Here is a 72089-nt window from a genome sequence, read left to right as displayed (position 1 = left end):
TATTTATAGTCTTCACTTGATGTGCCAATGTTGAATTAGGTTCTGAGGATTAAAGGTGTTAAGAAAGAGTTGTGAGTCTAAAGTGTGTGTGTGTGTGTGTGTGTGTGTGTGTGTAGAGAGAGAGAGAGAGAGAGAGAGATCAACATGATCCAATTTTTATTTTAAGAACATCCTCCTTCACAGGTGAAGAATACATTGATGGTGGGCAGCAAGGAAGACATACAAACAGATGGGGGAGGCTTTTCCAGCGATCCAGGTGAGGCGTCTTGAATTAAATTGCTGGTAGGAGGGGTGAAGAAAAGGACAAGTGAGAGACCATATTAGGGGGTAGCACAAGTCACCGGTTGCTTGGGTGGTGGACATTAGAGATGGAGAGATTTCTGATTTGATCAATAAAGTTGATGGTGATGAAACTTATCAAGGAAGTCCAGAAAAATGAAAGCAGGTGGGAAAAGAAGATGTTAAGATAATGTGTTTTGGACACTTAAATATGGAACTGTGAAGAAATAGTTGAATTTGGAAGAACAGAGCTCAGAGGAGCTGTCTGGACTAGAGAGAGAGATTTTGTGCTTATGACACACACTTGGCACTTGAAGCTAGGGTCATCAAAGAGCTAGTGGAGGGGCAGAGTGTAGAGAGAAGAGAAAGATCCTTCAAAGAACCGTAAGTGAGAGGGCTGGAGGGAGCAGGATGCTGATGATTCCTCATGTGGCTATTGTAATCAGTGATGCTGAGGACACAGTTACATCACTGAGAAAGGTCCCAGTGAGGTGGGAGGGACAAGCCAGCTGACTGTGGTGTCATAGACACTGAGAGAGAAACATGGGCAGGGAGTGAGTGGTCAGCTATGGCAAATGCTAAGAGTTTGGATAAAAAAGATTAAAGTGGTCGTCCATTGGATTTAGAAACGTGGCACTTGACATTAGGAGAAGTTTTTGTTAAAGTGGGAGCCAGGGTAGAGGGTATTGAGAGCAAGAGGTGACCCAAACTCCTTTGGGTCTCACACTTCTACTTGTATTCTACTGTCCCCACCAGGGTGGCCACCTCTGCTGTGCTTTTTATGTTTATCCTTTTACTTTATTGAAAATACATATGTAGATGACTATCCAATTATTTGTCTGTATTTTAAAAAGTTCTAGAGTAACATACTCTAGTAAATAAAAAAGCAGTAAGGAGGAGTGAGTACTTGGAACTATCGTGTATGAATGACTCTTGTGCAGTTTGGCTATGAGCAGAGGATAGAGCGATGGCGTGGACACTGGCGGGAGGGGGTCCAGATTGGCCCATCTGGAGAATGTAGGCGCTTTAGCATGTTTGCTTGCTGATGGGAATGATTTAGGAAGGGTGGAGGAGACCAATTTTGTTCTGGAAAGAAACTAAGAAAGCAGGGGTCCTTTAGAAGGCAGGGATGGATCCATAGAATGGGATTCAGAGCCTAACAGGAGGGTGGGTTTATTAAGCTGAGGACACTCCCTCTACCCCAGCAGGGAAAAAGAAGGAGACGCCTTAATAAATTTGCATGTCTTTAAAAAATACATGTAAAAAAGGGGGAAATGGGTACAGATACTGTGGGTTTGAGTATGGGTAGTGAGAGTTGACAGTTTGCTTCTATTTTTCTCAAGTATGAGGCAGGATCAGCAGCTGAAACTTCCGCAGGTGGAGGAGGGTGTGTGGGAGCAACTTGGGGGGGGGGAAGTAATTCTCTCAGTGAGTGGAAGAGCGCACCTGTAAGAAGAAGCCGGCCAGCTCTCTGGTCAAGCCCACTGGTCCTTGGACTGTGTCGGTGACATGAAACTCATGGTTTCAGTTGTGTGTCTAGTTTCTCTGGCGTCACACAGCTGCTTGGGGATAGCCTCAGAGAAGGGAGGTGTGGTCTGGTGTGGGCTCAGGGCATGGTCGGGGGATATGAATGGAGCAGTTGAGGGGATTTGCCAGGAGCTCTTTACAAGGACTGTGCATGAAATCTAGGAGGCAGCAGAAGCAAAGTCAGGGAAGACCAAGGGATGGTGAGAAATGGGTGACTGCAGGATGAGGTCAGAGGCTGGCAGTGGGGGAGGTGGGGCTCTTCTGGAGCATGAGATCTGCAATGGGGGGGTAGCCAGGGAGTGGGAGTCGAAGCCGAAGTGTCACCGATGAGTGGCTCCTGTTGACGAGAGGATCAGGCGTGAGACCCTGGGAGGTGTAGCTGAGACAGTGGGGGAGGAGAGACCCGCATGCTGGATGATTCCTCACACACAGGTTGGGACTACTGAGGGTGGTTAGGGTGAAGGGGAAAACGGAGGCAGAGCTTAGGTCTTCCAGACTGGACGGAGTGGTCAGGAAGTCAGGAGATCTCAGCAACAAGGAGAGGGTGTGAGTGTGCAAGAAACTGTGCAGTTCAAGAGCCAGGGGAAGAATGAGGAAGAAGTGGGTGCAAGGAGGACCCTGATCCCACCTCAAGATCGCGCAACTGCGGAGTTTGAGAGAACAAAACACCTTCCTCCTGAGAGGGTGGAAGGAGAAGTGGTGTCTCCGAGAACAGCCAGGTTTCAACCAAGGCAAAGAATATAAAAATAACTATCAACAGACGATGGGCCATTTGAGGGTGCTTGCTAACCCCAGGGCAGGATTTCAGGGGCTAGTGGAAGGGTTGGTGGAGGAAGGGATGGCTTAGAGTAGGGATGTATAAAGCCACCAGAGGATACAAGTTCAACCTACTCGCCATCCATCTGGAAGTTGCAAGTCCATCTAACTCATGGAACTGGCCAGTCTATAGTAGTGATCAGGGTAACCCATTTCCCTGGTAGATCCTCGGAAAGCCAGGTGGGAATGATTTGGATATAGGAGGAGGCTTCCTATGCCCAAGAATCTGCCTATAGCCATTTCCCTCCACATGGGCTGTGGACAGAACAGGTAGTCCCAGGGCAATGAATTCCTGTACAAAACTTGGCCAGTTCTAGCCAATTTGCAAAGCAGAAGTCATCTCCGTAACATGGTCAGTGGCTTGTGTGAAAACATATTTAACCCATGTCACATTGTTTCTGGGGTTCAGTTCATATTAGTGCTAGCAATTCCTCACATGGATGTGTGATTAAGTCATCTTAGAAAGGCCAAATAAAATGTCAATGCAGCATCATCTCTCTCTCTCTCTCTCTCTCTCTCTCTCTCTCTCTCTCAATGCAGCAGCTTTAATTTTTTAAAGGATAAAAATTAAATTGACAAGCCAGGACATGAGAAAAGGACTGAAAATGCTAGATCAGTTTTAAAACAAAAGCAAAAACAAGTCAATAAGTAGTATAAGTATCAAGGAGATATTGATCATACATATCTTATAGTGTTTCTTTTTTAACAGGGAAGATTGCTCTCTTTCATTCTTCACTAAAAAGAGAAAAATGGAGGAGATCCAACATGGCGGGGGGCAAGGAGAGATCAAGTCTCTGACCTCTTCAGCTGTGCAGGCATAGGGAGTCATAAACAGTCTAAATTCTGTTTGCTCAGGATCACTAGTCAATGCTGAGCTGACGTGGATCTGGGGCGAACAGTCTGGGCCTCTCAGAACACACACTGAGCCCAGATTGGCTGAATTCAAGCTCCTGTTTGCCTGCTTCCCGCAGACAAACAGCTGTGACTCAGCACTAATCCATCCGGCTGAAACAACTGGTCAGCCCTTCTGTTCCTACGGAGGTAAATGCCAACCAAGCCTTCATAGGCAGTGGCCACAGGTTTGAAATGGGGCTTGGGAGAGACAGTAAGGACTCACCCATTGCATTGGTCACCCGGCTAAGGGAAACGAACTGTCGCCATTTGCAAGAGATACCACCATGGCAAAGAACTGACGTCACCAGACTGCGGCGGAGGAGATAACTTCATTGAAACCTGCGGCTACAGGTGTGTAATTCCCTAGCCTTCCCTCTACACACATCGGGGAAACCTTAAGGGCCCCTCCCAGCTCTCCCGTGAGCGCAATAGCCAGACCGAGGGAATCATAAGTGGCGCGGAACCCGCGGTGCGGAACTCCCGGCTACCACTCCCACCAGTGCTGACAACTGAGGTCTCTTGCACCAGCTACCGGGGGCGTGGCTACCGGAGGGCAAGTAAAATTCGCTGAGGATTCTCAGCCCCAAGCTCTACAAACTTAGGGTCTGAGGGAAGGGCAAACAGGGAGAGTATGCCCAGTTGTTCATGAAAACAGGGCTCCCAGGAGCAGCAGACCTGGCGTGTAGCCAGTATTGTGGTGAGCGGCACCTGTGAGAGGGGCCTGGCTAGAGGAAAAGTGGGAAGTGACTAGACACAAGAGGAGGCCCTAGGCACTCAGGATTGGATACTCCCCCAGTCTGGGAGGAGGAGCTGCTGCACAGTGATTGGTTCCTGCGTATTGACAGGAGAAGCTTGGCCTGGTGGGCACAGCTCCACCTACTGGAAGAGAAGTTAATCAAACTCTAAGACTGCATTTATTAGTTTTTTGTTTTGTTTTGTTTTTTTTTATTTGGGTTTTTTTTTCATTTTCATTTTTCTTTCTTGTTGTTTTTAAAATTTTTAAAAAAATTTTTTAAATTTTTTTCTTCTAATTTTAATTTTAATTTTTTTTTATTTTTATTATTTTTAAATTTTTTTCTTTTTTAATTTCCTATTTATTTTTCTTCTTTTGTCTTTTCATTTCTTTTCAATTTTCTTATTCCCCCTTCCTTGAATTCTACCTGCTTACTCTCATTCTCTTTAGTGACTTCTTCTCTTCCCTTCTAAAGCATCAAATAAATTGATAGGAGTAAACAGTAACTCAGCAGTCAAACAGAACAAGAAGTAACATGAGCAGCATGAAAAAGCAAGGAAGAAAAGGAATACAAACAATTCAGTACAGCCTAAATATTCAGGAGGACCTAGAGTCATCAGAAAAATGGTCATATAAAGAACTCAAGGAATAGTTTAGACAGATGGAATGGAACCTTAAAGAGGATATGAGACAGCAAATTCAAACAGTGAAAGAACACATTGAAAACAAATTACATAAACAGATAAAAGAAGAAGTTAAGCATCTTTATCAGGAGATAGAGACTATAAAGAAAAATCAAACAATAATTCTAGAAATGAAGGAAACAATAAACCAAATTAAAAACTCAAGTGAGAGTATCACTAACAGAGTGGAGCAAGTAGAAGCCAGAACGTCAGATAATGAAGACAAAATATATCATCTTGAAAAGAGTCTAGCCAACTCAGAAAGGCTGGTAAAAAATCATGAGAAAAACATCCAAGAGTTATGGGATAACATAAAAAAACCAAACTTACGAGTCATCGGGATAGAAGAAGGTACAAAGATTCAAATCAAGGGCATGAGTAACCTGCTGAATGAAATAATTACAGAAAACTTTCCAGAAATAAAAAAGGAAACAGATATACAAATTGTAGATGCATACAGGACACCGAGCACACAAAATCACAGTAGAACAATGCCAAGACACATTGTTATGAAGATATCCAATATACAGAACAAAGAGAAAATATTAAAAGCTACAAGAGAAAGGAGGGAGATTACATTCAGGGGTAAACCAATAAGGTTAACAACGGATTTTTCATCACAGACGCTGAGAGCAAGAAGGTCATGGAACAATGTATTTCAAACACTGAAAGACAATGGATGCCAACCAAGAATTCTGTATCCAGCAAAATTAAGCTTCAGGTATGACAACGAAATAAAAGTCTTTCATGATAAACAAAAGTTAAAAGAATTTGCAGCCAGAAAACCAGCATTGCAAAGCATTTTGAGCAAAACACTACACGAGGAAGAAATGAAAAACAATAACCAAAACCATCAGTGGGAAGTGCCTCAGTAAAGACAGAGGGCGAGGGGAAAGATAATCATGGAGAAACAAACTAAATTTTTTAAAAAAAGGATAAATAATCAAACATGGATGGAAGTACAAACCATATATCAATAGTAACTCTGAATGTTAATGGCTTAAACTCTCCAATAAAGCGACATAGGCTGGTATCATGGATTAAAAAAAAAAATCCAACAATATGCTGCCTCCAGGAGACACATCTGATTGGAAAAGACATACACAGGCTGAAGGTGAAAGGATGGGAAAAAAATATACCATGCACACGGTCCTCGTAAGCAGGCAGGGGTGGCCATCCTCATATCGAATAAAATCGACTTCAAGACTAAGTTAATCAAAAGGGATAAGGAAGGACATTATATACTGTTAAAAGGAACCATTCACCAACAAGACATAACAATTATCAATATTTATGCACCAAATAATGGTGCTGCGACATTCATAAAACAAATTCTCCTCAAGTTCAAGAATCAAATAGACCACAACACAATAATTATGGGTGACTTCAACACACCTCTCTCACCATTGGACAGATCCTCCAAACAAAAGTTGAATAAAGAAACTATAGAACTCAATACCACAATCAATAACCTAGACTTAACTGACATATATAGAATATATCAACCATCATGAAATGGATATACTTTTTCTCAGCAGCACATGGATCCTTCTCAAAAATAGACCATATATTATGCCATAGGGCAACCCTCAGTAAATATAAAGGGGTGGAGATAATACCATGCATTTTTTCTGATCATAATGGAATGAAACTGGAAATCAATGATAAAAGAAGGAAGGAAAAATCCTACATCACATGGAAAATGAACAATATGTTACTGAATGATTAATGGGTTACAGAAGACATAAAGGAGGAAATCAAAAAATTCTTAGAGATAAATGAAAATACAGACACAACATATCGGAATCTATGGGACACAATGAAAGCAGTTTTAAGAGGGAAATTCATCGCCTGGAGGTCATTCCTCAAAAAAAGGAAAAACCAACAAATAAATGAGCTCACACTTCATCTCAAAGCCCTAGAAAAGGAAGAGCAAAACAACAGCAAATGTAGCAGAAGGCAAGAAATAATTAAAATCAGAGCGGAAATCAATGAAATTGAAACAAAAAAACTATTGAAAAAATTAACAAAACTAGAAGTTGGTTCTTCGAAAAAATAAATAGGATCGACAGACCTTTAGCCATGCTAATGAAGAGAAGAAGAGAGAGAACTCAAATTACTAACATACGGGATGAAAAAGGCAATATCACAACAGATGCTACAGAAATACACAAGACAATTAGAAATTATTTTGAAAACCTATATTCCAATAAAATAGAAGACAGTGAAGACATCGATAAATTTCTTAAGTCATATGATTTGCCCAGACTGAGTCAGGAGGATACACACAATTTGAACAGACCAATATCAATGGATGAAATTGAAGAAGCCATCAAAAGACTACCAACCAAGAAAAGCCCAGGACCGGATGGGTATACAGCGGAGTTTTACAAAACCTTTAAAGAAGAATTAATACCAATACTTTTCAAGTTATTTCAGGAAATTGAAAAAGAGGGAGCACTTCCAAATTCATTCTATGAGGCTAACATCACCCTGATTCCGAAACCAGACAAAGACACCTCAAAGAAAGAAAACTACAGACCAATATCTCTAATGAACCTAGATGCAAAAATCCTCAATAAAATTCTGGCGAATCGAATACAAAAACACATCAAAAAAATTGTGCACCATGATCAAGTAGGATTCATCCCTGGGATGCAAGGATGGTTCAATATACAGAAATCAATAAATGTTATTCACCACATCAATAGACTTAAAGATAAGAACCATATGATCATCTCGATAGATGCAGAGAAAGCATTCAACAAAGTACAGCATCCCTTTATGTTCAAAACATTAGAAAAACTAGGGATAACAGGAACTTACCGTGACATTGTAAAAGCTATCTATGCTAAGCCTCAGGCTAGCATCATTCTGAATGGACAAAAGTTGAAGGCATTCCCTCTAAAATCTGGAACAAGACAGGGATGCCCTCTATCACCACTTCTATTCAATATAGTTCTTGAAACACTGGCCAGAGCAATTAGACAGACAAAAGAAATTAAAGGCATAAAAATAGGAAAAGAAGAACTTAAATTATCACTATTTGCGGATGACATGATTCTATACCTAGAAGGCCCAAAAGGGTCTACAAAGAAACTACTAGAACTAATAAATGAATTCAGCAAAGTGGCAGAATATAAAATCAACACACATAAATCAAAGGAATTTCTGTATATCAGCGACAAAACTTCTGAAATGGAAATGAGGAAAAGCACTCCATTCACAATATCCTCAAAAAAAATAAAATACTTGGGAATCAACCTAACAAAAGAGGTGAAAGATTTATACAATGAAAACTACAGAACCCTAAAGAGAGATGTAGAAGAACATCTTAGAAGATGGAAAAATATACCCTGTTCATGGATAGGCAGAACTAACATTATCAAAATGGTGATATTACCAAAAGTTCTCTATAGGTTTAATGCAATGCCAATCAAAATCCCAATGGCATTTCTTGTTTAAATAGATAAAGCAATCATGAAATTCATATGGAAAAATAAAAGACCCAGAATAGCAAAAGCAATTCTAAGCAGGAAGTGTGAATCAGGCGGTATAGCGATACCAGATTTCAAACTATATTACAGAGAAATAGTGACAAAAACAGCATGGTACTGGTACCAAAACAGGCGGATGGACCAATGGTATAGAATAGAGGACACAGAGACTAATCCACAAAGTTACAACTATCTTATATTTGATAAAGGGGCTAAAAGCACGCAATGGAGGAAGGATAGCATTTTCAACAAATGGTGCTGGGAAAACTGAAAATACATATGCAACAAAATGAAACTGAATTCCTTTCTCTCGCCATGCACAAAAGTTAACTCAAAATGGATCAAGGAGCTTGATATCAAAGCAGAAACTCTGTGTCTGATAGAAGAAAAAGTTGGCTCTGATCTACATATTGTGGGGTCGGGCTCCAAATTCATTAATAGGACACCCATAGCACAAAAGTTAATAACAAGAATCAACAAATGGGACTTACTTAAACTAAAAAGTTTTTTCTCAGCAAGAGAAACAATAAAAGAGGTAAATAGAGAGCCTACATCATGGGAACAAATTTTTACTCCTCACACTTCAGATAAAGCCCTAATATCCAGAGTATACAAAGAACTCAAAAAATTAGACAATAAGATAACAAATAACCCAATCAACAAATGGGCCAAGGACCTGAACAGACACTTCTCAGAGGAGGATATACAATCAATCAACAAGTACATGAAAAAATGCTCACCATCTCTAGCAGTCAGAGAAATGCAAATCAAAACCACCCTAAGATACCATCTCATTCCAGTAAGATTGGCAGCCACTATGAAGTCAAACAACAACAAGTGCTGGTGGGGATGTGGAGAAAAGGGTACTCTTGTACATTGCTGGTGGGATTGCAAATTGGTGCGGCCAATTTGGAAAGCAGTTTGGAGATTCCTGGGAAAGCTGGGAATGGAACCACCATTTGACCCAGTTGTTGCCCTTCTCGAACTATTCCCTGAAGACCTTAAAAGAGCATACTACAGGGATACTGCCACATCGATGTTCACAGCAGCACAATTCACAATAGCTAGACTGTGGAACCAACCCAGATGCCCTTCAATAGATGAATGGATAAAAAAATGTGGCATTTACACACCATGGAATATTACGCAACACTGAAAAATGACAAAATCATGGAATTTGCAGGGAAATGGATGGCACTAGAGCAGATTATGCTTGGTGAAGCTAGCCAATCCCTTAAAAACAAATACCAAATGTCTTCTTTGATATAATGAGAGCAACTATGAGCAGAGCAGGGAGGAAGAGCAGGAAGAGAAGATTAACATTAAACAGAGACATGAGATGGGAGGGAAAGGGAGAGAAAAGGGAAATTGCATGGAAATGAAGGGAGACCCTCATTGCTATACAAAATTACATATAAGAGGTTGTGAGGGGAATGGGAAAATAAACAAGAAGAGAAATGAATTACAGTAGATGGGGTAGAGAGAGAAGATGTGAGGGAAGGGGAGGGGGGATAGTAGGGGATAGGAAAGGTAGCAGAATACAACAGTTCCTAATAGGGCATTATGTAAAATTGTGGATGTGTAACTGACATGGTTCTGCAATCTGCATTTTGGGTAAAAATTGGGAGTTCATAACCCACTTCAATCTAATGTATGAAATATGATATGTCAAGAGCTTTGTAATGTTGTGAACAACCAATAAAAAAAATAAAATAAAAAATAAAAAGAAAAAAAATGGGAGTTCATAATCTGCTTGAATCAAATGTATGAAATATGATATGTCAAGAGCTTTGTAATGTTTTGAACAACTAATAATAAAAAAGGAATTAAAAAAAAGAAAAATGGTTAAGTATTAAACATTTTCAGATACAATTTTTTTAAAATTTCAGTAAGATTGCTTCCAAAACCAAGATTATTTTTATAGAACTTCAGTATTATCGGTGTTATGAAAAAGAAAAGTAATAGCGAATTTCATAATGCACAAATATTTTATGTAAAACACTCTCAAGGATACATAAGCTAAACAATAATAAAAAATTTAAAGCTTATTTTCCTGTGGCTTTATGTAGTAAGTTTATTGTTACTCCCACTAATTTACTATAAAAAGTTTCATAGCTACCTGAGAAACTAGAACAAAGAACAAACTAAGTTCCACCTTTGATTAGCAAAAACGTTAGAGATTGGTAGCATCCAGTCTGGTGAAGGTGTGGGAAAGGATACAACTTTACACTATTGGAAACATATTGAATTGGTTCAAAGTTTGTGGAGGATCATTTGTGACATCTGTTACAATTTTAAATGCCCATATCACTGATGATTAATTCCACTTCTAGAAATTAAACTACAAAAAATTCTTACTATATTTTAAGCTCAGAATGCTATATTTTTAGGTATGTTGGCTGCAGTATTGTTGGGATAGCAAAAAAATGCTAGATAGTTATTTAAATGAATGAGCAAAAATGACTACACAACACCACTAACGACAGAGCCATAGTATTGACATAAAAGGATACTTTTGCTATATCATTAAGAAATGTAAGTGTGGATGCACACATACACACACACTATACATAAAAATGTGAATATATATGATAACTATAAATATGAATAGCAATTGCATTTTTGGTAAAAGAACATGCATATTATTATATATCTACATATGTAGAGAGATGTCATATATACATAGATATATGTATTTATATATGCGTGTGTATATAGTATAAAGAGATACCATACTTCATCAAGTCTAAGACATGCGTTGGTCATATTTTTATGTCTCTGAAATCAACATATATCTTATTTTTGTAGTTTTTTATTAGGTCTTTTTAGATACATAGAACATTATGATTCATTTTGATATAGTTTAAAAAGTATGGAAAATAATATGTTCTCATTTAGTCCCTGGCACTTCCTCTTTCCCTCTCCTCCTCTCTCCCCTATGTCCCTCCCTCTATAACACTGATATTTCTGCTATTTACTTGTAGTTTTTTTCAAATTAGTGTTTTGTGGATATATATAAAGGTGAGATTCACTGTGGTATATTCATATATCAACATGTACCTTATAACATACATTGTGTTATAGTTTAATTAACAGTGGCATTTTCATTTTATTTATTAAGGGTGCATTTTAAAATGAACAAAGACTTGGGTGTAATAAAATATAGTAGGGAAATTGATAAGTAGAAAGAAAAAAAGAAAGATAAAAATGTGTAAGTATAGGAAACAGGGGAAATCAAATAACTAATAAAAATTGTCTTTGAGGGAGGAATTGAAATAATAATGGGTGTGTTTTTTTTGTTTTAAAAGTAGTTGAAAATTTAGTGTTTTCATTGGGGTAAAAATGTCCGAATCCTTAGTGAACAGCTCAATGTGTATTTCTGGATGTGCATACCTGTGTAATCACCAACCAGAGCAGATATAAAATATTTCTATCACCTGGAATTTTCCTCCACACCCCTTCCCAGTCAATATTTACTCCCACAAGGTAAACTCTAGTCTAAATTCTATCAACATAGATTAGTTGTTCTAAACATTATAGAAATGAAATCATACATGAATTCTGTTCATCAAATGGCGTGGACTATTTTGTCCAGCTTCTGTGGAGTAAAAAATGTTCTTGAGGTTGATTCCTTTTCCTGTGTAGAGAAGTGGTTTTTCTCTCTTGTCACTGTCTGCTATTGCATTGTATGAACACACCACTATTTCTTTATCCATTTTTCTGTTGGTGGACATTTGAGTTGTTTTCCCTTAGGGACTCCTGTGAATAAAGCTGCTCCAAACGTCTTCCTCCTCCTTTGGTGCTCTGCCTGATTTCCTCTAGAAATATGCCTGGGTGCAGAATGGTTTGATCGTGAGGTGGGCATATGTTTTGTTTTAGTGGATACTGCTGGTTTTCCAAAGTGGTCTTACCGCTTTCCCTTCTCCAGCAACATGTTTCCAGAGGCTTACCTCCTCTCCAACAAACACTTAGCATTAACAGCACTTAGTGATTAGTAACACTTGGTAATGGTGGCATTTGATGGATGTGTAGTTCCATCTCGCTGTGGCTTTAATTTTCATTTCCCTGATGACTAATGATTTGTACTATCACGGAATCATGAACTTACTTCAGAAAAACAGAAGTCCTGTTTAAATCATTAACTTATTGGACACATGGATGATCGGGATTATGTGTCTTCTTAATTGATTTATAGGAATCTTTTTTAATGTTTAAATTTATTTTTAAAAAATTTAAATTTTTTATTCTCATTTGTTACATATGACAGCAGAATGCATTATAATTCATATTACACATATAAAGCACAATTTTTCACCTCTCTGGTTATATACAAAGTATATTCACACCATTTGTGTCTTCATATATGTACTTAGGATAATGATGTCCATCTCATTCCACCATATTTTTTACACCCCTTGCTCCCTCCCTTCTCCTCCCTCCCCTTTGCCCTATCTAGAGTTTATCTAATCTTCCCGTGCTCCCCCTCCCAACCCCACTATGAATCAGCCTCCTTATATCAAAGAAAACATTCAGTATTTGGATTTTGGGGATTGGCTTACTCCACTTAGCATTATTATATTCTCCAACTACATCCATTTACCTGCAAATGCTTTATTTTATTCTTTTATTGCTGAGTAAAATTCCATTGTGATGTATGCCACATTTTTTTTTATCCATTCATCTATTAATGGGCATCTAGGTTGGTTCCACAGTTGAGATATTGTGAATTGTGCTGCAATAAACATTGATGTGGCTGTGTCCCTGTAGTATGTTATTTTTAAGTCCTTTGGGTATAGACCAAGGAGAGAGATAGCTGGGTCAAATGGTGGTTCTATTCCAAGTTTTCCAAAGAATCTCCATACTGATTTCCATATTGGCTGTTTTCCCCAACAACACTTATTGTTGTTTATATACTTAATAGCTGTCATTCTGATTTTCATTTCTCTAATTACTAGAGATGTTGAACATTTTTTTTCATATATTTGTTGATTATTGTATGTCCTCTTCTGAGAAGTGTCTGTTCAGTTCCTCAGCCCATTTATTGATTGGGTTATTTTTGTATATGTGTGTTTAGCTTTTTGAGTTCTTTATATACCCTAGAGATTAGTGCTTTATCTGATGTGCAAGTGGTAAAATTTGCTCCCAAGATATAGATTCCCTATTCACCTCACTGATTGTTTCTTTTACTGAGAAGCTTTTTAGTTTGAATCCATCCCATTTATTAATTCTTGATTTTAATTCTTGTGCTACAGGAGTCTTATTAAAGAAGTAGGGGCCTAATACAACATGATGGAGATTTGGGTCTACTTTTTCTTCTATTAGAAGCAGGGTCTCTGGTTTAATTCCTAGGTCCTTGATCCATTTTGAGTTGAGTTTTGTGCATGGTGACAGATAGGAGTTCAATTTCATTTCATTGCATATGGATTTCCAGTTTTCTCAGCACCATTTGTTGAAGAGGCTATCTTTTCTCCAATGTATGTTTTTGGCACCTTTGTCTAATATAAGATAATTGTAATTATGTGGGTTAGTCTCTGTGTCCTCTATTCTGTACCATTGGTTTACCAGTCTATTTGGGTGCCAATACCATGCTGTTTTTGTTACTATTGCTCTGTAGTATTGTTTAAGGTCTGGTGTAGTGATGCCATCTGCTTCACTCTTCCTACTAAGAATTGCTTTATCTATTATGGGTCTTTTATTTTTCCAGATGAATTTAATGACTGCTTTTTCTATGAGGAATGTCATTGGGATTTTGATTGGAATTACATTAAATCTGTATAGTGCTTTTAGCAGTATGGTCATTTTGACAATATTAATTGTGCCTATCCAAGAACAAGGGAGATCTTTCCATCTTCTAAGGTCTTCTTTAATTTCTTTCTTTAGTGTTCTGTAATTTTCATAGTAAAGGTCTTTCACCTCTTTTATTGATTCCCAAGTATTTTATTTTATTTTTTGAGGCTATTTTAAATGAGGTGGTTCTCTTCATTTTCCATTCTGAGGATGTCACTGATACACAGAAATGCCTTTGATTTATGGGTGTTGATCTTGTATCTTGCTACTTTGCTGAATTCATTTACTAGTTCTAGAAGTTTTCTAGTGGAATTTTTTGGGTCTTATAAGTATAAAATCATATATATTATTGGCAAATAGTGCTAATTGAGTTCTTCTTTTCCTATCTATATTAATTTAATTTATTTTATCTTTATTTAATTTCTTTCATCTGTCTAATTGCTCTGGCCAGTGTTTTAAGAACTATATAAAATAGAAGTGGTGAAAGAGGGCATCCCTGTCTTGTTCCAGTTTTTAGAGGGAATTCTTTCAATATTTCTCCATTTAGAATGATGTTGGCCTGGGGCTTAGCATAGATAGCTTTTACAGTGTTGAGATATGTTCCTGTTATCCCTAGTTTTTTAAGTGTTTTGAACATGAAAGGTGCTGTATTTGTCAAATGCCTTTTTTGTGTGTGTGTTTATTGAGATGACCATCTGGTTCTTATCTTTAAGTCTGTTGATGTGGTGAATTACATTTATTGATTTCCATATGTTGAACCAACCTTGCATCACTTGGATGAACCCCACTTGATCATGGTGCACTATCTTTTTAATATGTTTTTGTATTTGATTTGCCAGAATTTTATTGAGAATTTTTGCATTTATGTTCATTAGATATATTGGTCTGAAGTTTGTTTTCTTTGATGCGTTTTGGAATCAGGTGACATTGGCCTCATAGAATGAGTTTGGAAGTGATCCCTCTTTTTCTATTTCCTGAAGTAAATCGAAGAGTACTGGTATTAGTTCTTCTTTAAAGGCTTGTAAAACTTGGCTGTGTATGCATTTGGTCCTAGGCTTTTCTTGCTTGGTAGGCTTTTGATGGTGTCTTCCATTTTATCACTTGAAATTAATCCATTTAAATTGTGTATATCATCCTGATTCAATTTGGGCAAATCATATGACTCTAGAAATTTGTCAATACATTTGATATTTTCTATTTTATTAGAGTACAATTTTTCAGAATAATTTCTAATTATCTTCTGAATTTCTGTAGGGTCTGTTGTGATATTTTCTTTTTTATCACATATATTTGTAGTTTGAGTTTTCTCTCTCCTCTTCATTAGCATGGCTAAGGGTTCATCAATTTTATTTATTTTTTCAAAGAACCAATTTTTTGTTTTGTCAATTTTTTTCAATTGTTTCTTTTTCTCAATTTCATTGATTTCAACTCTGATTTTAATTATTTCCTGTCTTCTGCTGCTTTTGGTGTTGATTTGTTCTCCTTTTTCTAGGGCTTTGAGATGTAATTTTAAGTCATTTATTTGTTGACTTTTTCTTATTTTAAGGAGTGAACTCCATGCAATGAATTTATCTCTTAGTAGTGCCTTCATAGTGTCCCAGAGATTTTGATATGTTGTATTTGTGTTCTCATTCACCTCTCAGAATGAGAATCTTTTAATCTCCTCCTTGATGTCTTCTGCAACCCATTGTTCATTCAGTAGCATGTTATTTAGACTCCAGGTGTTGGAGTAGATTTTATTTTTTATTTTATTATTGATTTCTAATTTCATTCCATTATGATCTGATAGAATGCAGGGTATTATCTCTACTTTTTAAATATTTGCTAAGAGTTGCTTTGTGGCATAATATATGGTCTATTTTAGAGAAGGATCAATGTGCTGCTGAGATGAAAGTGTATTCATTCATTGAATGATGAAATATTCTATATGTCAATTAAGTCTAAGTTATGATTGTATTATTGAGTTCTGTAGTTTCTTTGTTCAGCTTTTGTTTGGAAAATCTATCCAGTGGTGAAAGAGGTATGTTAAAACTCACCCAGAATTATTGTGTTGTGGTCTATTTGACTCTTGAAACTGAGAATAGTTTGTTTGATGAACAAGACACTCCATTGGGGCATAGAAATTTATTATTGTTATGTCTTGTTGATGAATGTTTCCCTTAAGCAGTATGAAATATTCTTCTTTATCTCTTTTGATTAACTTTGGTTTGCAATCTACTTTATTTGATATGAGGATGGAAACCCCTTCTTGTTTCCACCATCCATGTGAGTGGTATTTTTCCCAACCTTTCACCTTCAGTCTGTGGATGTCTTTTCCTATGAGATGAGTCTCTTGTAGGCAGCATATTATTGGGATCTTTTTTAAAAAATCAAATCTACTACTCTATGTCTTTTGATTGGTGAGTTTAGGCCATTAACATTCAGGGTTATTATTGAGACATGATTTGTATTCCCAGCCAATTTTGTTTATTTTTGGTATTTAACTTGACTTGGTTTCTCATTTGATTAGTTTTTCCTTTAGTGTACTACCTCTCTTTGCTGATTTTTATTGTTGTTTTTCAATTCCTCTTCATGGAATATTTTGCTGAGGACCTTCTGTAGTGCAGAGTTGTAAATTCTGATAACTTTGTTTATCATGTTTATCATGGGAAGTTTTTATTTCATCACCAAATCTAAAGCTTATATCAAGCAAAATAATAATATATATATATATTATATATATTATAAATATATATATATATATAATATATATATCTCCAGCTTATATTCAGCAAAATTAGCTGGATATAAGAGTCTTGGTTGGCATCCAATTTCTTTCAGAGCTTGATATATGTTGTTCCAGGATCTTCTACCATTCAGAGTCTGGGTTGAAGATCTGCACATATTCTAATTGGTTTTCTCCTATATGTAATCTGATTTCTTTCTCTCATGGCTTTTAATATTCTCTCCTTATTCTATATGTTAGGCATTTTCATTATAATGTGCCTTGCTTTGGATCTGTTGACATTTGGTGTCCTGTAAGCCTCTTGAATTTGATTTTCCAATTCATTCTTCATGTTTGGAAAATTTTCTGATATTATTTCATTGAATCAATTGCTCGTTCCTTTGGTTTGGATCTCTATTCCTTCCTCTATTCCAATAACTTAAATTCTGTCTTTTTATGCTATCCCATATTTCTAGAATATTTTGCTCATGGTTTCTCACCATTTTCATTGTGTGGTCTACATTCTTTTCAAGATTAAATATTTGTCTTCATTGTCAGGACCTGTCTTCCAAGTGGTCTAATCTGATGATGATGCTTTCAGTTGAAATTTTAATTAGGTTTATTGTTTTTTTTCATTTCAAGGATTTCTGTTTGTTTGTTTTTTTCGAACCTCTATCTCCCTTTTGAAGTAATCTTTTGCTTCTTGTATTTGTTTCTGTAGTTCTTAGTCAAAAATGATCTTTTGCTGCCTGTATTTGCTCTCTTATATCTTCTTGAATTTGCAGAACATTTAAATTATGTAGATCCTGAACTCCTTATCTGTCATTTCTTCTGCTATGTTGGCCATGGATACTAATAATGTGGTATCTTGATTTGTTTGAGACACTTTCTTCCCTTGTCTTTTCATATTGCTTGTGTGTCTTCCTTTCTAGCACTGTTACTGTTTTTACCTTATAGGTTTATAGTACTCCTGTAGGGATCCAATGCCTCTCCTTTGAGGTAATGGAAATGTTATGATCCCAATATAAACAATATACAACCTAAAAACAAATGTTTGCTAATAAGACATTTACAGTTTGGTCACAATGTACAGAAATGGTGTATTCAATTATTATCTACAATATACTCAGTAGGTTTATAAAAGGGTTTACGGTTTCTGATGGTAGACAAAGAATTGGGGGTGAGTAGTAGGATGATATGCTGAGGAGGTAGGGGTGAGGATATAGAGTTGTTACATCTTAGGGAGTGTGAAAGAGAAATCTAAAGAGGAAGATTAGTAGCAGGAGAAGGGAGAGGAAGTAATTTGGGGTAGACAAGTAAGTGAGAAGACAGTAGAGTACATAAAACAAACACACATATGTATCAAGAAAAATTTTAAAATGTTAAAATAGCAGTTATTGGTAGGAAAAAAGAAAAAAAAACAGAATGAAAAGAATATACAACACAACTGTAATATACTATTCAGATGTCCCAGTCCTCAAAATCCTAATTCATGCAAAGTACTTGATTTCACAAATGTTGGGGTGTGAGGGTGGGAGAATGGAGAGGGAGAGGGAAAAAAAATCTTGAAGGAAGTCATAGGGTTTGTTTTGGTTGGAGATCCTATCTTTCCTACTTCTCTTCTCATCCAATAGGTGGAGTTGTCTGTTGTTAGCTGGTATCTCTGCCCTTAGGATGGTGAAGGTAACCAGGGTGTCACTGTGCTGGGTTAGTGGCTGCTGGGGAGAGGAGGCAGTTAGAAACTGGGTACCTGAAAGATGGTGATGAAGGTGGCCCAAGATGGAGGTGCCTGCTTTCAGCTGTGGGATGTTGGATTGGGGAGCGGGCCATGGTGTTGGATGATGAATTCAGAGAGGAGCTCTGTGGCTTGCAGTATCAGCTGACTTCAGAGCCCATGTGAAGTTCTCAGGTCCAGGCAGGCTACTCCACTTAGGGGACTATCTCTGCTGCTGCAGAGTCCCAAGATAATGGCGACCAAGGAGCCTCACGTTGGTAGATGGGGGTACAAATGGGGGTGGCGGCCGGAATTCCTGTGTGTGGGAAGCTGCTGGATGTCCTGTGTGGGAGTGGTGTTGATGATTTCTGCTAGGATGGGTGGCCGAAAGTTCTGTGCGTGTGTTGATGATCTTGCTTGGGTACCCGGTAGTCCTGCGTGGACAAGTAGTTGGGACACCTACTCTGGACGGGCACAGTGGCGGTGATTCCCATGTGGAGCAGGAATATCGCTAGCAGAGAAGCAGTATTCTCACTACTTGAGTCCCAGATCATGGAGCCTCCCTCTGGCCCGCCATCTTGGATCCCCCTAGGAATCTTTATATATTGTGGATATGAATCCTTTGTCATAAGCAAAGGTTTCACTATTTATGGATTTTCTATTTATTTTCATAATGATGGGCAGAAGTGATCAATTTTTTCTTCTTTCTGTTTCCACATTTTTTATTGGTACATTATAGTTGTACATAACTATACATAACTGAGATTTGTTACATATTCTACATGTACACAATATAACATTATTAGTTCACCCATGTCACTCCCTAGCACTTCCTTCTTTCCTCCCCTCCATGATCCCTTTCCTCCTAGTGATCTTCTTTTGATTTTCACAAGATCCCTGCCTCCCTCCCTCACCTTTATTTTTCTTCTCTAGTTTCCACATATGAGAGAAAACATATGGCCCTAGACCTTCTGAGTTTGGCTTCTTTCACTTAACTTGATGGTCTTGAGTTTCATCCATTTTTCTGCAAATGCCAGAACTTCATTTTTTCTCATGGCTAAATAAAATGTCATTGTGTATCTATATCACATTTTCTTTATCCATTCACTCATTGATGGACACCTAGCCTGGTTCCATAGTGTGGCTATTGTGAATTGTGCTGCTATAAACATGGGTATGCATCTATCACTATAGTGAGATGACTTTAATTCTTTAGGAAAAATATCGAGAAGTGGTGTGGCAGGGTCACATGGTGGTTCCATGCCTAGTCTTTTGAGGAACCTCCATACTGATTTCTATAGAGGTTGTACTAATTTACAATCCCTCCAACAGTGTAAAAGTGTTTCTTTTTTCTCTACATTCTTTCCAGTATTTCTTATTATTTGTATTCTTGATGACTGCCATTCTGACTGGTGTGAGATGAAATGTCAGTTTCGTTTTGAGTTGCACTTGAATTGCATTGCTAATGATGTCAAACATTTTTTCATAAACTTGTTGGCCATTTATATTTCTTATTTTGAGAAATTATTTGATTAATTAACTTGTCCATTTATTAATTGGGAGTTTTTTGAGTTTTAAAAATATATTCTAAATATTAGTCCTCTATCAGAAGGGTAGCTAGCAAAGATTTTCTCCTATTCTACAGGTTTTCTCTTCACATTTCTGATTATTTTCTTAGAAGTTACCACTTTTAATGAGTACTAATTTATCATTTTTTTCTTTAATGGTTTATGTCTTTCGTATACTGTATAGGTGATTTCTCTACTTCAATATCATGAAGATATTCCCCTATACTTTAGAAGCTTTACTGTTTGCTTTATGTCTATAATTTGTCTCAAATAAATTTTAAGTTTGGCATAAGGTGAAAGAGTCAAAGATAATTTTTAGACTAATATCTAATTGTTCTGAAATTGTTTACTAAAAAGAATGTTGAGATTTTGTCACAGTTCAACTATTCATATATGTGAGGTTTATTTCTTTGGCCTAGTTTTCCATTTCTATGCTAATATCAACTGTTCTGATTACCTTTGCTATATAGAAATTGACATCTGATGGTGGGTCTTGCAATCTGCTCCTTTTCTTCAAAGCTATCTTGGCTATTATAGATTCTTTGCATTTCTAAGTCGATTTCACAGTTTGTCAATTTCTCTTATTTTCTTGGTTATCCTTTTTGTGTGGTGCTAGGGATTGAAAGCAAGGCCTCACACATGGTAGGCAAGTGCTCTGTCACTGAGCTACACCTCAAGTGTGGGTGAATGTCAACATGTAAAGCACCTATAGGAATTTTAACTGGATTTAATGTTTCTATGGGTTAATTTGTGGATAATTCACATTATTATATATTTATTTTATTTTTTGGGAGGGTGGGGACTGGGGACTGAATTCAGGGGCACTCATCCACTGAGCCATATCCCCAGCCCTATTTTGTATTTTATTTAGAGACAGTGTCTCACTGAGTTGCTTAGCACCTCACCATTGCTGAGGCTGGCTTTGAGAACTCACGATTCTCCTCTTTCAGCCTCCTGAGTTGCTGGGATTATAGGCATGTGCCACTGTGCCTGGCTACATGATATTATATATTTAATATTTCTATTCATGTACTTTCAATCTCTCTTCATTAGGTCTTTACTTTCAGTATTATTTTGTAATTTTTGGTGTAGGGGCTTTTCTACATCTTTCATTAGGATTATTCCTAGGTTTGTGATATTTCAGAATACTATTATACATGGCATATTTTCTTGAATTTTATTATCCAATTATTTAATGATAGCATAAACAATAGAGTGATTTTTACATATTGACTTTTTATCTAGCAACATTGCTAAATTAAACAAGGTATATGTAATTCAATTGTGATTTTTAACTCTGTATCATCTGTTAATTAAAAAACCTTCATTTCCCCCCCTACTTTTATGTGATTCATTTTGTTTTCTTACTTTATTACTCTGGCGAGAACTTCCAGTTCAGTGTTGAAAAGAATTGGTGATAATGGACATGCTCGCCTTGTTCCCAACCTGAAGGGAAAACATTGAATCTGTCACCACCAAGTAGGAAAGGGTTGTAGGCTTTTATAAATAGTGTTCTTTTGTTTCTAGCATAAAGTGTTTAAAAGAGCCATGGGTATTGGGAGGGATGCTTCCATTTTTCATGTTTTTCAGACATGGAGGAAGCTTAGTGAGTAGGATGCCATGTCTTTCTTGGCTCTTTTGGTCCTTCTGCTACAGGAAGGCTGGAATGCTTCCTTCTTGGCAACTCTGGGGACAGTGTGGGCAGGTTGCTCTCAACCGCTCTCTTTATCTTCCTCCTGGGAGATTCCTGCCCTTATCCAGGACTCGTGATGCCCTGGCAGGCCACTCTGTCTAGTCTGCATTCAGCCTGCAGAGCTGGCCTAGGTGGCCCTGGAGCTAGGCGCAACCTCTGCCTGAACCTCTCACAGTCACACAGTGGTGATCTTTGTTTTCATCTTCAATTTGTTCAAGAGCCACATACTTCTCAATAATGCTCTTTATTTTTGGCTTCCCATCCCTAACCTTCGACAGTGTACTAAGTATTACTTTTATGATATTGTTGCTTTATCATTTCAAGTATTTTCAAATAAAGCAAACTTGCACAATAAAATTTAGAAATCTACCCAGGCAAGATATTTTCAAAATACGATCTGCATGGGCCATGCAAGCCTCCTCTTCCTTCTGCTCATCAGGCCCTTTTGCTGAGATCCTTCATGTCTTCACATTCTTCCAGCCATCCGTACCCAGGATTCATCCCTGACACAAAAGTGCACAACACCCTTCCCTCTCCGGAGCCCTAAACTTCTCCCTCAGAACCATCATGTCTGTGTAGCCAGTTCTCTTAAGAATCCCCCTTCTTCCTGGACTAGCCAAGGGTGAGGCTTTCCAAAGCCAGCCCCACAGGTTGCTCCCTGGCTCACCACAGGAGTTCCACCTCCCTTTAGTTGGGCATTGCCGTGCCATGCCCTGAATTAAATTAGCCCTTCAGAGCCTCATTTTCTTCTCTTTAAATTGGAGCTAGTAATAGGAGCAGCCTCAAAGGATACCCATGAAGATTAAAAGAGTTATTTGAATGTGAAAGTACTTCAGATAGTGTCTGCTTGTAGTAAGCTCATTATGTGTTAGCTGTTATTATGAGCTGATATTATTACATTAGTTGGGCTTTTAAATATATCATTCTATCCTTTATCAGGTTGTTTGTGTACCTGTAACCTATTTTCTAAATTAGTTTTTAAGCTCTATAAAAGCACATCTGGGTCTCGTACTTTTATTTCATTTCCGTTTTGTTAGTTGAATTTACTGTCTGGAACACCACTGTGAAACAAAATGTTGGGATTTCAGTATTTTTTCCACCTATATTGCTGATAGACTCAATAGCCCCAAAATTCTTTTTGAAGTACTGACATTCTAGATATAATGGATGTGTCTCTATTATACATAGATCTTACTTCTTTGAGTATATGAAGAAAGCTCTTAGAAAATAGTATGAAGACTGATTTGGTCTCTAAAAATCTGTGTTGGAATTTGATGACTGATTCATTTATCAGTTAAGTGACTTTTACTTTTGATTCTCAGTAAAATGAAGACAATGATGTTTCACTGTTAATGCTGTATTTAACTTTCTCTCATATTTCCATATTCAGATGAAGAATGACAAAATAATTGTACGACTTCAATAAAAATATGACTTTGAAAAGCTGAACCATTATAATACCGTCAATCAACTTTGCAATCACTAGTGTGTGGATTTGTGTGCCCTCAGTGCTGGTATATGTGTGGGTATGACATTGTTGGGTAGACACTTGCAGAAAAGAGTATAGACCAGTGTTTATATATGTATATAAAAAGACTAGAGATTCTAATAGTTGTCCCTAGGTGGGACAGGGTATACAAACGGACGAATAACTTGAAAAACTGACCAATTATCCACAGAGTGAAAATCAGTTTGCATTGCCTTGGACTCAATGAACACTTTTGTGGATAAGAATTAGTTAGTTATGTTACTATCAATTTTCTATGACTTTCAGATTTGCAAAAAAGTCTCAGAGACAATGAAAGCTAGAAATAATCCAAATTCACAAGATAGTAAATTTCAAAGCCTCTTCATTTGCCTGTGTAGTTCACATTTTCTTATGTAACATCCTGTTCTTGTTAATCCTTTATGTTAAAAAACCCCCTTGAACTCATTATTTTTAAAATATCGAATATACAAAGTTCACTTACTGAGCATTTGGATAGAAAGAATATTTTCAGCTCAAAAAGAGGTTGAATCCAAAGGAAAAATATAAGTGTAGGGAGTTTTTATTTTTTAAAATAGTGATTGTAGCTTCTATTCAAATAAAATATTTCTTAACTACCTGCCATTCATAATGGTATCCTGTCCTTGTGGTCACTGACCATGTTTTCCCACCCACGGTGATGTGGTTTGGCATGATATTTGAGCATATCCTCCTGTCTGATAGTATATTTCTAGACATGTGAGTGATTACAGCTAGAAAACAACCTTAAACAGCATTTCATAGTCACATAGAAGTCACTTAAGTTCCCTTTATCAGTGTCAGTGGTTGATCTGTCTCTCTACGTCACCACATGGTCTCTGTTTCTAAACTCCGTTGGTCCCCAAAGAAACACCTACACATCAAAGAAAGAGCAATAATTTCCTGGAGCACTACATTCTTCATCCATATTTTAGAAAGAGACATTTTTATTAAAAAGCCTTTTCATTATTAAGAAGAAGTTCAAATCCCTACATTGCAGACCTTTTTATTTTAGAGCACAATCTTGACTACATAACCGAAAGGTCTGTTCACATGTTTTTGCAGAATCAGAAGAACTCTTGGTCCCCAAAGGTTAATCCAAGCTTCTGCCTTAGGACGCTCCTGGCAGCTTTTTCTCTAACTCAAGTTATCAGGGTGAAGAACAATGTCAATGCAAGAGACCCCTGGGCCAGAGCCGACCATCTTGTCCTAAGGGTGTGTGGTCCCTCTGAGCCAAGGAATCCATGTGTGGTCTTATAATTCTGTTTTTCAGTTTTCCTCACTTCTTCTGGTGGACTTACTTTGAAGTCTTCCTTCCTTTTTTCCTTCCTTCCTTCCTTCCTTCCTTCCTTCCTTCCTTCCTTCCTTCCTTCCTTCCTTCCTTCCTTTCTTCCTTCCCACTTCTTCATATTGTTAGGCTAGATACCACAAGTCCATGGTCCAAGCCTCTGTGTTAGCTCCGAGGGCCTCATGCTCTGCACTCGCAGACACATTCCATACAACATTCCTACAAACTTGATACCTCCCTGTCACAGCTGACAATACAGGGAGGTGTTCAGAAAGAAGTAATGGCAGGGGTGGGGAGGTGGGGAGGGGACTGGGCAGAGGCTCAGGGGTAGCACACTTGCCTGGCATGTGTGAGGCACTGGGTTTGATTCTTAGCACTGTGTAAAAATAAATAAAAATAAAGGTCTATCAACAACTAAAAAAATTTAAAAAAGAAACAATGGCTGAATGATACTCTTTGTGGGTAAATTTATGGTGTGTTAAACTTGTATATCTAAACACATGGAGTCACTGATGATATACAGCAGGGTTGGTGAACCCTTTCTATAAAGGACAACTAGTCACTATTTTAGACTTTGAAGATGTGTGGGATCTCTCTTGTGTTCTGGGGCAACTACTCACCTCTGCTTTTGTCGCACAAAACTAGCCAGGGACTATGAATGGAGAAATCTGCCATGCCGCAGGAACACTATTTACCCCTGGGGCTGTATTTTGCCATTTCCTGAATATAATATAGCACTGGATAAGAAATCCAAATAGCAGGGGCTCCTAGTTCTGGTGGTTACCTGCCAAGAATATGGCTTAGTTCTCTCATCTGTCACTTGAAAGAATCATCTTGTGAACTTGAGTGTACCATACAGACATCCAAGAGAGTATTTGTTCAATCTTTCATATTAAAGAATATGAATGTTGAATGTCCACTGCAGGTCAAGAACTTTCCTAGAATCGCAAGGCGCTGATAGGGACGAGTCATAAAATTGGGAAAAGGTACCAATGTGGGATTGTTGGGTGATCGTCAGGTTGGGGTCACAGGGCAAGATGACAGCCTGGTAGGTGGGGGTGGGGTTTTCCCCTGAAAGGAATTGGTATTCACACAGGCACTCATTTTGGGAAGTGGTTAATTCTGGGCAGGAAGTGAGTTGGCACTTTGGGTTGGGGGTGGTCCCACTTCTTTCTCTCTCTGGGGCCAGGAAGAGTTAGTTATGTGGCAAGATTCCAAATCCCAGAAAGTCCTGGAGGCATCTCTCTGTGGGGGTGAGCTGTTAGGTCAGACCTATAGTGACTGGTCTCTCAAGTTCATGTGTCACTCCATGGGGAAGCCAGCATGGGGGCTCAAGGGCTGTGGAGTCTCAAGGCAGCCATGGCCCTTTCCCAGGCCCAGAGTACAATGTGAGTGATGGGGGATGAGGCCAAAATAATTTAGAAGGAAGAGTCACTTTACTCTGGGAGGAGAGGTGTGCTACGCTCAGACATTGTTCTTATCCAGAGGTCCACAGTCTCACAACGGAGGCAATATCCAGGCCCAGGTTGCAAGTCTAATTTAGCTTTGGAGTGGTTCTTAAGAAATAATGGCTGAGTTGAGATTTTTATGAAGAAGATCAAGTTAACCTAGCTGAGAAGGGAGAGCAAGGACCTCGGGGATAAACGTATCATCATCCTGTAAGGATGCAAAGTGGCTTGGCAGCAAGCAGGTCAGTACTGTGTGGTTGGGGATGTGGTTCCCAAGCTGGATCAAGAACATTTACATCCTGGCTCTTCAGCTCACCAGCTGCTTAGACTTGGACATACTCCTGAATTTCTTTGGGCATCTGTTTCCCCATCTGTAACATGGGAATGACAATCTCTATCTCCTAAGGTGATTGGGAGGATGAAGTAGAAAAAGTGTTTCATGGCTTTGTTGCACCTGGAACCCATGAGCAAGCGCTCGGTAGGTGTTAGACTCTGCACCAACACCTATAAACAGGAAGCCATTTAAATGAACACACCACAGTTATGAAGAAAAATCATGAAAAAAAAGAGTACAATTGAGGGTTATGTCTTCAAGGGTGTGAATGCAGCTTCAGCAGGAGGAATTCAGCCTCCTTGAAGAACAAAGCCTCTCTGTGCCTTTTCTTGCTGTTTTCTCATCTTGCTGTATGGTCCTGGGACGGGCTGTGGTCTTCGTTCCCTTGATTACCACGCCTGAAGCCGATGACATCAGACCCCTGGTAATAAAACCAGTGGCGGAGTGGAAGGTCAAATCGGAAGGTCAGGCGAGGGTGTCATCTTGTGTCCCTCCATGGGAGTGCAATGATGAAATGCTTGGGTTGATTTTCGCTTGGAGCTCCTGGTTGTGGAGGAGGATCAGCCTTCAGGCCCGCAGGTTCAGCTGATGGCCTGGGCTGGCAACTCCTGCCTCCGGTTGCCAGTAAGATCACATTTCCCGAGTGCTGACTTTGTAAAGATAGCTGTCTAGGTGCTGAGACAGATTCTTACCTTCTGCTCATTTCTATGAGGACAAAGTGCTCATTTTTGTGTGACCATTCATTGCCTGCAGAGAGGCACAGGGAGAGGACCCCCAATACTCCATCTCCCCAACAGCCAGTTGGTTAATCCAGCCTTTGAGTGTTAGCCTCATGGAAGCCATTGCTGATCCAATGCCTGTACCCACCCCCCAACCAGGGAGATGGGAATAGGCTTCAGTGTAGCTTCAGAAAAGTTCACTTCTATTTCTTTCTATTTTATTTTATTTTATTTTATTTTTTTGGTATTAAGGATTGAACCCAGAGGCATTTAGCCACCGAGCCACATCCCCAGCCCTTTTTTTAAAAAATATATTTTATTTAGAGACAGGATCTTACGATGTTGCTTAGGGCCTCGCTAAGTTGCTGAGGCTGGCTTTGAACTTACGATGCTCCTGTCTCAGTCTCCTGAGCTGCTAGAATCACAGCCATGCATGGGCCTCTCTGCACCCCTTCATTCCTTTCTAATTTGTACTGATTTTTTTTTCTGCACCTTATCCCACAATTTTTTTCTCAAATAGCAAATATAATAAAATGCCCACAGGGGCGTACTTTTCAAGTTTGGTATATATATATACATTTGTTCTCTGGACTGGTTTGGGAAGGATTGTCCTCCTTTTACCAGCTGGAGAAATTTAGGTGTGGAGAGTTCCTGTGACTTGCCAAGATCGGAGTGTCAGTAATTCCTTGAGCTGGGGCTCATACTCAAATGTTCAAATTCCACTGCCACTGTCTTACCCCAGACATTTTGTTTCTCTTTTTTGGGCCCCGGGGAAAGTACAGTCTCCATTTGAGTGTCTGGACTGTTCCAAAGCTTTCAACATACTAGTCAAATTCTTGTCTTGACTTTTGCCCAAGATTCCCAAGGGAAAGTTCAGGATAAAAAGCAAGTTTTAAAAACTTAGTGATGATTATGACAACCATATTGCATCATGTGGATTTAATGACGCTTTCCCTAGTGTCTAGACCCTGACATTTACATAAGCAGTGGAAAGGGAAGGGAGAGTCCGTTTCCCAAAGGTTGATGCCTGGGTTCAACTCCTAGAGATTCTAATTTGATTGGTCTAGGATGTGGCCTGGTGTTTCAGAACTTTAACTTCTTTCTGTTGATTCTAAGATATACCAAAGTTTCATTTGAACTCTCTAAAAAGTCCTGAATGTGTAAGAGCTTGATCATTGATCATGATTCCTATCAGCCCCAAGGACAGTGGGGAGTTCCGATTGATGACTGGAGATGGGGTTCTTAAGAAGCGAGGGTAGAGATTGGGATGTGAGTCAGGTGTTATTGAGACAGGGAAACCTAATGGATGGCAAGCCATCGGCTCCACTAAGGAAAGTCTTCTACATGAGGCTTCTTCAAACTGTACTGTGCTTCTCAGTCTTGTGGGGATTTTATTGAGACAGGTCTGTGTCAGTTTGGGTATGAGATGCTGCATTTTTAATAACCTCTGATGATGGCAGACACCAGGACACAATTTGGTAGTAAGAATTTACACCTCCAACTCTTAAACTTTGGGAGCTTAAAATAATCTTGATTCCTAGAGATTCTAATTTAATTGGTCTAGGATGTGGCCTGGGATTTCAGGATTTTAAAGTCTCTTGGTTGATTCTAAAATGCACCAAAGTTTGATTTAAACTCTCTAAGATTAGTATCTTCACTAATTGTGTCTAATCACAAAATGATTAAGCGAGCATTCAGTTATCTCAGAGGGAGAGGAGGGGAGCTGGATTGTATAGCAAATATACTATGCCTTGCTCATAAAAGGGGTTAAATGAAGTAAATAAAGATTTGCCTCTGCCCTTCTAAATTCTCAGATAGCCCAGATGAACTCAGTTCCTGAAATTTTTACCCATTTTTAATTGGCATTCCTGATTTCTTAGTTCTGAAAATTATTTCTAAGAAAAATGGTGACTTTCAATTCACATTTTTATTTTGTAGAGTTACTTTCCCTTTCTTGGGAGGGAGGGTGGTGCGGGGGGAATGGCTTATGTGATGTCTGCTTATGCATTATCTTTTCCCTAAATTGGACCTGTGTTTTAAATGGCTCTTTTCAGTTATTCATTGGAGAAATATTTATTGAACAATTACTGACTATGTCCCAGGAACTATGCTGGGTAAGATCCATAGAGTCATTGCCTTTTAGGAGTTTGAGTATCAGAGCAGAACTACAGAGAAAACCATCAGAAACCAGTGAAATACTGAGTCATCAAGGATGGAGGAGAATGAAAAGAGACAGCAAGGAATTAGGCGAGACCAGAACTGTCAGGAAGAGTCCCCTGAAGATCAGAAAATGATAGGAGTTAATCAGGCAAAAGAGAATGGAAGGAGTTATTTCACCGAAGGCAGAAATTCTGCAAACACTGGGTGTCAGGGGAGGGCATGGAGGACTTCGGGAATTAGAAAATGTTCAACATGATTTGTGCGAAGAACAAGAGCATGTGGGGGAAATGGGCATGAATCTAGAGAGCATGCAGAATCTAGATGGACAGGTGGAAAGAGTTTCAATTTTAGGAAGGCTCTGGGCACAGATGAGCGATCCTGAATCCCAGCTCTGCCACCCACTGGCTGTGTATGTTGGCCATGCTACTCAGTGACTGGGGCTCTGGAGGTCCTTGTCTGGAGCATGGCGGGTGATGATGCCTACCTCGTAAGGCTGCTTTCAGGATTAAAGGAGTAGGGACAGGAAAAGTGCAAAACTTGTACCAGCTTGATCAATGACCAAACTTCCTATCAATCTCAAGGACAGTGGAGACTTATTACTGCTGAAGTCTGGAGATGGGGTTTGTAAGGAGTCAGGCTGGAGATGGGGATGTGAGTTGGGTAGTGCTGAGAGCTGATTTAGTGAGCTCATGGTGGTGGGGACTGGGGACTTAGTGAGCTGATGGTGGTGGACACTGGGGACTAGTGGAATTGGCTGGATGTTGACTGAGTAAGGAATGAGAAGAAGGTAATGAGAGATTCAGATCATCCATGAGATTTGGAGGAGGGATAGAGATATGTTTGAGGTGAGTTTCATGAGGTCAGTTTGTACATGGTGGGATTGCATTTATTAGGAATCCTCGGCAGAGAAGAGATTTTGCTCTAGCCTGCTAGTGAGGCTACTGAGGGATTTATCATTGGGTTTTCAATGGCTTACAGAATTATCAAGAGGGATGAAGAAACAGACTGAGCTTCCAGGAGCAACTTTTATTTATGTTGTGCTGGGAATCAAACCTAAGACCTTGTGCATGCTACATAACTGTTCTGCCACTGAGCCACACGCCCAGCCCCAGAAGCAACTTCTAAAGCTACTCCTAGGAACTGGGATGCCATAGTCACAGCAGTCTCTTTTATAATCTTGCAAGCGGGAAGCTGTCCCTTCTAGAACCCCATCACTGTTGTTGCAAACAGGAAACTATTTCAATCAGGAAACTGTTAGTGCTGTTGGTTCTAGTACCAGTAAACATCTGGAGCAAATTCCATTAGCAGAGTGGATGCTCCTAGCCTTCCACTCAGACCCACCACTACTCACTAAGCTAGTAGCTATACACAGGGATGTCTGCAAATGCAGCTGCAGAAACCCAAGTGCCTCCACAGCTGGCTTGCTGGACCAATGGACAGACATCCCAGATCCTGCCCATCTCAGTCTCAATAATTCAGGATTCTGAGCTTCAAGGGAGTAAGCTTTGGAGGAAGGCACACTAGAACAGTATTTTGCGAACTGTAGTATGTGACATATGAGAGCATCATAAAATCAGTTCAGGTGTTCACATTTTTCTTTTCCTTAGTCTTTTCAGGCAATGTAAGATGTTGCTTTCTCTGGGTCATGCTAACAGAAAAAAAAAAAGTCACTGCACTGAATGTTGCACTTCAGTCTTCACTGCAGGGTATCAAATGTCTAAAGAGAGAACTATGGTAAAGTCCAAAGGCCACAGAATGTATTGGGTTGGGCTTTAGTAGAAAGTCAAAGCTGGAAATGCAGTTTATAGTCACTGGCAAAATGGTGTTACTTGAAGCCATTGAAGTGGCTTAAGTCATCCAGGGAGACAGTGGACAAGGAAGTAGGGACCAGACCCCAAGGAATCTACACCTTTGATCTTGGAGTAGGAAATTCCTTCTGGGGCTGTATTTGTCCTTTGTGCACTCTCCAGAAAAGAGATGGATCCAGAGAAGCCCCAGAGTGCCTTGGAAAGGCAGGTTTCAAAGGCACACACCATGCTGGATTGTAAATTGGCATCTACTGTGGGGTCCGGTGTCACATTAGTACTCAGGATATGAGTTTTGAATGGATGTACACAGCAGAGCAGTAATTAGATAAAAAGAGCACTTCAGATTCCAAAGACTCAGCTCCTGCTGTGGGCTTATCCCCTCCATAGTCATGGCTAAGACAGCAGCTTTGGGATTCCATCTATATTTTTTCCAAGAATATTTTTGCTGTCTAGAAAAATGGCAACAAGGGGTGGGAGGTATATAAGAAGATGTGTTTATTGTAGTATTTTGTGTAACAACAAAAACCTGTAAGCAAACCAAATGTCCATACCTAGGAGAATGGACCCGCGATGGTGTATTGAAACAGGAGAACAGAGCATTTAAATGGGTGAGCTAGATCCACATGTAGAGTAGATCTGAAAATGCCAATGTTACATAAAAAATGCAAGTTGCACACTATTATATAAGCACGATATCATTTATTAACATTCTAAAAATCTCACAAAATTATATTATGTGTTCCTATGGGAAAACAAATATAAAATTATGTAAGGGAAAGACATACACATACACGTCTGGGCAATGGTCATATAACCTCTGGAGAGGAAACTGAGGAACAGATGGAGGAGTGGGATTTTAACTCTCTATGTATTCTTTTACTTTAAAAAGAAGCAAAAGCAAATATGGCAAAATATTAATAGTTATTAAATAAGCTGATGAGGAATGGAAGAAATATTCTTTTCTGTTCTCTTTTTAATTAAAAATAAATATAAGCATATATAAGTCTTGCAATTCCCAGAGCAAGAAACAGGCTTCCTCCCCTGAACTCAGGTTAAGTAGATGACCTATAAAATAGTGAGTAGGAAAAAAACATACATATATATATATGTATATGCGTATTAATATATGTCTACATATACACAGATGCATATGCACATGTGTATGCACGCATACACATATATGTACATGAAAGGTCACAGGAGAACTCCAATAAAGTCTAGTGGGGAATTACAGAGATAGGATACCAGATTCTGGGTTCAAATTCTAGCCAGGACTTGACAATCATCTGTTTCCCACGGATAGGAATTCCACTGGGCTTAGCTGCTGTCCCAGGAGCATACCAGAGAGGACACTTGGCTGACTTCTGGATACTTTTAATTAAAGGGTTTTGTCCCCTGTGCTGGAATAGCCAGTGTATTCCAGGGATCCTGGAAGTCTCATCTGTTTGTAAATCTGACCACCTTCCCTCAGCTCTGCCTCTGTTTAGTGACTATTCATATTAAAACCTTTCTGGGCACTGGGCCATTTTCTGAGCCACCTTTTGTGTGACTGGGGGATTCTGAGGAGGAATTAGGTGGTGCAGCTATGGGAGGCCTGGCTAGACGATGGGAGGCCAGTTGAAAATAAAGTTAGTGAACATGGACAAGGTCATGTGATTTTTTTTCAAGGGCAGGTATACATTCAGTCTACCTTGAACTTGGTATTGTTCATCAACTCACCATCACCTTCCTCTACATGTTCTGCAAGTATACTGTGTGTGATTGGATTGGGTGTGGGAGAAAGGAAGAGGGAAGGGTCTCTAAGCTCAAGTTGACATTTTGCTGTAGAGGCTTATATTTTAGGTAGCCTGGGACCTCAGTTAGGTAAATGATTTGTTTCACTTGCATAGATGGTGTCATTTGGCTATAAAATTCCCAGGGATGCTTAGTCCTCCAGAGTAACAGAATTTGGTTTTAATCATCATGAGTCCTATATATGTAGACTTTGACTTATTGATATTTATATTTATTTATCTATCTATTTATTTTTGTGCCTTTGGTTTTCTGAGCATTGTGTGGCAAATCAGATTAAGAACCACTCATTGCATGAAAGTTAGTTGGTAAAACGTGAAAACGAATTAGGAATGAGAGGGAAGAACATTTGCTTTGTTTATACGCAATTAGGTTGAGTGTACCTTTTCAAGAATGCATTCATGAGTGTATACTGTGTCAAAATATACTCTACTGTCATGTAGACCTAAAAAAGAACAAATTAAATTAAATTAAAAAAAAGAATGCATGAATCGGTCCAATGGAGATTCATGAGTCCTAACCCATTAGTGTGCAACTAAAATGCCAGATATCCCCTTATTCTCTAGTTTTGTGTGCCTCTCTCTTTTAACCATGTGCCACTTGGCTCACGGAATTCAATCCCTCTTCCAATGCCTGCTCCTCCCTCAGAATCTACTCTTAGAAAGAGTTGAAGAGAAAGGTAGGCTTTACTGAATGGTTCACAGGGGTGACCTATGAGGAGATGGACAAGGCACGCTGCTCAGAGAGGGACTTATACTTTCCCCTTGGTCATTTGTTTTTCCACGTTGCTCTCCATCCATACCACAACTGCTGCGGTTTCCTTCTTCTTTTTTGGGGGGAGTGGTACCGCGAATTGAACTCAGGGGCACTCGACCACTGAGCCACATCTCCAGCCCTATTTTGTATTTTATTAGAGACAGGGTCTCACTGAGTTGCTTAGCGCCTTGCTTTTTGCAGAGGCTGACTTTGAACTCGTGATCCTTCTGCCTCAGCCTCCTGAGCCTTTGGGATTACAAGCATGCGCCACGGTGCCTGGCCTTCTTCTTCTTCTTCTTCTTTTTTAGACCTTTTCCCTTCTTGAGAAAATGAACGTTTGCTCCACTCTTCTGCGCAGCAGCAGACGGTCTTCTTTTCTCACTCAACTCTATCCTCAGGGGTCTACACTTCCAACTCCGACGTTTGTCAAAGTCCTCCAACAAATAAGGCGCTCTTTCAAAGATGATGCGGGAGTGTCAAACTTGATGTAGCTGGAGAACTCTCCCAGCTGCCCAAATCAGGTCAGGAGGCTGCCGGGCTCCTACGTTCTCCCCATTTCCAGCGTCACCATTGTCTATCAACAACTTCGTCAGGACTTAAAAGTCCATCACAGAACTGATTTTCTAAGGGTTATTTGAAGTATAAAACAGCCATATATCATGCAGGAGATGACAGCAGCTGTTTCCTGGCTAAATGACCATATCACCTTGGCCATTGCAAGCTGGTGGGGCGTTTGCTGAACACATGGCATATTCTGCAAGGCAGGTGAACATTGTCCCCACATTCTGACTTGCTGTGATGACATGCAGTTGGATGTTAGTGATACCATCAGTTCATACTGGTAGGTGGGGCCTTCCTTTGGTTGGGACCTTCCAGATCTCTGCCTGGAATTTCAGCTCACAGGTCTGATCTTCTGAGGTGAAGGAAGCTTTGGAGAGATTCAAACCAAATCCCCTAATTTTTCAGATCTGGAGTCTGAATTCCAGGAGGGGAAAGCATAGCTCAAGGTTAAATAGTGAATGAATGCTTGGGTTGGGACAACCCACTCCCTTCGGAGGCCCAGAGAGTTAGGGCTCTTTCCACCACACCACACTGCTTCCCTGTCTTCTACCTGAAAAATACTTCCCTTTTTTTAACCCTGGAGCTGTATCTTCCCAACAGACAGAAGGAGACGTATACTACTTAATACCCTTTGCGAGTTCAGTCTTGTTCTAACATTTTCTTTTTGCCCAAGTGTTGGGACGAATGGATGAAATACCATTTTCTTCTGCAGGCCAAGAGAAATTTCTCAGTCTGAACCACTGTATAAGAAAACGGATAACACATTCTCAAGAGGAAAGGTGTTTGTATCCACATACTGGAATTTATCCACCATGACTGATATGGTGGTGTTAACTGGCAAGTAGTCCAGCAAGAATTGGGAGAGATTCTGGTATATGTTTTTGGTTTGTATTCCAGACTCGCACACTGTTACCAGGGCCTGTTTTTTGACCTCTGTGTTGACGAGGAGCTCCAACTTCAGGTCCATGGAATGATTTGAGCATTGAACCAGAAACTGCAGCTGGCAGATGATGAAATACCAACCTGGGAACTGGATCACCAGATTCCCATCCTGGTATCTGACGCCATGGACGATTCCATCTTTGTTCCAAGACAACTTGGTATTGTTGAGATGCTTGGACACTGGAAAGTATAAAAAAGAGAATTATTAACCACATCGAGGGTACAAATTAGAACACTCTGTCTTTGCTCAAGGTTCCCATTTAAGAGCCATGTTTTCTATCATGTTGCCTGATGGCCCAGCCATCTGAATATCTTTCATGTGACTCCTTCTAGGGCCTACTTATTATTCAAGGCACAAGTAGAAAAGTACCTCTCTTCCTTTCCAATGCCCAAAGCTAGAGGGCCGCAACACTCACAGTAGTGCACTCTACCTACTATGGAATGTCTCCCCCGTTGCCTATTATCATATTATGTTATGATGTTATGATTATTATCTTTCCCTTTTTAGACTATAAGCTCCTTGACTGTATTCTGCAGAAGAACTGAATGTCATGTTTATTTATCATGAATGAGCAGTTAGTGTGTGACTACTATTTGGGAGAGATTAAGGAAAGTGTCAGAGAAAGGACATTCTATACTGTGCAGTTAAGAACCAATTCAGGTATCAAGTTGTCCAATAGACTCTCCACTAAGATGTACCCTTTATCTGATTATTTGAATTTTTGAATGTCCCTTCTTTCCAAAGGGCAGCCAAACATAATTGCACAGGCCCCTCGGGTATACAGTAATGGGCTCTGCCATCTGGGATTTGTAGAAAAGCAGAGAATTAGCAGACCCTCCAAGCTGACATGTTTATGTCAGAAGCCAAGTCTCTGGGTGCTAACAGATAAAAGCCAGCACTGACTGACAGGGTGCCTTTTAATTGCTTATATACTTTTCCTTTCAATTTCATTGCAATTCAATTGAAAGGTAAGAACTAATCTATGTGCAAAATTGAATTTTTAAAATGAGCAAAATAGCTATTCAGAGAATCCTGGCCATTTCCTCCATATCTCATTCTTTTGCAGTGTAAGTGCCTCTTATTTCATTTATCAGGAGCCTCTTACATGGCCTCTTACATTTGCAATATGCAAATAGGTCTTGTGCCAACATGTTCATTAAGCTGTCAATCTGGGGACAAGACAATTTTGTGGTTCCCTTGTGAATAACTTTATAGAGGAGAGATTAGGAGCTGGGTCCCTTTGCATTAGGAAAAGAACTGTGTTCTTGGCTGAAACTGGTAGGTACTTGGATAGAAAGGGGTGATGGTGGGGGAGGTGGGGACAGGGGTCAAAAATGCCTCCAGAGATGGGTAGGCAACATGAAGGGGCTGAGGAAAGAGGAGACTTGTGGCTCTGGAACTCAACACTCTCTCCTGTTCCCCAAGGCATTCAAATTCAAATGCTGAAAGGTCTTGTGTGCAGGCATTCCAGAACATGCTGCAAGTCACACTGGGCCAGCCGTTGGCCTCTAATTGGGACTTCTGCTTAGAAGTTGCTGAAAGGCCACAGGAAGTGGCCTCCATGAGGCTGGCTGTCATGGATTTGGCTACTGACCTTGGAGATAGGCCCATGACTTCTTGAATGGAGCCCTTTTCAAGATACATAAGAGGTCTTCTGAGCAATTTCCTAAAAACAAGGAGATACACATGAATTGCCACTGATGCTCTGGGCACTGACGTCACTGGATCTTTTCCCCTGACCCTATGACGGGGACAGTTACTGTTTTGCTTCTAAGTAAAAGGAAAACTTCTTTAGTTCTTGTGCTGTCAAATATCTCAGGAGTTGTACTTTTCTAAAATTTATTTTTATTGAGGGTTTCCTCTTTGGCTTTTATAGGAGACTGTAGAAGGAATACGACCTGAATTCCCATAATGTGCCAGAGGCCTTTCTCTTCCCTCCTCATATTTTACCTTGTGTGGTCTTTGTATCTAATCCATGAAAGTGGCCTTATTAAGTGCCTCTGACAGTTGGGAGAACCCTGGGGATCAGATACATGCTATCCATTGTCCTAAGTCACTCACCCAGGTAGTGGCTGTCAAAATTTGAATAGTGATACTAATTATTTCCATTTTACCTGCTGCATGCGTGTAGGACTCTGCTCTGTGTATTTTCACCAGTGTTAGCTAATCTTGTTCTCAGACTAACCCTGCAGAGTTATGCATGATGCCTGAAGATGGTCAATGATAGACTCAAAGTCAAGCAAGTTAGGCCACGTTTCCTATTCTGGGCCATTTTGCTAGATGACAAAGACAAAACATCTTTTTACTCAATTTTAAGAAGGAAAAGGATTAAAGATATCTTAGCAGGAGCTTCCTTGACAGGGAAAAACATCAATTATGGCATTAAAATATTATGGTGTTTAAGAAATTTATTTTTTAATATTTTAATATGTTTATCAGAGATGAGAGATTAACTCTTTCTTATTATAGTAATCATTTTGTATGCAAAGAACTACCCAAACATTTCCTGCCAATGACTTCCTGGGCTCTCATGGACTCAACTTATTTGGAACAAATCTAATCTCTTCTCTTCTCTTAGCCTCCGTTTCCCACTTTGTAAAACTGGAAGATCTCTAAATTGACCTTGACATCATTTGATGATGTCATCAGAGATGACCACTCAGTCCATCCATCAGAGCCCAGGAAGCCATTGACTCATCCAATGGGGTGGCCACACCCTGGCGTGTTTGCTCCCTGAGTGTTCTATTTGGGCTTACAAACTTCTCCGTTGCCCTCTCTGCTCGGGCCTGAGAAAGTCCCTGCTGGCTTCTTCAAAGCTCTTTGGGGCCTTGAAGTGGTTAGAGTGAAGCGAAGAGTTCCCTCTGCTGTCTGAGCCGGCTCACTGCTGGAGGCTCCCCCAGCTGGGGGCCCTTGATCCACAAAGGGCTTCTGGCCCAAAGCTCCTTTGGTGGCAAGGGCTGGTGGGCCAGCTGCAATCTGGGCCACGTGCTTCTCTCATCCCTCAGCCAGCGTGCGAGTCCTCTGCCACAGCCCACACCCACACTGTTGGGTGTGTAGAATCAGAACCACAGCACGGAAAGCAGCTTGTTCTCCCTTAGAGGTTGTCACCTTCATGAGACGGTCCCCTGGCCCAGCCTCCTCTTTGGGGCTGTAGAGCAAAAAGGCAGAAGGAATTGCAGGGAGGTACGTCTGCCCGGATCTTTGCTTGGAATCCCTCTCTGACGTCTCCTGTCTGCATGACCAGGCCTGACTCCTCAGCACGGCCTTTGTAGGCCCTCGTGTTCTGACCTCTCCAGGTTTACCCCCCACCTTCTCCCTTCCCTTTTCACTCTCTGTCCTCCTATTAATAATCATCACCATAACAACAGCCGGGATAGTAATATTGATAACAATAACGAATGTGTGTCCAATGATGGCTGTTTTCTAGGTACTCTGCAAAGCACATTATGGAAATTATTTCACTTAATTTTCATGAGAAGTTTCCATGAGAGAGCTAGCTGGTGGCAGGGTGGAGGCTCAAACTCGGGCTGTGCAGACTCGAATTCCTGGGTGGCTCCTGACTTCTCTATTGGATTTTGGGTGCATGCTAGCTTTCTATTCCACCTTGGCACCCGCTGCTCCCTCTACCTGGAATCCCCACCTCCCTCAGGCCAGTCACCATGGGAACACAACCTGGCAGTCCCGTCCTCCAGGAGACCTTCTCTGCCCCTTGCTCTGTTTGCTTATTTTCCTGTAAACCCTCAGGGCAGAGACTACAATTTATTCATCCCCACTGCCCTGACCAGGAGAAGCCCTGTCAATGTTTGTTGAATGGAATAATCTAGTTCATCTCTTTTATTTCCCTTGTGGAGACCAGTTCAATGAGTAGGATGGATGGAGGAGGGTGTTTGGTCTGCTTTTCCTCCCAGGGCTGAAATACACAGGCCTCATTCTTCCAAGGGCTGCAGGTCAGAGGAGTCAGGAAGACAAGAATCGTGCCTGGGGTGAAGTCAGTATTATCAAGTCAGACACAGGCTCTGCCACTGGCCAAAGGGCCCCTCTCTCCTTGACACTTGTGACACCTGCCTCAGGTGAGCTTCCACAAACAAACCAGCGGTGGCCCGTTACAAGCCCAGGCTTGCCCCTCACACATGCAGGTTCTTGGTTGTTGTTGTTTTTACCCTTTGTTCTTCACATGTTTAGTGGGGTGACCTCAGCTGTGATTCTGAGAAACCCAAGGATGGAAAAAAAAAGCCCTTATTTTGAAGCATTTGCATTTCCTGAAGTCAAATGGCATGACACAGTTTAGTTTTTCTTAAAGAGTGTTTTAGATGGCGTCTAGCTAAAGGAAAAACACAGCTTCTTTCAAGAATGCTAATACCAACCGGGCTCTGTGGCGCACACCTATAATTCCAGTGGTTCAGGAGGCTTGGCAGAAGTTCAAAGCCAGCCTCAGCAATTTAGTGAGGTCCTTAAGCAACTTAGTGAGACCCTGTCTCAAAGTTAAAAAAAATAGAAATTAGAAAGGGTTGAGATATAGCTCAGTGGTTAAGCGCCCCTGGGTTCAACTCCCTGGTTAAAAAAAAAAAAAAAAAGATATTACCAGAGCAAGCAGGACACCAGAGGGGCTATTGAGGGTGGGGAGCAAGACCTCAGAGGAGGGCACAATCTCTGTTGACAAGGCTGCCAGCAGGAAGACAGTGCAGCCTGATCTCTGGGGTCTAATCACTAAGGCTCCAAGTGAAAGTTGAGGAGGTGAAATCTTGACCAATGCCACTCTCATAGCCATGTGGTTGTGGAAAGACCTACATGAAGGACACCCAAGTTGTGCTCTATGTCGCAGAGCTGGATGCTCAGGTATTTGACCAGTCAGGGCTGCTTTGGGGGTTGTGAGGCAGATGTCAAGAGCAAGATAACATTCTGTGGATCATCAGCCGTGTAGCTTGTCTCCTCATCACCCTGCGGGTCCATGATAGGTCTTTCTTTTTTGGTATAAAAACAAGAAGGAGCGACTTATCAAAGGATAGGTTTCTTCATGCAGCTGGAACCCGGCAATGTCCCTAGAGTTTTGAGGACTGGGAGCATGGGTAGCAACACATCTTCTTGTTTCCCAATGGATGTGATGTCTGGAGGAGTTTAGTTTGAAAAAACAGAATGTGAGGTCGGGGAAATGAGAACTGTCTACAGGGAGTGGCTGAATCGATGACCTGGGAGTGAGCCTCTCAGAAGTCCTCTTTCTGGGCTCTTGTGTCCCTATCTAGATGGAGAACAGTGTGGACTGGGATCAAGAAGGGACTCTGTAGCTCTTTCTGGTAGGCTGTGTGGTCTTGGCTGTCCCCTGCCAGGGCTGCTGTGGGGGTCAGGGGCTGGGCACAGAAAGTGGGCCCCATTTCTGTCTCTCTGTGGGCATATTGCTCAGCCCACGGTAGGAAGCTATGTTCGCACATTCAAATTTTCAGATCCCAGAAGTGATAGAAAACAGAACATTCTAGCTCTGGGGGCAATCTAAGTAATGAAGAGTCTGGTTCTCTTAGAATTTGCATGTTTTTTAGAAATGGAAGTTCCCTAAGAAGGCACCTGGTCCAGGTTTGAAAGGACATAACTCATTTGCTCTCCAATGTCACACCCCTAACAAGCTGGTCCCAGTTCACTCAGAGTGGGTGACAGAGGCAGGGCCAGAGCCCTGGGCTCCACATTCCTTTTGTGGGAATATTCAGTCTTTCAGATAATCAAAGCACTCTGTGTATTCCTCTGAGGATCAGTGTCTTCATATGCATGAAGTTTGCATGTTGTATTTTGTCTCCAAACTCCTGCCTCTTTTAGAGAGATCATGGACTTTCTGTAGCTTTGGAAGGTTGGTGAGAAAGATGTGCCCAGGAATCCCTACTGGCCAGTTGCACAGAGTAGAGAGGGAGAAACAGAGATTGCTCAAGGTGGTTGAGAGGATTATGCTCTAGAAGGTCAGGATTCTGGCAACCTTGAACTAGGCCCCACTTTGAGATATAGTATGAGGGACAGAGAGGGATATTAGATGTCATATTCACAGAGGTCCTAGTTTTAGGAGTGGGAAGACTGAACCTAGAGAGACTGAGGGTCTGGCCCAAGACCCCACAGTAGGTAAATGGCAGAGCTGGATTCAGAACACAGGGCTCCTGACTCTCTGTCCAGGGCTCTGTCCCTGTCTTTTCATTATTCCATGGAGCAGGGAGAGTGAAATGCAGCCACCACAGATACTGGAACTGAAAACTGTCGAGACAGCTGGAGGTGCTGGGCAAACAAGTTCTAATGAGCCTCCCTGGTCCCATCTTGTGGGAGCATGCCAGCAGATGACTTCAGGCCTGTGTGCTCGACCATGCCCAGTTGCAAGTCAGGGACAATCAGGCTTCCAGAAAGATGGACACTGCTCAGGGAAGCTCTACATGGCAAAAAACAAAACAAAACAAAACAAAACAAAAACATGCAGCTATTCCACCAGATGGTGCATGGTCTGAGTGCCAGGCCCCTTCCAGCTCCACAGCACTGCTGACATAAAGTCAAGGCAGATACTGTGCATCTCAAAAGAGAGCACCTGGGTTCAGGACCAGGCTTTGAGCTTTGGGCCCGTCACTCCCCTTTACTGAGTCCTTCTTACTACATCAGTAAATCGAGGATAGTAATAATCCATGCAAACGTAGGCAGGTTTGGGTGATGCATTGAGATTATTGTATTGAGTAACCATCGGGGCACGTGGCCAGAGGAGCACTCTGTAAATATAGCTCCATTCTCCCTTTCGCTCATTTCCTTGTTGTTACAGTGGCACAGCTTAGCAGTGTCATTTAGCAGAGTGATTTGGCTAATGAAATGCCCGTGAAAGCAAAGCTCATGACATTATCTGATGGATTGGAGTTTCTCAATTAATTACGAACCTAAGTGTCTGAGGCCATCTGATGCTTTTAGGAAGGTGGGCAGAATCCTCCTTTCATCTATTGAAAACATTTTAATCCTTTTAAGCAAAGGGATTATCCTAATGACTCTGCACTTTGGTTTCCATCTTCCTGAGAGACTCTATGAAGAGTCTCAACAGTGACATCTGGAGGAGTCTCCCCTTTCAGTGGAATTTGGGATCCAGGTGAATCTTTAACCTAAGGCTCATTTCAAAGGGCTGCAGCTGGACCATTTCCTTGATGCCACCAGGTCAACTTGTGATGGAGAAACGGGCTGCAGGATGAGCTGATTATTAAACAAAGGACAACCAGATAGGGAATAACCCATTCTGGCACACTTAGAATTAAGCACATAAACAATAGCCCATCCACACAAATCCCCCGAAGATTCTCTGGAGTTCAATCCTCACCTGTTGCAATATATAAGATAAACCTCTCTGACTCTGTGGATATTTTCTTGGAATTTGTTTATACTAAAAGCATCGGGAGTGTTTAAGAAGCACCTTAGAAGTCTTGAACTTAAAAGGAAGGTGAGTCTGAAATCATATAGTGAAAGCCGCTAACATTTTAAATAACATATAGCCCTCCACCCAGCTTGTTTGTGATGCGCAAGTACAGCAGCATGTGAGAAGTTAGGCTTGGGGTTGGGTAAACTGGTTCAAATCCCACCTGTGTTACTTACTAGTTGTGTGACTTTGCACAGGCCACCTTTCCTTTTCCCCAAAGTGAGAGCAATAATAATCCCTACCTTAAGAGGTGGCAGGAAGGCAAAGTGAGATGGTGCATTGAAAGGAGCCTGGTGTCTCCCACCAACACTGTAGCAAACAGTGGCTGCTCTCACTCCCGGTCCAGGCTGTGCGCGGCTTGGTTTGCAGACACTCAAGTGGACCAGCCAACTTGAGTGATGTATCTCATGCAACCAGCGGGAGGAGTAGGCCTGCCCTCCCTTCACCCCTCAGCTTCCTTCCTTTCCCAGGCATTTGGATGGTGAACCCTGTGACTTCCCCTCAATTCAGAGACTTGTGATTTTTATGTGCTAAGTTCAAATTCAAATTTTCACATGTCTTTCATGTACTTGCCTCTTTTTTCCTTTCTATTTTCTTCCTCTCTCTCTGTTCCCCACTTGCCTTCCCTGCATCTTGTTTCTTCCTCCTCTCTGTGTTTGGGTGTGGGGATTAGGAGCAGATGACTGCAGAATGCTAGGTGGCCTCCTGGGACCCCACTGCACTGCATTCTGAGTGGCTCATTTATTTCCTAGTCATTTCTTGGATGGTGATTCCTGATTTCCATTAGCGCTGCCTTAAGGAAAAGACGGCAAGGTCAGGGTGGGCTTTACTGAGGAGGTTTAAGGAAATGGAGAAGCAAATGGGCTCCTTGTGGCCTGTGACGATGGGAAAACCAATTTACTCCCTGAGCAGGAGCACTGCCCCTTGCTGTGAAGGAGGGGAGGGTAGGAGGAGGCTGCTGCACCCCCACCTCACCCTGGAGGGACTGCTGCCACCTGGACCCTGGCCATAGGGCATCAGGGATAGCTGGGTATTGGGGAGAAGGTGGCCTCCCTTGTTCATTCCCCTTATTTCTTCGGGGTGGTTCATTAGGGAGCCAACCGCTCTTGGTCTCTTTTATTGTCCACATTTTCTGTTTATCAGGGGGAGAGGGGAGGAGAGTAGCTTGCAGAGCCCTGTAAATGCTGTCAATATCAGCGCAGTAACGTGGTCAAAGAAGGCCAAGATGTGTCTTTGATTACGGAAGGTGATACGTGATACTCGAAGCCAAATCCATCCCATTTTTGGTCACCTAGCTCAGTCCCCTCACCTACACTTCAGAAATGGGGAATCCGACTCTCTGAGGAAAATGAGCTACTTCCAAACTTGGGAGTGGAAGGGAGTATATGGATTCCAGTCTAGTTCTCTGTCCTTGGTGCCTGTCTCCAGGGGGAGACAGACATCAGGCCAGGGTAGGGGTGCTCTGAAGGGGTCAGGACCCACATCTGTTCTACCTACGGGTTCGATTTCCTTAGGGCTTTGGGGAACCCCGGGGTATAGAGGCCTTGTGGTATTTGCAGGAAAGACAAATCCCTCCCAACTGACAGGCAGTGAGGATGAACTTACCCCAGTCCCCCACTGTACAAACCCACATGTCCCCAGTGGCCCTCTCTTCCCCAGAACTCAACAACAGTGGATATGCTTCAGACACACGAGAAGAAACAGCTGGGAAGCAGGTGTGTGGGGTGTGGCATTCCACCATCCAGTCCTGGCCAAGCACGAGGCTCAGGCGGGATTTGAGGTCTTGCCCCACTGCTTGCTTGCTGTGAAATCTTGGCTAATTCAGTAGCCCTCTCTGTGCTCCTATTTCCTTACACATAAAAGAGAGCTAATCATTATCCCTGGGGGCTTGCGAGGAGTGAATGAGCACAGATTTTAGTCTGTCATAGATGACCATGGATGTCACTACTTTCTCTGTCAGGGCCTCCGACTGCTGCAGTGGGAGAATACAGGGAGGCTGTCTACAGAATTCCTCTAGTGCAGGTGAGAACTCTTTGGTTAGTGAGGTGTTTTGTTATGAAAAGACCCAGAGAACCCTGAGAAGGCCTAAGGGTGAGCCCAAAGCATCAAAACTGTTCTTCAAAATAAAGTCAGTGGAATTTAAATTTCTGTAGAGTTTGTGAGAGGAAGGGAGGTGTGCAGAAATAGGGAGAAGGATATAAAAACAGGTGGGAAGGAATATGCAGCCCACATGGCAGGGGACTGGGCCGACAGGAGGGGAGCTAGCTGCTCTTGGAGGATTCCCGGTGACTGGAGAGCTGGGGTCTTACAGAATGAAGGGTCTCACATTCAGCTCTGCATGGTTTGCTGCGCTGGGCTGGGCTGGAATACTCTTCTGCCCTGCCTCACATGGATGTTCTAGACACAAATGTGAGCTGCCATTGGGACTCTGGGCAAATCAAGGCCAATGTGGCTGTGTTCTGTGATTTGGGCAGATATGCCACATCCCGTGCACAGGTGCGATTCACAATTCGTGGAAGCAGAAAATCAGAACCAGAAGTGGCCAAGGAGAAGCAAAATCCCAGATGTCTCTTTACCCCACCTTCCTTGCCTCCAGGCTGTGTCTGGGATGAGCCATTTATGTGACTGTGTAAGAGCAGAGTGGACCCCGGGCCTGGGATGTAGGCTCAGCCAGGTGGCAGCTGCAGGCATATCTGCAGTCCCATTCTACCCTTGAGGTAGCTTTGTACAGGAGTTATTGTTAACTCCATCTTCTAGATGACAGACTAAGACCTAGAGAGGAGAAGAGCATGGGACAAGGTTCTGTTCCCAGGGCTCTTCCTGGCTCCCAGCTCCACCTGAACCTCTGGAATGGTCCCTGAGTCCTAAGCACAGTGGCAGTGGGTGTGAGGTGACAGTTGGCTGGGGCTGTGATGGCCAGGGATGGGAGGCTTGTGTTAGGACTCATTACCAAAGCAGCTGTGGTTCTCTGTGGTTTCCGGGAAGCTAAGCGTATCCCATGTGAGGTTACTTTGGCGTGTGTACAGCCCTGCAGCCCAGGCTCTGGCCACTTCTGGTTTCCTGCTTATGGTGAAAGATTTCCAACACCCACTATAGCAAAGGGCAAGCTTACACCCTCACCCTCTCTAGCGACAAGCCTCATGTGTCCCTGGAGCTTCCTCCCAGAAATTTCTGGAACATAATTCTCCTCTGCCTGGCATGTCTTAAAATGTTATTTTGTTTTGCTTTGCTTTGTTTGTTTTCCAAAAGATGCAATTTTCTGCTTGTGCTGGTTTCAGAGCTTCTTGGGGAAGGGCCTTGGCTTCAGATTCTCTGTAGGTAGTTGTTAGACATTTTTTTTTTAAATCTTTACATGTTGGATGAGAGAATCACAGTCTCAGAAAGTGTCCAAGCTGAAAGGACTCATTCAGTTCATTTAGAACACTGTGTTTAACTACAGACGAGGCTTAGAGAGTAGGAAAAACTTGTCCAGAGAATCCACACTGCTGGGGTGGAGGCCAGGTTTGAAGCCCGTGACTTGCCCCATGGTGATAATTCTTTCCACCCAATCCTCCTGCAGAGTTTGTAGTTTGCCAAGCTAAGGGAAGTGTGAACTTGCATTGTAAGCAGAGAGAGTCAGAGACCACACTCAGCAGATCCCTGGCATCTCAAGGGACATGGGGACAAGCTCTGGATTCTCTCATTCTTGCTCTGCTACTAACTCCTTGAATGGTCTTCACACTGCCCCAACTCCTTGGGCCTCAGTTCTTTACTGGTACATGGAATATTTATGGGTGTATTAATCCCCATGTTGCTTACCCTCAGGGTTGGGACAGAAGCCAATGCAAAGGAGGTACAGAAGGTGTCACAGCCCCAGTGGGGATTATTATTAGATGATTAAAAATCTAGCTGCAGAAACATGAAATTGTAAACTGAGGTTGGTTTTGGACCAGTGCCTATTCTGATATTACCAATGATGGCCCAAGTAAAGAGTCTGGTCAACATTTCCCAAAGTTTTGGATTTTTATGAACCAAAGAAATTTCGTCCACAAATGAAAATCCAGAGACCAATGTGAAGCAGGAAGCTTTTAAAAAATTTTGCCTATTATGATCATTAAAGCAAAACAAATGATTGACAGAAAACAAACCAAGTTAACTTGCACCTGTATGAACTTGTGTTTGTAAATGAAAGGATTTTGAACATCAAAAAAAGTGAAAAGGACTCATTCTCAGAGGAAATGTGCCCTTCATTAAATGTCACTGGCCATGCAAGAAGGGGCTAATGGTCCTTCTTTTTCCCATTCTCCTGGGGACTAAGGCAAACTCGTGGGGCCAGAACCACTGGTCAGGGTTCCTGGTTTGGAAGGCTGTGATTGGAGCATCCACATGTAAGGGAACTGAGTGGTGGAATGGCTGAGGCTTACTGCTGATCAAAACTGCCCATATCCTTGAGACCATGTCCATCTTAAAGATCTCTACTTCCTCTCAAAAAATAGAAAGTTCCAGTTTTGCTTGGAAAATCTGGGTGGAGGTGGAGGTGGTGGTGGAATGGGGGCAGGGTGTGGGGATTACACATGCTTAGTATATTTCTTTCTTTGCAAATCTCCACAGGAACGTGAGCTACAATTTAATGGAGGCTTCTCACTCCAAATCCTGCACTGCTTCCACTACAGGGGTGAGAAAACTCGGCTCCGTGGGCCAAATCCAGCTCGTCACCTCATTATGTAAACATGTTTTAGGGAGTGCCAGGCCATTTGCCAGTCAGTCTGACTGCTTCATTACTGGAACCACAGAGCTAAGTGCAGAGATGGTGAGGCTCGTAAAACTAAAAAACTTACTAGGTGCACCTTTATTAAAAAAAAAAAAAAAAAAAAAAAAAGCTTTCTTACCTCTGCCTTTGCCTTGCTCCTTTTTACATTGATTTACAGGTATTATGGGAATTGGAACCTCATGCTAAGTGATTGTGGCCAAGACCGAGACATTGTTCACAACGTTGTAATTACTCATATGCCTGCAGATCCAGAATGCTGGTCCGCTGGGACCCTTTGCCCCTACTTTCTAAATCTCTAGGTGAAAGACAAAGTCAAGGGTATCCTGAAGGAAATTCCAAGTGTGATACTGTGGCGTGAGGAGCTGTGTCAGGTCATCTGTGTCCTCTGGTCCCCAGGTCCCTATCCTGGTGTCTATGATGACTTCACCCCTTTCTCTCTTCCTTTTTCTCTGGTTATGTAGCTGTGCTTGCGATCCTGTTCTAAGGTTACAGGATGGACATGTGGGTTAGGGACACTTCACTTCCCCTCTCCAGGGCTTACTTTTCCTCCTCTGAGCAGTGAAATCCTTAGTCAGATGATCTCAAGGCTTTTCATCCTCAGGGTTAACTGAAGTCTACATGTTGCCCCTCTGGGGCTGATAGAGGCAGTAATTCCAGTGATTGGAAATGAAGAGAGAGTGAGGAGAAAGTCTATTTACACAAATCCTCAACTTCATTATGCATTTTGGCCATGACCAGTTATTTAAGGGTTATTGGTGCTGGTTGCTGTGCTATGCAATTTATGGACGGGGTCTGATTGGCTTCTCCAGCACCTCAGTGACGTGAGTGCTATTACTTCCATATGAGAGACCAGAAGCTGAGGCTCCGGGGGGACTGAGATTCATACCCCCATTTGCACAAGGTAGGGTTTCAAGCTGGAGACACAGCACTGCTTTGTATAACCTATTGGCATCTGTACCGTGGCCTATGCCTGTTGCAGTTTTCACTAGTGGGAATGTGGCGGGCTGGTGGGAGCTTGCATGGATGAGACCCTTGATGGGGCCACCTGGGGGTGATCGAGGTGCACCAGCTCAACCCTGAGCTGCCCCACCCGCCCCCACCCTCTCTCCTGTGGGCACCATCCTAGCCTTTCCGCTGGGTGATGGCACCTTATGGTGGCGTCTGGGCGATTTTCGACAATCTTACTCCTAATGCCAAGCTCTTACCTCCTTTGAGAGGGAAGTTGTCAGGCGGGCTGGGAACGGAGTCCTGGAAGAGAAGAAAGGAAAGTGTAGGATGAGAACGACATTCAGTTGAAACCATTTGTTGTTGTCTTTTCCATTTTGGTGGTTGTCAAAGTACAGTGCAAATTAGAACCCCACTGTCTGACTCTTCCATTTTAAAAATTGACCTGATGACTTAGTTTACAACAGGCTTCTTATCATTTGCTTAACCACCTGCCTGTCAGAAATGCAAGACAAGGACTGCTATCCACACTTCCCAGGCAAGAAGCGTGGGACAGAACAGGTGACATTGAGTGGCTGGCTCAGGGCCACCCAGTACGATTGCAGGGCTCAGGAACCGCGGTTGGAGCTCTTGCCTGTCAGTCCAGCGCTCTCACCCACCCCCGTGTACTAATTTTTTTTTCCCATGGTTAACATAAGAACAATCAAGAAAATTGTATAAATATGTGGTTATTTCCCATGTTTGATTCATTTGTGAAATTATGCTATAAACAAACCTGGAAGGCACATTTCTTTCTCTCTTGTGGTTGGAAAGTTTGAATTAATTGAGTGTTTATACGCCAAGCATCGGGAAAACACCGTGATTAAACTGGGTCCCTGCCCTCATGGATTTATTACAAGTTTATGTTCTACTATAGCATACCAATATTTATAAATATATGAAATAAATACAACTTTGTATTATACATGCATTCAAATATATATTATTCACTATTTAACAAATATAAACATATGTAAATGTTTACATAAGTAAGAGGTTTGTGGAAGCAGATTGCTGAAGGAGGGGGCCCTGGGCTGGGGCTAAAGAGAGATGTAGTTCAGGTGCTCTGAGCTAATAGTCCAGAGAAGTGGACAGGCACCGTTCTCCCCTAGTGAACATCTCAGAGACTTTCCCCTGTACTGCCTCGCTTCTTCCCCTGTCAGCCATGGAGACATCCCTTAGGATTTTGCAGAAAGGACTGAAGTATCCTGTTCATTTTACACCTGCATGGGTTAAAATCTCCTGCAGTGCATTGAACTGAAATATTAATAAAGACCTACAGAACGAAAGAGAGAACAACATTGTGGGGGACAACTTCCTAAATTCTACCAAAGCAAGACTTTAGCAGCTGTACAAGTGTCTAGGGTGTTTTATGCCACCATGTCTCAGGAATGCAGTCATTTGCCTTCCGTGGACACCTAGTTCTATGGCAAATGGATCTCTTTTCCCCCACTCTAGCGGTACTGAGTCAAGGATGTGTCTAGTAGTCACAGCCTGGGCATCTCACTCATCTGGGGATGGAGAAAGTCAGTCTGAACTTTTGTGACTCAGTTTCTCAGCAGAAAGGAGGTGAACTTGGTCTGGAAGGTTCTTCGGTCTCCATTGAAATATTCTATGCCTTTTTTTTTTTTTTTTTTGCCTTAGTTGAAAGCTCTTAATTGAACAAAGAATGCTTTTTGTTTGTGGTCGCTCAATTACGTATGCAGTGTAGGAAAACCTGACATAACAAAATTCCCCTTGGTGTTGCCTCTGTGACAAAACAACCATCATTTCAAAGTTTGATACACAATTAACTTACTTCCAAGCAGGCCTGCGGGTTAATATGATATGCAAATGAACGAAGAAAAACATTTACATGTAAATGTGGCGCTAACATGGTTGACTTCATCATCAGCCACCCAGGGCCTATCCAGGGTCAAGGAGAGAATGTTAGAAGAGCAAAACCCCCCGTCCCAGCGGGGGAGTGCTAGAGAGTCATCCATTCAACACACACTGGGTGAGCACCTGGCCAGTGGTAGGTGCTGTTAGTCATCCAAGAACACACTGGATATAATCATTAAAGCAGTCATTTAAGATACACAGATATATAATTAGAAAGACAACTTGGTGGCAAGAGCTATGGAAGAGAAAATCAGAGTGCTTAAAGACACTGCTTCTCAAACTTTAATGTGTGCACACATCACCCTGGGTTCTTGTTAAAAGGCGAATTCTAGTTCAGCAGGTTTGGGTAGAACTCGGGATTCAGTATTTGTGACAAGCTCCCAGGTGATGCCCATACTTGTAGCCCATGAAACACAGTTGGAGCAGCAAGGCTGTAAGAGGTAATGTCAGCAGGAGGGCTGATCAGGAAGGAGGCATCAGGGAAGGCCCTGCCTCTCTGACATCTGAAGGCTTCCTGGCTGCCTAACTTCAGATGGGCAAATGTCAAAGGCAAGGCAACTTGGTGTGGCAGAGGGTCCTGTTGCTTAAACCTTCAGGGCCCCGGGAACCCAAGACACAAGTGGGACTCTCTGTTTTGAACAGCACAAGATCTCTACAGCTCCCCTGGCTGCCTGTGGGAGACAAGATTAGGGAATCAAAGCCACAGAGGAACCTAGACATCTTAGCCCATCCAGCTGATTTGCAGGGGAGGAGGCCAAAGCGCTCAGGAGTCAGAGGCAGATCCTGCCCTGAAGTTCTCCCCTGTACCTTCTACTGCCCCAGGAGAGATGCTGTCCTCAGAAACCAACCACGGGGACGTTCAATGCTCCCTGTTCTCCCCTTGCACAAGCACTCTGCCTCACATTCGAGGTGGAGACGGGGTCTAAAGAGGTGGTGAATGTTGACGTTTGTTGAAGCTGTTTCTGCCCAAGGTACCATGCTGAGTGCTGTCCATGCCCTCCTCCTTGGCAAGGTGTCCCTTGTCCTGGAGTGTTCTCCCAAATCTTTCCTAGGGATTTGGACCCTGGCTGAGGAAATGCCATCTTGTCCAGACCAGTGACACGGTTTTGAGTAAGACAGGTCTGACCCAGATATAACCAAATGAACCCTTGCCGGTTGTCATTTTCAGCTCCATTGAACAGCTCGGGAAACTCCATCTCCATGGTTACCAACCTGCTACGCTGCCTTGAGCAGACTTCCTCTTTTTATTTTTTATTTTTTTTTTCAGCCTCTGTGGAAGTCTCATGGGTGTCCCAGCAAAACTTAAGATCTCTGTGTGTATGGAGGGAAGAATGGTCATGTTGAGTCTGTTAGTCCCCAGGCAAAATGACCCCCTTCCCAGACATTGTCTCTGCTAGAGTGCCTTGTAATCCTTCCCTCCAGTGGATCGTGGCAGATGGAGTGAGATGTTGTACATCAAGTGTTAACAACTGCTGAAAAGTGGTGGCTATTTTGGGGATGGCCTTTTGAGGTGCTTAATTTTTCTAAATACTTAGAAGGCCCATTTCTTTTCACACAGCAATGATGTATGGGTGTAATCAGCTCCTAATTTTGCTTTTGACACAGAATATCCTCTGTGACTGAAAATGACCAAAGACAACTAATGTTTGGAATATGACAAGGGGGAGTCCATATCCCCTTCCTTCTAGCCTCACACTGCCTCCTAAGGTGGGCTCTGGCTCATGGTCCATGAGGATCACTATCATTTTCAAGCTGACATGAATAAGCACTTAAGGGGGCCACTCCTAAGAAAGAACGCATTATCTTGTTTGCCCTTGACCTTGACCCCAAGAGTTAGGGGTTGACTATAACTTACAGAAGTGACTTTATGATAACAAAAGGTCCAACAGGTGATAAATAGCAGAAGATGGACCCAAAATCAGATATGTTATTTTGAGGGTACTGCTCTGCATCATAGGGCAGGATACAGCTTCCAAGATCCAAAGGGAAAGTGAATGGAGATCATATCAAATCCCCAGGGACAGGGGTATTTTTCTTGAGAGTCCCTGGTTTTCCATGGTCTGTGAAAGTGGGGATTGGGCCAGAATATGCTAAAAGTGCATCTCCCACTTGCAAGGATTTACTATCATCTGGGGATTCTGGTTCAGTAGATCTAGATGGGGCCTTTGGTTTTGAAGTTCCAGTGAGTTTCCAGGTAATGACAATGTTGGAGGGGCATGGACCACACCTGGAGTAGCAAGGGCTCGAAGACCTTACTCCATGGGCAGCGAGAACACTTGTGGTCTTGAGAGATGACCATAGGAGATGGAGCTGGATTGGGGTTCAGATATGGGTCTAGGAAATCTTGCTCGTCTGAGGTTGGAGCTGCCAGGCTGGCCTCTCAGTATCTTCTATCAGTACTTTTAATTTTGTTAAAATTATTTTATTATTTGCTTTTTGCCATCTACTCTATCTCTTGCTGCTTCCCTATTGAGTCTGGACTGACCCTGGTTCTGGCCCCGTCAATCCTCTCTTCATACCCAGTTTTGCCTGCCTTTGGGCTGTGCCTCCGTTCACTGGTCCCATCTAGAATACGCCTGCCCACTACGCCTGCCAGCATCCTGCCCGTGGAGAGCTCCACTTTACAGAAGAAGGTGGAAGGAAGGAGAATTGGGCATCCTTCTGCACCCTCAGCCCATGAAGAGACTCAGACAAGTGACATCAAGAAATGACACAATTGCCAAGTGAAGAACATTTGTGTCTTCAAAGCATTACTCCATAGATTACTTATTAATAAAGAAGAAAAAAATGTTTTACAAATGAGATGACTGGTGGCTACCACCTTCATCACCAAAAATGGGGCATCCAAATGTGGGACATCCCGACCTAGGCTTCTAGCCGCAGTACAGTAAAAAGTACGCAACATTACCTAAATACTAGTCTTGCCAATATATTTCATATTCCAGACAAATCCTGAACATCGTACTGTTCTATAACAAAATTCACCTGGGCCCTTCAAAAAAATCAGTGTCATGAAAAACAAACAAGAAAGGGCATGATGATTGTGCACAGCATCATCTGGGGAACATTTTAAATTCAGATTTTGATTCAGTAGCTCTGGGTGGGGCCTGAGAGTCTATGTTTTCAACAAACACCTAGGACCACTCATTAAACAGCAACCTTCTAGCTGACAACACAATATGACCCCAGAATGAATGTTAGGTCCCCAAATAAAATTGAACAAAAGAGCTATAGACGAGGTTTTTGGACAAGAGAGGAAATATAAACATGAACTATATCCATGAATTGCCATGAGCTCTCCGACAGTGGTCATGACACTGGTAAGTGGCAGATGGGTACTGGAGCTCGGGGAAGGGAGAGGTCGCACTGTCTGTAACTTACTTTCATATACTTAAATAGCACAAATGTGACAAAGCACTGACACTTGGCCAATCTGCGTGAGAGGTTTCAAAATAGGACTTGGGGCATAAGACACGATCTAATTCTCAGAGGCTTGGCTTCTTGTTCAGTTCTCCTACAAACACCTCCCGAATCCTAAACAGAAATTATCTCCCTCTCTACTGGTTGGTCTGGAACTCAAATTCCTGGGCTTCGTTTCCTTAGTTTAGCAGAAAGTTCCCAGAAATCAGGGTGCTGCTGTGTCCAGAGGGCTCCTTCCCTCCAGCCCGGCTTCTGGGTTGCTCCTTACAACCATTTCAGAGGATGTTGTGTTTTTATTCTTAAGTGGAATAGGATATCAGATGAAAGTTATTAGGTAAAGGGAAGCATCCCCGTGTGGGGAGGGTTCAGCTCACCTCTGCATTACTCCTGAGTTTAAAAACAACTCCCCAAACCACACCCTGGCTGCCGGCATTCACTACCCTTGAACAGGTGCTCTGCCTCCCTCTTGGTGGATGGTGGGGGGAACTGTGAGGTTACATTTTTCTTTCAAAAAAATATGTATATATATTTGCTTATAAAGAGAAATGAGGCCACTGCTTTCTCTTTCTAGAAATTGTCTACAGTACTTAAAAATCCAACCGTCCTAAGTCCTTGCTCTACCATTTGGAATGTGGCCATTTACACACCCCCCCCCCCCCGCCCCCGGGGCTGGACTAGTCCTGTCTCCTGGTTGAGGGAGCAGAGGCAACCCTCAGGTCCACGGTCTCAAGGCACTCTGAAATGTATGTACCTCCCTCGGCTGTAATCTAGGAACCTATCTCATGGGATTCCATTGGCTCTTGAGGAGAGAAGATAAATTTGATGCTTTTTTCTTTTGCTTTCCTGTACAAATCATGTGAACATCTCATCTAGACTCTCCAGTCTTTTCCAGCTTCCCTGTCTGCGTGTACACTTGGGCTTCCTCAGTAATCAATCAATTTTCTTACTATTTATTTTTTAGTTGTAGTTGAACACAATACCTTTATTTTATTTATTATGATGTGGTGCTGAGTATTGAACCCAGGGCCTCACACATGCTAGGCGAGTGCTCTACCACTGAGCCCCAGCCCCAGGCCATCAGTCAATTTTCTTTCTTTCCATATTGATGTCAGGAGGTGCCTCTTGGGTGGTAGACTTCTATTTCCTCGGGAGCCTACGGGGACAATTTCTGTGGAGGCCGATGGAAAACATTTATTGAAGTGAAAATACATGTTCTATTCCCACCTCTAGGGATTCATTGAACAGATGTAGGTGTGCACAGAGGGCAAAAATATTCTAGAGGAAAAAAGACAAGTGTCTCTCAAGAGATGCAGATAAAATAAATTATGAAGTATTGGTACAAGACAATACTGCGTGACTCTTTGAGCAGATTGAAATGGATTTCTGCATATTGATGTGGAAAGTTCCCTAAGATATATTGCCAAGTGTATAAGGTGGGCTACAGCATCAACGGTTTATTATTATAACGTGTGTAGATGCTCAGATGTTTGGAAGAACACATAAGAATCTGTTCATGGTTATCTAGCAAAAAAGGGGTGAGTGGTTGGTTTGGGAGGGTGTCAGAGACTTTTATACTTTTTTTTCTTTCCCCTTATTTGTTGGTTACTTTTCTTAAATGAGGTAAATGCAATATTTTGTAATAAATGTACTGGTATATGTAAAGAAAAGTGCAAATCACAGACATTTTAAAGACTTCACTAGAAAGAAAGCTTGATAAACAATGCAAAAGCAGGATTTTGTTGGTTTTGTTCAAGACTATATATTCAGTGCTTAGAAAAGTGTCCCATACAGAATAGATGCTCAATAAATATGGGTGATTGAAATTAAATTCCTCCTTTGTCTCTCCCATGGAGTTTGACCTTAAACTTATGAGCTCTTTCAAGCCACGCCATGTCCCCCTGCCCTGTAACAACTTCTCTCCTCCAGTCCTTTGCTCACCCCACTGCCGCTGGCCGGGAGCAGCTTGTCCTCAGATCTCTTTTCTCCACCCATTTGAAATTGTTCATTTCTCAAGTGGATCTGGAACTCCCATGTCCAGCGAGGTTTTCCTTAAATGCCCTCTCTCCTTAACCTGGGGTCTTACGGTAACCTGTGTCCTGCTTTGTTACATGTTATGACTTAGCTGTTCTGAATATGGTCCATATATGTGCCCTTTGACCTAGAATTGTGATTTCTTATGGCAATAAAGCCATCCTCATGCTTTTATTCCGGTGTCCCCAACCTACTTAGAAAGTGCTTTTTGGCCACCAGTTTCTTCCTCTGTTAGGAACAGGACTGGGGATCTGAGCTCCCCAGGTTTCTCTTTTGTCTTCTTCCCCAGAGGTCCTGTTGAGCCTCTCACTCATCTTAGTTCCACTGGTTCTAAAGTCAGCCCTCATTCCCTCTTGCTATGGATGCCTCCCTGGTCACTCAGGTTCGTGGGAGTCATGCTTTCCTAGCTCTCCTCACAGGTAATGTCTGAGAGGTTTTATTGGAAATGACGTGTGTAAGGCATCCAACACTCAATATTACAGCTACTGTATTATAGTCCTTGACTCAGAAGCCAGTAACTGAGGTTTCAGAGTTAGGAAATCACAGCGTAGAATCAGATTCCGAAGCACACCTTCTCATACCCGAACATGAAGGGTAAGCCAAAGAAATAGGTCTGCAAGAAAAAGAAGTACCCAAGAGAAGAGGGTGACAGAAACTTTTCAGTACTTTGGCTGTCCACTTCTCATGCAGCACAAGCCGTGGACTCTACTGCTCTCTCAGGTGGCTCTGCTCAAGCCCTGTCCCCTCTCAGTTCCCCATATTTTGGATTTTTTTTTAAATAGGCAGAACGATCCATTCCATAGAAGGAATGGATCCATCCATTTCATAGAAGGAACCAATATGGCTCCAAGTTGGCTTTGTATGAAGAATATTCTGGAGCTTTCTGGCTTCACATATCACCACTGCCACCTGAATCCCACCATCTCCACCTCCCATACCCCAACAGCTCTACCAGCATCTTTACCTAAGGAACTTCTTCCGGCCCACTTCAATTTCTTTTCCCTGGCCATTGCTATAAAACAACACATGTCTGGTTTATTCCAAATTATAACGGCAGAAAATGGTAGAGTCAATGCCAAGGATGTTTTTAAGAGTGTTTCTCTTAGTTGGTGCCAGCAAACCCCTTAAATGATGAGTTTTACAAACTCCACCATCCAAATCAAATAGAGTGATCCCCTTCTTCCCACTTTTATGGAGATCTGAGCTTCAAAGCTTCACTTAAATCTCCAAGCTTGGTAACACTTGAGAACTAACAAGTGGCAAAGCCTTTTGAAGCCCAGTTCCTTTTAGCAACTGATAAGTTACAGGGCATCTGGCCTGAGACGGCTGAAGGAAAACCAGAACAAATTCTGGACGTTTGCATTACAGCAGGAGTCGTGGAGTCGTAGACACGGTTTCACTTTGGCAGGATGTCATGTGTGTGGGTACAGTTCTTACACTACCCAAGTACACAAAATCTTAAAAATTGGTGAGCCACATCCTCCATCAGTGTGGTATTTTCTGTACGCTACATACTAATGGATGCTCAGTTGATATCAAATTTCTAAAGTATAAAGGAGCTTTCTCCTTTATCCCTTCCACTTTCAAGAACAGATCTTTCACCACTTACTGCAAACAAAGTAAATCTCCCGAGGCACTTGGACCCTGCACAGCGTGTGCTGGGGCATCTCAGGGGAACAGGTGTTAAAAACATTTCTCCTGGTTCTCTGCTGTTTCTTATCACACCCTCCGCTCCTCAAAGCAGCGGCTTACAAGGAAGCTTTCGATTTGTTCTGTGGTTTTAACGCTGAAATGCCCAACACGCTCAGCAGCTCAGCTCTCTGGCTTGTCTGCCTTCCTTCTAGAACTTGACCTCTACATTTATCTCCTTATTAACAAACAAATAAAAACAACAACAACAAAATCACCTGGGCAATGGATGAGGTCTCAGAAACCTCAGGAACATTTCAGCTGAAAAGACTGAACCTTGGAATCACCAAGTACCAAGCCAGGCGAATGTTCTAGACCAGGGTTCCCGACTGCCTGCTGCTTCCTTCTTTCCTTGATCCCATGGATTTCTGGCTCAGCAGGATTTAAATGCTAATTTCTCAAGGCCAATAGCTCTTTCCACTCTTTTGGCTCATGTGGGTCTGGAAAGTTTTGAGATGATGGTCCAATAAAGTTTCTCTCAAAAATCCAAATTATTTCAGGGAGCTAAGTTCCTGTTTCTTTTCTCCCGTTTTGTGGCCCGACATAAACCATAGCTACTTTGATTTATTTTTCTTTCAAACTTTTTGTTCCCGACTAAGGTATTAGTTTGCTCCCAGAGTTCTTTTTTTTTTTTCCTGGGTGAGGGGGAAGCTGAGCTTCAATCAAGAAGGTAAAGCAAGGAAGACCGTCCACTCACCGTCCTCTGAACCACCAGCACCATGATGGTGGCCACAGTGAAGATGAGACACAGAGCCAGCGTGGCGGTGGTGAAGCAGAAGTAGTTGCGGGTCGTGGTTCCCAAGTGGCTGGCCACGGGTTCTGGCGGCAGGTGCATGGCTGGGTCTGGGCCAGGGGCTCCGGGGCTGCGTGCTCGCTGCAGCCCTGGGTCCATTCTTTATATAGGCTGCCCCGCATCACACCTTATCTCTCCTCATCTGATCCGGTTCTGGGCCCATCTCTGTTCCAAGAAGGATTCTCCCCCTGCATCCTGGATCATGTGACTTGGAAAAAAACCTTCACCGGCTTCCTGGCGGAGAAACTCTTCTCTGGGGGCGTGAGGCGAAAGGCGGCAGCTAGGGTGGGGGAGAGGTTCATTTTTCATCGCCCAGATTAATTTGAGTGCAGAGAAAACTGTAGCTACAGAGAAGGTGGCTGATGTCAGAGGGTGCGTAGGAAAATGACGGTTCCCCGTGTGTGTGTGTGTGTGTGTGTGTGTGTGTGATGAAGTGACTTCTGTTTCATTTAGACCCAGCCACAAACGCCTTCCTGCTGGGGCGGCTGGCTGCACATGATCTTTGGCTCAGAAGCCCCTGCAGATGAAGTTTCTTTGCCGGGTCCCGGGGGGGCTGCATTCCTCGGGCTGCAGTAGAGGGACTCGTAGGGTCCTGTGTGATAATATCTGCTACTGCTGAAAACTGGAAAGGCTACCGGTTATGTGGGAAGGAAAAAGCCCACCAACATAGAGATTTATCCAAAGGGGCACAAACTCAAGGCAGCCTGAAATTTGGAGTCAGGGTCTAAGATATTGCAAGAGAATGAGAATCCGGAAACATGGAATTTTTGAGCAGAAACTTTCTCAGGGTGTTAGGGGATCTTTAAACTTGCAGATGAAATTGTTTTGTGAACTGTCCTACAACTCACAGAAAGGGGAAGGAATTAGTGAGGAGGGTGAGGAGGGAAGGAGGGTACAGAATGGGGGGGGGTGCTCTGTGGGGTGCGTGTGTATTTGTGGTTTGCCATGATGTGTCTGGAGTGTGTTGTGCGCTTTGCGTGTGTGTGTGCATGTGTGTGTGTGTGTGTGTGTGTGTGTGTGTCTACTGGAATTGAACCTCCTGTCCCAGGCACAGTCCCAAGAGTGTTACAAGTGGCCTCACTCCACCTGCACCTTTGCCCTGTGATTCAGGTAATATTCCTTCTTTACTGATGGGAAAACTGAAGCTCAGCAAGGGGGTAAACTTTCTTAAAGTTGGAAATGCTAATCTCAGAAAGAATTGGGCTGCCTGGCCCAGCCTGCCTGGCCCCAAGGCCTGCATCCTTCACTCGAGCTCCACTCCACCTGAAGGCTGAAGACCTGAGATCCAGTCTCAGCTCCTCCTCTTTTTAGCTTTGTGTCCTTGTGTAAGTCACTCGGGTCCCCATCCTTCCTTTCCCCCCTGCAGTATGGTCATCTCCAAGACCAAGCGAGATGATGTAAGAGCTTCATGAATGGGAACAGGCTTGGCAGATGGTCCAACAATTCCTGTTAAACAGCTCCAGTGGTCCCCCGGGCCAAGTCTGGAATTCAGAGATGATAGATAGACTCCCTGGGCCACAGTGTGTCACAGCTGTGGGTACTAATGATCTCCGTTTCAGCGTGCCAGTTAAAACATTAATATGAACTGATTTAAGATGCTAGCTCTTCCAGATGTGGCTTTTTGAAAAGTTTTTTTTTCTTTTTTTTTTTGCCACGGGCCTGGAGGTAGCCCGTTCTCTCTGTAGCGCCTCTGCCCTTTCTGCTCCGTCTTTGGTGGCAGTCTATCTCTGAGAGCCCGAGGACATCCCAGGACCCCCTCAGCAAAGGCCCTGGTCACCCTTGCTTAGAGTCCTAACCTCTGAACACCCGAGTCAGTTTGGACTTTGGAGTTGGTGAGATGGAAGAGGGATTAAGAGGTGACCAGCTGAAGTGCTTCCATGGCCTGATCAGAGCGGTCAGCGGTAGGCCCACTTCACAGTCAGGAAAGCAGAGGCCCTGGAGCCCACGCTGGCCTGGAAGTCGCGCCTGGGCACATTCGTGTGATAGCTAAGGTGGGAATGAGACGGGCCAGTGTTTTGGGGGTGTGTACCTGGTTGGTCTGCGGGGAATGCTGTGTCCTCCGGTGGGTACAGACAGTGAGTGGGTAGCCGGGCTTTTGTGGTCTGCCCTGGGCTGCTGAGAACAGGCCGCTCCTGTGGCCCTCTCTGTTCAGCCTCTTTGATCAAAGTGGAAAACTTGTGATTGTTGAATGGAAGCTGTGGGTGTTGAAAACTAAAGAGGCTTTGCTTGAAGTTCAGGTCTTCCTGAAGACCCGTGGGGCTGAGAAGGGCAGTGGAAAAATATGTTCGTCTTACAGTTACCCATTTTGCATACAGTACTGTGTCCCCGGGGGAAGGCTGACAAGGGGGAAAATCACACATTGTTTTTACTCAAAACCTTCTGAACAGTTGAGATTTTCAGATCAGTCTCTGGTGGTTTCTGGGCCTGATTTTGTTCCTGCTGTGGCACTCCTCCCCTCACAAACCTTCTATGGCTCCCTATTCCCTGTCCCCACTATTCTAAACTCCTTTCTGTTCTAGAAACCTGCCCTGCTAACCTGGCAGTCCATCCCCATTGCTCACTGGCTCTTTTCCCCCTTCTGCTCAATCCATCTGGTGTGCAAATGAAAGGAGCATTGACGGAGTTTCTCGTTGAGTGATTGTCCAACCCTTTCTGGAAACAAAACCGTGCAGGGAGGGTAAAAATGTAAGAAAGCAGAACTGCTGTGGCTGTAGGAGGCTGAGCCCAGTCTGCCCATTCACCCTCTTCTGGCCTGGAGTCTCTCCAAGATGAATGAAATTTGGAAATTTGGGACTTAACCTAAATACTGCAGCTCTCAAATGAGGAAACTGAGACACAGAAATGGGAGTAACTTGAGGGAGCTCACAAAGGAACAGAGAGAGGCAGGTTGAGAGTGCCCCCTGCTCCTTCCCAGGCCACTCTGTTAATATCCCCGGGCCCATCTTGACTTCCTTGCATGCTTTGCTCACTTTTCTGTGCTTTGATCCTTCCAGACTCTTGAGAGCCTGCTTCACCTCCTCCAGGAGGACCTGCCCAGCCCACGGGTACACCCTCTGGAACCCACTATCTCCCTGCCACATCACCTCAGGGTCTCATTATCTACCTGTCTCAACACAGGACTGTCAGTTTTGTGAACACACGAGTTTTGCCTTCCTTACAGGCTGAGGGTCCCCGAGAACAGTCCGAACCATCTACCTCTTCCATTCCTTGCATCCTACTCGGCATGATGTGGTGCAAGACCTATGAATGGCCAACTTTCAGTCAATGCTTATGTTGACTTAGTGTTTACAGAAGGGGAAAGTTCTAGAAGGGTGGATACAAAGGAATTAATTGTGTGATGGCATTTTTACCTCTCACTTCTCAGCAGGCCCCCTCTTCCCTGTCCTTCCCCAGATGCCTTACCTGGCTGCCCGCCAGCCTGTAAATTCCAGCATGATGCCCTTGTGAGACTGACCACCCACCTCCATCTGTTGCTGAGCTATGGTTCCAGTGCCTGACACTCAGAGGACTGATCCCTCAAGAGGGCACCCCATTTTGAGAAACTGCAGAAAAACCAGCTCTGGCTCCTCTTTTGTTGCTTCCCCTTACAATGAACTGTGAGATGTCCATCATATAGACCAGTGATTCCCAAAGTGAGGTCCCTGGACCGGCAGAAGCAGCAGCAGGAGCAGCACCTGGGAACTTGAGGGAACTTTTAGACCTACTAGAATTACTGAATCAGAATCTTAGACTGAGGTCCAAGAATCCTAACAAGAATCCCGGGAATTCTGAAACCATTTGAAAAATGCTGATTTAGGGAAATAGCCTATCTAAATTTCAGAAAGTTATTCCCAGAAATCTTCTTGTCTAGACTCGGCCTTTTGGCAGGTAGACTACCCCACTGTTGTGTAGATGAGGAAGCCAAGGCACAGTACAGCCACTTTCCAGGGTTGAGTGGCTGGGCAATGTTGGTATGAAGACCACCTTTTCTATTCCTCTACTGAACCAGCTTTCTTACCTCAAGTATGGCTGTGGGCTGTAAAAACGCTGTTGCTTATGCAGATGAAGATGCATCTGGAATGAGAAGAGGATGATTTTATGCACCAACAGTTCCCTTGTGGCAATCACCATATGTGGTCGAAAGAAATATTTAAACAAAACTATTGGTGCATGTGAGAGAAGGTCCTACTCACCAGGGTGTGTTTAAGCAACAAAACCTGTACCGAAAATGCCTTTTGAGGTGGGAGAGCTCTCAGCCCTGCAGAGGCTGACTCAAAGAGAATGGACGTTGGAGTTGAGCCTCAGAAGCACTTTCCTAAGAGGTCTCAGCAAGGATGGGGTGCAGTAGGAGGGGGAGACTTTGGAGCAGGGGCAGTAACCTATGGCTTGTGGGCTAAATTCTGGGAGTCACCAATTTTTGTAAATAAAGTTTTATTGAAGCACAGTAATGAACATTTGTTCTGTATTTCACTACAGTGGCAGAGATGAGTTGTTGCAACGGGTCTATAAAGTCTAAAATATTTACTATTTAGCTTCTTTACAGAAGTTTGAAGATCCCTGATTTGCAGAGTACTGAAGAAACTCAAGGTAAGATAACTAAAGGGATTTGGGGAAAATCACAGAAATGTGTTTCTTAAGTCTGCTCTATAGAATCTTCACCAGTGCCTACATGGCTAGATTGTGCTTTAGTGTAAGAAAAAAAAAATATATATATATATATATACATACATATATGTGTGTGTGTGTATATATATATAAAATTGTAGTAAAATTATATGTACTAGTTGATGCATAATAAAAATAGACTGCTGGAAAGGACATAGGAGTTTAAAAGGAGGTGAGACAGAGATATATATATTTTAGTATATGTGTGCATGTGTTTATAATTTATACATAATACTTTATAAAGGTTTTGAGAAAATTTAAAATAAATGTACAGGTATTAGAATGAAAACCATTAGCACAAAAGAAAGAAGTCCAGATAAAAATGCAGAGAGTAAAATGAATGTATTAATTGTGGATGTGTAACCCACGTGATTCTGCAATCTGCATTTGGGGTAAAAATTGGGAGTTCATAACCCACTTCAATCTAATGTATGAAATATGATATGTCAAGAGCTTTGTAATGTTGTGAACAATCAATAATAAAAAAATATATAAAAAGAAAAAAAAAGGAAATCCTGGCTGGTGATAGTTTTAGGGTTCAAGCAAAACATGTACACGTCTGAGCTTCCTAGTAACCAGAGCAAAAAAGGAAATGCATGGGATTGCATAACACTCTCATCATAAAAAGCAGGTGAGTTTAAAGGAAAAATGAATACCTTGCTGTTTTGAAATATATAATACATATTTGAATTACGATATTGAAATATCTAATATATTTAAAAATGCTAGATGATTATAATTTATGAAATGTCATGGCAATGAATTAGGTTAAAATCCAATTTTAACAAATAAGAATGTTGGAACATTTAAAGAGTGCAGATTTTCGATTTTCAATGATGCAGAACTAATGACAGAAGGGGGAGATTAAACAAAAAAAAAAAAGTAGCATGGCTCCCCTGTCCTCCAGGGACTTCCAGAACAGATGAAGAACTAGAAAACTCAAATACTGATATGGTCCTTAAGAACTCTGTTGTCCTTCCAAGAAGAGACATGGAAATGCATTGTTTTGTTATTGTTGGATTTCCCTCCCCCCAAAGCTGAGGAAAGGTCCTTGCACACTGATAAACAATGGTTACAGGGAAAGGTATCACCCACTGGACATCTTAGAGCTTACTGTGTACTGGGCACTGCTGAGATAACATTGACCAAGACAACGTCCTTGCTCTCATGAAGCTTATGGAAAGACGGGCAGTTAAATTATCATCATGTAAAGTGATTGCTATGCTACAGATGCTTCAGGTTGTGTGTATGCAGTGGGGTAGCTCAGGCTGATGGTCATTCTCTAGGGGGCTCTTTGAAGGCCACTCCTTGACCTCTAGACTAGTTCATCTAGTTAGAATCCACCATGAACTCTTAGTCGGTCATTTACTCCCTTTTAGTTCAAAATCTTTCAGCCTCTTCTCTTGCCTGCAGAAGTTTCTCTGGCCTCCCTCTGAGCTTTTCTTCAGTCTCTGGTGGTCTCCACTTCAGGAACATGGCTTTCGTCTGCTCACGTGCCTGCTGATCCCTCCCTGGATCCACTTCCGTCTGTGCCACATCCTGAGGCAGCATCTAACGCCCTTTCTTGCATCACTGGCTTTCGAAGTTCAACTCATATTTTTTACAAGTTGCTTTTCAAATATCCTCTCTTCTTTGCCTTCCCCTCTCCAGCTTCCAGGAAGAAATGGGTCCTTCTCTTCTCTGTGGGTTTCCTAGCATGCTTGTATGGTTTCAACTATACTGCCTACATTTTGTGAACTCATGTTCTATGCCAAGCACATGAAATTCATTGTTTCACTTAATTGACAATAATCTCAGAAGTGCCATTTAGCCTCTGTGGAGAGCGGTGACAGTGATTGGGAGACCAGTGTCTGAAACTGGGGTCCCTGATGACTTCATGGCTGTGGCATGCTTGGTGACCGGCAAAGTTTCTGTGCAAAGGAATAAGATGCCCAGTTGCTTTGGCAATGCTCTCCATGGGGAGATTCTGTTGTTGGAGTCTTATCAGCTTCAACCTTGCTCTCAGGCTTTCAGCTCTTGGGAATGAAGGAAATGAAGGAATTCTCTTGCCAACACAACCACAATGTTTCACCAGTTCCACCTCTCCTGAACCTGCACACGAATTAGTAATTTTAAACAATGGACTTTTCTTGAGAGCTACACAATGCACCTAACATCGCACATTGCAACTGTAGAATGTAACTGAGGAAATAGCTGCATACTGTTGCTAACTCTGTAACTTGCATGGATACAAAGAATAATGCTTTCATAGTATTTAATCTGATCAATGAGACATATATATATATAAAGATTACTGGTATAATTCTTTAGACTGGCTTCTCCATCAGAGAGCAGCGCTCCACCGGATCCCAGCTGTTTTGTCTTCAAGATCTGCATATGTGAGTCTTATTTCTTCCAATTTCCCATCACCCATCACTGGATCCTGCTAGTTTGGCTGCACTGGTCATGACAAATGTCCAAATTCCTCTTTCTCCCATTCCAGTCTTTGCTTTTACATATACACACACATATACATGTCTTCAAAATAGAACAGACAGAAACCATGGCACATAGATGTCTAAGGGAATTGACATTTCCTGGGAATGGTCCCTAGTGCATAACTGGTGTGCAAAAAGTGTGGTTGCACAAGTGTTATTTTGAGAAAAGAGAATGAGAGAGGGGTGGAGGAGAAAGATCTGAGTACATTTCAGAACTTCTGAATCTGAGACTTTGTCAGGGAAGAGGGGGTACCAGGGATTGAACTCAGGGGCACTTGACCACTGAGCCATATCTCCAGCCCCCCCTCTTTTTGTATTTTATTTAGAGACAGGGTCTCACTGAATTTCTTAACACCTTGCTATTGCTGAGGCTAGCTTTAAACCCGAGATCCTCCTGGCTGCTGGGATTACAGGCATGCACTCCTGTGCCGGCATTCAATTGAACTCTTTACATGTAGGATCAGGCCTGAATCTTCTGGTTGTTCTAGACTTAGGTGGAGGCCCGCACTAGAAGATACCCTAAAGCATTGTTTCCTGATGCTAACAAAATCAGGAAATGACCTTTTTCTCTTTAAAGTGGGCTGATTTTTTTTTTTTTAATTTCTAGGAAGCTAGAGTCCAGCAGTCTTCATATGAAGTAAAAATTGATTTAACCCTGAATGTCTGGGACACTGAGTACACTATTCAGGTACATTAACTGTGAAATGACACACATTTTCAGTTGTGATGGGTAAGAGAAGTTGAAACCCCAACAGAAGACACCAGTTCACTTTTCATAGTAATTATTTTTACTGGGAAGAACAAAAAGTCCTGGCCCAACTTTGCCTGCTGAACCACAAACTTTTAGCAGCACAAAAACATCTAAGTAGATAAAGAAAAGGAGGGATGGAGATAGATGGGCAGAGCAAAAATGTCCAGATGCTTGATGCCCGTGGGCAGTGGGCTGAGAGATGGGATAGCCTATGTGGGGACCACGGGGTGGTGGAAAAGGAAAAACTTGGAGTGGAGGAGATTTGTCCTCAATGCAGCCTTAGAAGAGAGTAGCTATTTGGAGGAGAGTTCAGAGAAGTATCTGGGAAATACAGATTCCCAGCTCAATTCCCACCCATCTCCTTCTATTCCACAACAGGCATTTGATGAGTGTCTGCAGGAGGATAGGGGCTTGCACACTTTGGGGGTCTACCTACACACCTGGACTCTATCAGTAGTTTTCATTGGTAACTATGGGGACAATCACTTTCCCCTTTTGAGTGGGTAACAGATGAATGTTGTGTATTAGGACACCTTCTGGTCCACACAGGACATTTGGTTTACATTTGTTGAAAGGATCTGAACCCTGCTTTTGTGGATGTGAAGTGTTAGAGACCAAAGGCCCAAGAAGCCACAGGGCTACATATCCAGAGAACACGTCTCCCTCGTCTTCCTCCCTGGTCACAGCTCCGAAGATGCCCTTTCCCCATTCCTTTCTCCCTCCTAGGCTTCCAGGTTCTACCCTCCTCATTTTCTCATTTGACCTTGTTCCCTTCCTGGGTCTTCTGTCCCTCCTGCTGACTCCCAGCTCCAATTCTACCAAATATATCCATCTCCTTTTCTTCCTGTATGGTATTATTTTGTTAGTCCCAGGTTGTTAACAATGACTGTGTTCCTCCATACACAAAATGTCCTCCAATCCCTAATCCCTACCCATAGGAAAGGCTGTGAAATCATGTCTTGGGATCATTCTGAATCTACATTGGGCTGTGTTTTTCTTTTTAAATAGATGTAGTTTCCTATGTGTCATAGGAAAAATCTAGTATTTCCTTGTTCGAGTACCATGAACTACCTTTCACTACCTCTTTCCAGGGAATATAGAATACACAACAAAAAATAAATAAAACGAAGTCTCTCCTTCTGAAACCAGCTCATGGAGTGAGTGGTTGAGCCAACTTTGGGAATCCTTCACTTCTTTCTCTGTATAGTTGATTTTGGGGTAGCCCCTCTGCCCTTCAGGCAGGAGATGTTAGTGTGGTCTGAAAACCCTCCGTGGGGACTGAGAGAGAGTAAGCCATCATTCCAAGGGGCTCCTTCTGCCACTTTGGCCAAACTATACAAGTGGATTCCACTCTCCTCAGAGAGCTGCCCCTGGGCATGGCTGGGAAAGTTGGCTGTGACCGCCAGCGCCTCCTCCAAAGTTGTGCCTTGGGTTCCGGTGCATGTCTGTCCATTGGAAGCCCAGGGCCTCCTGAGCCTCACAGGACCACGGGAACTGCCATCTCTGGGGCCACACGTTTGCCTTTCCTCCCTCTTTGCTTTGCTTTAATGTAGTAGAGCTTGATAAGCACATTTGGAGGAAGAAAATAAAGCCTAAATGTGAATCAATTCAAAACACTGGGGAACCTGTGGCCCATGGTGCATTGGGACTGAGAGTGAATCAATTAAAAATAGGTTTAGCAAGAAGGACCTAATTTCTCTGTTTCCAGATTCGTCTGGAGAACATCAGTAATGCTGTGACTAAGAGAAAATAGGAAGGTAAAGGTGGAGGTGAGTCTCCTAAAAATTAAAAGGAGATCAATAGAGGAAAGGGAAGGGGTGGGAGGGTGGGAGGGAGGGGGAAAGTTCTGGGAGCGACATTGGCCAATTTCTATTGTTATATTGTGTGCATGTGTGAATATATAACAACAAATCCCATCCGCATGTAAAAATACACTAGAAATAATAAAAGGAAAATACCTACACAAGTATTGATCCTACCTGGAGATGGGTAAGAGCTTCACAAGACTATCAGAAATTGGCTCATGTTCACTACTGTGCCTGTTTCATGTGACCACAGGTTCTGGCCCTGATCCATCTACACCACTGCCTCTCAAACTTACCCATGCCTGGGAATAGCCTGGAGGGCTTGATAAAACTCGGATTCCAAGGCAGAAGGTCTGGGAGGGGAAGTGGCATTTCTCACAAATGCAATGGGCCAGGCTGATGCTGCTTCCCGACATCAAGGAAAGTAACCCTAATTCTCACACAGCAGTTCACTTCACTCAGAAGAATAAGGCAGAGGAAACTCAGCTGCCAAGAGGCCAGTGTCAAGCGAATTTCGTGGAGGTCCCAGGGGCAGTCTTCCCTCCTCCCAAAGCACAGGTGTTGCACTGTAATGAGACAGTGGAGCTAGGTAGAGGATCCACCTTTGCTTAAAAGCCTTAAGCTCATAATAACCAATATTGTGTTGTCACGGCCACTGGGTCCTGCACTGCAGGAAGCCCAAGTTTGTTCTGTCCCACCAAGTGTTCATAGTTCATTCACAGTGTATCAGTCAGATACACTGTTTTTGCCACTAACAATGCCATTCTAGTCTGGGCACAGTGGCGCCCACCTGTAATCCCAGAGGCTCAGGAGGCTGAGGCAGGAGGATCGTAAGTTCAAAGCCAGCCTCAACAATTTAGACAGGCCCTCAGAAACTTATCATAGACCCTGTCTCAAAATAAGAAATAGAAGTTACTGGGGATGTGGCTCAGTGTTTAAACACCCCAGAGTTCAATCCATAACTTTCAGGCAATGCTTGACCCATAGTCACTTTCTCCTAGAGAAGGAAAAGGCATTTGGTTAGAATAGTCCTCACACGAACGCACCAATTTGGCTTTGTTCCTGAGCGCACCGAGTGCCAGGAAGTCTACAGTCATCTGTCTCCCTTATCATGAGGACAGGGCCACATAGTGAGTCTGAGGCAATGGCATGTGATGGGGACTTGCGAGTTGGGTATTTCTGTGAGCAACTTCTCAGCTACCTTGCTGGCCGGGTTGCTGGTCCTGTAAAGGACTCCAGGGAAGATGCATGGGGAGGGTGCAGCCTCAAGGTGGAGGGGAAACTATAGTATAGGCAGAGAGCTGTCTGGTGACAGTTACGGTATGCTGAGGGTCATGTAAGTGACTTGGCCCTATCTTTGATTGTTCAATGCCTAAGAGACAAAAGGGGGTCCTTTAAGAATCACCCTGAATCACACTGCGGTGACGAATGGGAACTGTCCTAGTCGAAATATGACACATATGGTCACTCTAGATGATATCTAGCTTGTTTTCTCCCAACAAGTCTTCAGTGAAAACAATGTGATTCATTCATTATTGCTTTTAGAGTTGTGGGAAGGAGGCATATACTGAAACATCGAGTCCAGCTTCCCAGTGGGTATGGAGTATGTTAGAGAGCATTCACGGTGATCTATTCATGTGTGAATAACAGATGAGAAAATCCAGGACTAGAGAGGAGGCAACTTTTTAACCTCACTTTATAAGCTGATGACAGAGCCAGGGCTCAAACTCTTGGCCTTTTCCTTTCTTTTCCCAGTATTCCACTCTGCTTCTTTGCATTAGTCCGTATGGCAGTAGGATAAGCTGCAGTAATAAGCTAACCTTTAAATACCAGGGCCTTAATAAAATAAAATAAGTTATTTGTCACCTGAATGGGGTACAGTGGGTGACAGGTAGCTCTCATGGCCTCCACGGTGGCTGTAGGGTGGGGCATTGGTCAGCTTCCCATTGCTATAACAAGATGCCAGAGAAGATTATAAAGAGAAAAGATTTGTTTTCACTCATGGTTTAAGGAGCTCCAGTTCATGCTCAGGAACCCCTTTCTTTGAGGTGAGGGTGTCAGATGGCACATGGCAGAGCATACTACTCACCTCATGACCATGAGGAAGAGAAGAGGAAGGGGAGGGGGTCCCCAATCTTCTCAGAGGGCACAGCCCTGATGACCTAGGGACCTCCATCAAACCCCTCCTCCTAATAGTCCCGGCCATGCCACTCTGCAGACTAAACCTCTAGCACATGGGCCTTCTGGGGACATTCAACATCCAAACCTCAGCAGTGGGGGAAAACGTGGACTGCTGCGCCGGACCACCCTGCAGGTCAGGCATGAGGTGGCTTACATCACTGCTGCTTGAACTATGATGGCCAGAACTCAGACAGGACCCCTATCCAAGTACCAGGGAGGCTGGGAGATAGTCCTCTGTGTGTCCAGGGAGAGGAAACAGTGTGTCAAACATAAAGCATTTTCTTTGCACACTCTCTCACAGCTCTGCTTTCACAATTGACCAGTGCAATTATTTAGCAAGCTGTACAGCCAGAGCTGAAGGCCTGTGGTGTGCAGCAAAGGTCAACCTCTCACTCCTGTCTGCAAGAGGAGATGTATCAGCCTGCTAGGGCTGCTATAACAAAAACCGTGGACTAGGTGGCTTCAACAGCGGACATTCATTTCTCATAGTCCAAGGTCAGCATGGGTGGGTTCTGGTGAGGACTCCTTTCTGGCTTGAAGAAAGTTACCTTCTTGCTGGAGAGACAGGGGGCAGGGAAGCTCTCAAGTGTTTCTTGTCAGGACACTAATCCCAACAAGAGAACCTCACCCGCAGAACCTCAGGTACCATTACCATTCCTGGGGTTAGGAATTCCACACATGCATTTTGGGGGGACACCAATGTTCAGTCCATAACATATCTTCTGCCATTTTCTGTCTATGCCTGAGACACTTTGTGATTTGAAGTAGGCCTACTTGAGTTATGCTCCACTTGGGACTCTGGAAACTGGGACCTCTAGTTATGACTTCTTTTTAAAAATTTTTAAAAATGTTTTAATATTACATTAAGGTTCTACCTAACACCAAGGTTCGTTTTGACATAATCATACTTGCATGGAAGATGATTTGCTCCATTTCAGTCCCCAGAGCTTCCTGTGTGACTCCCCCCTCCCTCCCCATGTCCCCCTTGCTCTCCTTCTTCTTTCTTCCTTGTGTTATTTTTTTCTTGATTGACACTTTATAGACAAACATCAAGGTGAAAATCACCATGGTATATTCATATATGTACATAAAATGATTTTGACATTTTCATTCTACAGTTACTCCCTTTTCCCCCCTCCCCATCCTCTTCCTCTACTTCACCCATCTCCCCTCTGTTCTCAGAGAAGAACCCCCACCTTTTCCTCCTCGTTTTGCTGCAGCTTCTCTATAGGACAGAAAACATTTGACCCTTGATTTTCTGAGTGTGGCTTATTTCGCTTATGATGGTCTCCACTTCCCAACGTTTACCAGCAGATACCATGGTTTCACTCTTCTTCGTGGTGGAGTCAGACTTAGTTGTGTAGTTAGACCCCCTTTCTTCATTAGTTCATCTGTTGACGGCTGCCAGAGCTGGTTTTACAACTTGACCATTGTGAACTGTGCTGTTATAAGTACTGATTGGGCTGGGGATGTGGCTCAAGCGGTAGTGCGCTCGCCTGGGTTCGATCCTCAGCACCACATACCAACAAAGATGTTGTGTCCGCCGAGAACTAAAAAATAAATATTAAAAATATGGTATATTAAGAACTATGTAATGTTTTGAACAACCAACAATAAAATAATTAAAAAAAATAAAATAAAATAATAGAGTCTAGTCTTGAGAAAATTAAAAAAAAATTCTCTCTCTCTCTCTCTCTCTCTCTCTCCTCTCACTCTTTAAAAAAAATAAGTACTGATGTGCTGGTAAAGTAGGATGATTTCAGTTCTTTTGGACAATACTGAGGAGTCGGACAGCTGGGTCATAGGGTGGTCCCATTCCCAGGCTTCTGAGAAATCTCCACACTGCTTTCCCAGGTTGTTAATTTGCAGTCCCACAACGAGGTAAGAGTGCATCTTTCCCTCAGGTGCTTGCCAGCATTTATTATCCTTTCTATTCTTGATGATTGCCATTCAAACTGAAGTGAGATGATATTTCAATGTTGTTTTGATTTGAATTTCCCTGATTGTAGTGGCAATTGAACATTTTCCACATTTTTGTTGTCCATTTATATGTCTTCTTTTGAGAAAT

General features: G+C 42.5%; 1 protein-coding gene across 1 annotated transcript; it reads right to left on the bottom strand.

Moving 5' to 3' along the window:
- Nucleotides 1–32048: 32048 nt before the first annotated feature.
- On the bottom strand, nt 32049–58448 carry TNFSF8 (TNF superfamily member 8). The gene is made up of 4 exons (XM_081262707.1): nt 58068–58448; nt 48571–48613; nt 36802–36873; nt 32049–35386 (listed from the first exon to the last, which is right to left on the bottom strand). Exons 1-4 carry the CDS (start codon nt 58260–58262, stop codon nt 34992–34994), a joined length of 705 nt encoding a protein of 234 aa, XP_081118833.1. The 5' UTR covers nt 58263–58448; the 3' UTR covers nt 32049–34991.
- Between the last annotated feature and the right edge of the window lie 13641 nt (nt 58449–72089).

The sequence above is a fragment of the Spermophilus citellus genome, assembly GCF_964194105.1.
Source record: "Spermophilus citellus genome assembly, chromosome: 2".
NCBI classification, from domain to species: Eukaryota; Metazoa; Chordata; class Mammalia; order Rodentia; family Sciuridae; genus Spermophilus; species Spermophilus citellus.
The sequence above is the reverse complement of the archived record's forward strand: the minus strand, read 5'-3'. Positions and strand labels throughout refer to the sequence as shown.

Bases quoted from the DNA above. Each gene is read 5' to 3' on its own strand.
- TNFSF8 (XM_081262707.1), bottom strand. From the start codon at position 58,262: ATGGACCCAGGGCTGCAGCGAGCACGCAGCCCCGGAGCCCCTGGCCCA. The intron at 48,614-58,067 runs GTGAGTGGACGG...CTTCTCTTCCAG, and splicing joins TGCTGGTGGTTCAGAGGACG to GACTCCGTTCCCAGCCCGCC. The intron at 36,874-48,570 runs GTAAGAGCTTGG...CCTTGTTTTTAG, and splicing joins CAACTTCCCTCTCAAAGGAG to GAAATTGCTCAGAAGACCTC.